Consider the following 72,089-nt stretch of genomic DNA (forward strand, 5'->3'; position numbering starts at 1 on the left):
TTCTGTGTGGGCTGAAAAACAGCCCAGAAAGAGCTTTTACTCTTACTTTGCAAAATGTATCTTCCCTTGCCACTATGTAGGACAATGAATAACTGGTGGAAGATCTATTTAATTCTTTTTTTGTTTAGTTCGTATATTTAGTTCCTGATATAAGTCAAAGAAATGGCTATCCTCTAATCCACAGGATGCCACCTCAAGTAAATAAATACCTTGGAAAATTTGCACTTTGTACCCTCTGCATTCCCTCCCACACTGCACATCTTATAGGTAGTGTTGGTTCAAATGCTCTCCACCAAATGGTCCACAAATGAGAAGAACTTTATACTCTGATTTGGTAACCACTGAGATCGGGCATGGCTTTGGGTTCTGTAGGTTTCTTGTCTCCAGATGGTCTGCACAATGGAGAGAAGAAGAAAAAAAAAAGGAAATGAGCAAATGAAAAGAGTCTGCACATTCTAACAAGAAAAAGTCTTAACTATTCTAGTATTTAAATTGTTACAGTTATGTGTAGAGCTTAGCTAGGTAATCAACCCACATATTCTTCAGGGATACATTCTGGACATAATTAAAGCAGAGTTTTTAAATCCCCGACATGGCAAAAGCACCTCTCCTGCTACGAGTCATACAATAAGTCAGGAAGAGGTTTGTCATCCTTTCCTTGCTTGAATGGTGGGGGGCATGAGAGGGAAGCTGGAAGCAGTGCCTGTTTCCTTTAATGAGGTTTCATTATGACAATGAGCTCACAATACAAGAATGCAATGGGTGAAGGCCATTTTTTGCAGATGGGATCCGCTATTTTTCTGTGATGAGTATTCACTGAAGGGAGGAGTTTGTGCAATGCTTTCCAAGGATATCCATATCTATTCTAACTCAGATTTCTAACAAACACCCTTGTTGGGAATAGCAGCTCTCAGCAAAGAACATAATTGCATGTAAGGTAAATGTAAAGGTTTACCTGTCCAATTATTTCCGACTCTAGGGTGTGATGCTCATCTCCATTTCTTAGCCAAGGAAGCCAGCGTTGTGTGACAACATTTTCCATGGTCATGTGGCCAGCATGACTATATGCCGAGGCACATGAAACGCTGTTACCTTCCCACCAAAGTGGTACCCGTTAATCTACTTGCATTTGCATGCTTTCTAACCGCTAAGTGGGCAGGATCTGAGGCAAGTGATGGTAGCTCACCCCATCATGCAGCACTCAGGTCTCGAACCCAGACAGTCAGCTTTCCAGCTGACAAGCTCAGCATCTTTAACCACTGAGCCATTGTGTCCCCTAGAATTGCATGTAAATATGCAAAATATTGCTCTGTTGGAAAGAAGTTATAATTCAGTTTATGGTCATTCTCTAAAATCCGTGAGATTGATCATTCAATCAATCATTTAATTTCAGACCGTCACTGGGAGCAATAACCAAACAGGTTGCTTAAAAGTGGAAAGAAAAAGTACGTGCGAAGTACGATACAAGAAGAATTATGTAAAATACGTCTCTACACACATAGGACAAAAAGTTATATCCACTTAAATTATAGCAAAAACCAGGAAACCAAAAGCTACGTGAAGGTAAAACAAAGTATAGCAGGCTTACCGCCTTTCTGTCCGGCTATTGCGACGGTGTGGACTGGATTGGGTACGTTGTGGGGATGGTACATCCTTTTTCCTATCCTTGGTGGGTGATGGTGGCCCAGTGGCTTTGCTGATCTAGGGAAAGAGAAACTTTATATCCTCAGGCTTTTCTCTTGATACAAAACTAGGGAGGAGCTTGCCGTATTTTTAGCACTGTTTAGGTCTTTTGAATGTTCAAGCTACTTCGCCAAAATTTTGTATATAAAAGCTCATCTAAATATATCTACAGAAAGAGCAAGTTACTGCTAATTATCATGCTGATAGAAAGAGGAAAATTGCCAAATCAACACATCCAAAGACTTAGCCTTAAGAAACATATAACAACAATTATTCCTTCTTTCCAATGGTAAAAAAATATCACATTTTCTATAATAGATTTCACCTTTAAGCATGCAATCAAGAGCAAATCAACTGAGTAATATTTAATTAAGGCAGTGGTGAGCAACCTGATCCACACATGAATCCCCCACCAAAATTGAGCGCCGTCAACTCTGATTGCCAAAAATGGATGAAACAGCTTATTATAGGTGGTGTTGGCCCAAATGCCATCCTCTCTACTCTATCCTCTGAAAAAGGTCCTCTCTATTTCAAGATGGGAACTAGACAAAAATGATAGCATACAATAAGTCCAAAACAGGATTGACTGTTATAAAACTAATAACACCCTCCAAGACTCATGTGTATATGACATTGTCCCACCTGTTCTAAATCATCAACCCAATCAATGTGGTCCTAAAATCATTTAAGTGCACTCCCAGCACTCAGTTAAGGCCACTCACCCATACTTTATAAAAGGTAAAGGCTCCCCCGCACATGCGTGCTAGTTGTTTCCAACTCTAGGGGCCGGTGCTCATCTCCGTTTCAAAGCCAAAGAACCAGCGCTTGTCCGAGGACGTCTCCATGGTCATGTGGCCGGCATGACTAGACGCCACAGGTGCATGGAACGCTGTTACCTTCCCACCGTAGTGGTCCCTATTTTTCTACTTGCATTTTTACGTGCTTTCGAACTGCTAGATTGGCAGAAGCTGGGACGAGTAACAGGCGCTCACTCTGTTACGCGGCACTTGGGATTCGACCCGCTAAACTGCCGACCTTCTGATCGACAAGCTCAGCATCCTAACCCACTCAGCCACCGTGTCCCTAATACTTTATAAGGGTAGATTAAACAATCAGCTCTCATTTTTCTCCCTTTCCCTCACCTTTAGCCTCATGTCACGGGAATGTCTCTCAAGCTCCTTGCGGAAGTCCTCACGACTCAGCTTGTCCACATCCAAGACGGAATGCTTCCATTCAATCTGCTCCACACTGTGTGGATCATGGGACACACACTGGCCAAGCTTCACCTTTTTGAGGGTATGCCAACAGCACCGATATGCCTCTTCATAGTCAAAAATAAGCTCGCTCAGTGTGCGGAAGGTGGGAGCTTTGTACATGAGATCCTCACGTCGACTTATGCCAAGCGCCCCATAGCGGCCCCCAATGTTCACTCCCAGCACAATATGGTGGAAGTAGTTCCCTGAGAAGTAAGTTTTGAAACTGATGGGGAAGCGGTCCAGTGTTGGCATGTTGTTGGTGAGGTAACTATTGATGATGGAATATTCAGGAAATAGGTGGTATAATAAAGAAAAGTAATGGATATCACTCTATTTTTTATTTTTTTTACAATTTTAGGTTTAATTTTTATCTCTTATCAGGTTAAACTAGCATGATCGTAGATCTGAGGAGGTCCATCTAAAACATCTGAAGGATTAGGTTTTTTTCCATATGACAAAATACCAAACCTATTTTCTCTATCTATAGATAAGTCTCAACTGAGTGGTGTCCAGAACTATCCATGCATTTGGATCTGGCTTTGGTGCCTCAGATTTCTTTTATTAGTCTTCAGGTTTATGGGTTTGGGCAGATCTAGCATCATAAGGACAATTCAAAGGTTTATAATACAGGTCCCATAGCACCCCCTAACACTAATTCAATCATGCAGTGCAATAAAAATCCTATTCCAATTGCACTCACAATGTTACAAGAAAAGCAAGGGAAACCTATACTGTAATTAAAAGACATACTGGGACACAAGACACAATTCTCTCAAAACAGAATGCAATTCCTAAATTATTAGTACAAAAAAATGGAATCTGCCAGTCAAGTAAAAATATTCCTAATTAGAAAATGAGGGCATCCCTTGTGTTCACAAATGCTTCTTGTCTAAAGCAAGAAGAAAATTAAACAGAGAGTATGCATATTATAAATCAGAGCATAAGGACAGTAGGAATGATGTGTTATTTCTGGAAACTGTATACATCCATTTAGTCTTCTAAAATAAAAGGATACATTCCTAGGATCACAGCTTCCAAACACTTGATTGGCAGGGCTTCCTTTGTCATTTCTTTGGCCAGATCCATCAGCCTATGAGACAAGACAAAGGAACAAGCAATAATAATAATATTTTAAATATTTTTTCAGATAATATATAGGTGGAGATCAGCCTGAAGAAAGAAAATATAGAATATAGAATAACAGAGTTGGAAGGGACATTGGAGATCTTCTATTCCAACCACCTGCTTAGGCAGGAAACCCTATACCATTTCAGACAAATGTTGTCCAATTTCATCTTAAAAACTTCCAGTGTTGGAGCATTTGCAACTTCTGGAGGCAAGTTGTTCCACTGATTAATTGTTCTGTCAGGAAATTTCTTCTTAGTTCTAGGTTGCTTCTCTCTTTGATTAATTTCCATCCATTGCTTCTTGTCCTGATCCCAGGTGCTTTGGAGAATAGCTTGACTCCCTCTTCTTTGTGATAACCCCTGAGATACTGGAACACTGCTATCATGTCACCCCTAGTCCATCTCTTCATTAAACTAGACATATCCCATTCCAGCAACCAGTCTTTATATGTTTTGGCCTCCATTCCCCTGTTGCTTTTCTCTACTCTTTTCTAGAGTCTCAACATCTTTTTTACATCATGGTGACCAAAACTGGATGCAGTATGTGGCCTGACCAAGGCATTATAAAATGGTATTAACACTTCACATGATCTTGATTCTATCCCTCTGTTAATGCAGCCTAGCACTGTGTTGGCTTTTTTGGCAGCTGCAGCACACTGCTGGCTCATATTTAAGTGATTGTCCACTAGGACTCCAAGATCCCTCTCACAATTACCGTGTTTCCCTGAAAGTAAGGCCTACCCCGAAAATAAGCCCTAGCTTGATTTTTGGGTGTGGGCCTAATATAAGTCTTAACCCAAAAATAAGCTCTAGTTTGGGGGCGAGGCACACACTTAAAAATCAAGCTAGGGCAGGGGTGTAGATCTGCCCCACGTGCCCTGCACCCACTTACGTTGCAGCCAGGCCTCTGCTTGCCGGCCCACTTCTTCTGCAGCATTTTCTGCAGCCTGGCCTGCATTTCTCAGTCACAGGCCTTTCCAGAAGGCCTCTGCAGCCGAGAACCAAGCTATGGATTCAATCCATAGCTCGGTTCTGCAAGACCCCTTGAATCCATAGCTGGGTACTTGGCTGCAGAGGCCTTCTTGAATCCACAGCTCTGTACTCGGCTGCGGAGGCCTTCCAGAAAGGCCTGACTGCAAAATGCAGGCTGGAATGCAGCTGCAGAATGAAACTGCTCCTTCGGCCCCTGCTGGATGGGGCTGTGGGTGCCGGAGGTGAGTAAGAGATCCCCCGAAAATAAGACCAGGTGCCTCTTTTGGAGGGGGGAAAAAAGATCTGGTCTTATTTTGGGGAAAACACACTACTACTATTGACTGAGGTACCACCTACACTGTACCTATCCATTCTTGCCTTACTTTCATGCCTTAATTTTATTTTGTTAGATAGTACCCAATGTTCAAGTTTGTCGAGATCCTTCTGTATCTTCAGCCTGTCTTCTGGAGTGTTGGCTATTCCTGCCAGCTTGGTGTCATCTGCAAATTTGATGAGTTCCCCATCTATCCCCTCATCCAAATCATTGATCATTGATCATGGGTCAGACCATATGATGGAAAATAACTGCTTAGTCATTCAAGAACAGAAAAGAAGTCATGATGGATAGTTCGCCTTCACTTCATACTTATCTTTTATTACCAATCCTGAACTCAACATTCAGTAAAAAATTGTCTTCCAAAGCAGATTAAAGCTTTGGTATATATTTAGAATAATTTGAGTATAATCATATATCACTGTATGTTTAATCTCTATCATTAAATGTCTCAGGTTAGGAGGCCCAAGTGTGGCATGCAGTGGAGGTAAACTACATGAATGCCATTGCAATCAGGAATAATAAGCACCTCCACCCAGTGGTGAGATTCAAATAATTTAACGAACGGTTCTCTGGAGAGGGGGGGCAGGTGGGGGAGTGGGGCAGCTGCCCCCCATGCTCCCTAATTACCCTGCCAAAGGGCCCCCACAGCCAGGCCTACCATGCCCCGACACCTGTCACGCCTCGCCTGTTCGGTAGTGACTTCTTCTACTTTCTCCTTCTTCCTCCTCCTTTGAACAACCCTTCACTATCAATTGCTGCTTTTTCAGTCCCAGATCTCAGTTTGTCCAGAGCAGTGGTGGGATTCAGCCAGTTCGCACCAGTTCGGCAGAACCGGTAGCTAATTTTCTGTTGCCCAGGCCCAGAATGGACTTCTGGAAGTGGCATCCACACAGAGAACTGTTGTTTTTTTACATATTTGAATCCCACCACTGGTCCAGAGCCTGTGCAGAGGGTCTTTGGAAATGAAGCTCCACAGCGACTGGGTGGGATGGGAACATTCCCTTCGCTTTTAGACCAGCTTTGAAATGGTCTGGAAGGAGTGACCCGAGGACACCAATTTGGCTTTGCAGCAAGCAAGAGGATTGGAGGCATGTGAATGAATGCCAGTTTGTCATCTCAAAACACCGGGTCTTTTTCCCCGCTGCCGGATTTTTGCTACCATACTATTTAAGTTTCTTTAAAGATTACTTAATGCAGAACGCAGATCCTTCCTGTTCTGCATCAAGTTAACTTTAAAGAAACTTAAAACAGCATGGCAGCGAATATATGGCAGCGGGAAAAACAAAACCCGGTGTCATGCACGGGGAATCTGCACCGCCCACCTCCCCCCATGCCTCTGCCTGCGCGCTCGGCCTGCTAAACCTCATTTCTAGCCGGATGATCGATTTAGCGAAGGCCCCCGGGCAGGGGGGAAGATGGGCGGTGCAGATTCCCCATGCATGAGAAGTTGGCAAAGGAGAAGGCAAGCGGCAGCCCCAGCAGCAAGAAGGGCCACTGAAAACAGCAAAGTCTGTATGTGCGCCTGCCTTGCCTGAATCAGCCATGCTCTCCACGGCTGATTCGAGGCATGGAGAGCATGGCTGACAGGTGAGCTTGCAGCAGACGCACACACAGACTCCTCATGCACGAGAAGTTGGTGAAGGAGGAAGCAAGCGGCAGCAAGAAGGGCTGCAGAAAACAGCGGAGTCTGTGTGTGCGCCTGCTACAAGCTCACCCATCAGCCATGCCCTCCACGCCTCGGATCAGCTGTAGCGTGCCACGGAGAGCAGAGTCCACTCTTTTCAACAGTCCTTTTTGTCGCTGAGGCTGCCGCTGGCTACCTCCTTCTGGGTCAAGGAATGCACTGGCAAGCTGCTACCGGGCTCCTACTGGGTTTCCATAGGTCCTGGATTCTGGCTGCCGCATGGCTGTGGCGTGGATAGAGACGCCTCCTGTTGGGTGCTGATTGTGCCAGTGCCGCCGTTTGCTGCAGGAGGCCTCAAAGCTCATTGCACCGGCACCACTGCTTGCTGCAGGAGGCCATGGTGCTCAGTGCGCAATTGGTATGAGCCTTGCGGCCTCCTGCTGTGAGGGGTGGAACTGGCGCAATCGACACAATGATCCTTGTGGTGTGATGGGTAAGTGCGGAGCAGGCACGCACACAGATTCCGCTCTTTTCGGCGGTCCTTCTTTGCCACTGGACCTTTGCCAACTTCTCATGCATGGGAATCTGTAGCACACCTCCCCCCCGCTTTCGCTAAATTGATCACCCAGTTAAAATTGAGGGGTAACAGGCTGAGCACACAGGCAGAGGCATGAGGGGAGGTGGGCAGTGCAGATTCCTGCTAGGCACCAGGCCGTCTTTGGCGGCGCCAATCTTGGCTAGGCTGCTGCTGTGGCGCTTGCAGCTCGGCTTCTTGCTGACTAGCAGAAGCGCCCTGGCTCCAAGCCCTCTAGGTCAAGGAATGCATCGCTGCTTGCTGCAGGAGGCCATGAGGCTCAGCATGCGATCAGTACAATGAGCCTCATGGCCTGCTGTGAGTGGTGGAACCAGCGCGATTGGTGCAACGATCTTCACAGCATGACAGGTGAGCATGTAGCAGGCGTACACAAAGACTCTGCTGTTTTTGGTGGCGCTTCTGTGCCTGGCCGGCCACCTCAGATCAGCTACAGTGCACTGTGGAGAGGATGGTGGACTCGGAGCAAGCATGAGGCAGATGTGTACACAGACTCTGCTTTTTTCAAGTACCACTTTAACAACCGGTTCACTGAACTGATGTTACATTAGGTATTGGTTCTGCCAAAGCCAAACCGGTGCAAACCGGCTGAATCCGACCACTGCCTCCACCCATATTTATAACATCAGCTAGACACCAATTATGGCTATGTTGCAAGAGTTTAGAAATACTGAAATGTACTGAAGGAGAGAGCAGGTCTGGGAATCAAGCATAAATTGCTTCTTTACCAGATTATATAACATTTTTGCTCTGGCTGATTCGTGGAACTAGAAAAAAATTGCGCTCTTGTAATAGGGTTAGGGTAAGAAAAAGAACCATTCTCAAGAAAGATGATACTTACCCAGTCAAAGGCCTGCTTTTCTTGATTTCAAAAAACTGTGTCCCAGTGTGATTGTATCTGGGAATAAGAAGTTAAGGGATGCTTGGTTTAGAAGAGCTGCAGGAGGACAGGGAAAAAAGAAAGCATAATAATTATTAAAAATATTGATAGGTGTGTGTGTGTGTGCGTGTGTGTGGTTTTCAGGGACTACAGTGCACGCAGCAGAAAAGTTTAGCTGTTCTTTCACCAATAATGACCCCCACAAAATACTGCTATCGGTGCCAGTGAGTCTAGTTGCAGCAGTGCACTCTCAAAGCACTCCCCATTTTTTCTACAGTCCCAGGTTTTCCTCCGTGCATTTGGAAAGGCATCAAGGGAAATGATTTTTGAATGCTGTATTTCTGATGCAGGAAACCAAACTCTGAAACAAGTTAACTCTGGCCTGCTTACAACAATGATGACCGAATGCCAAGGGAATAAGCTAAAGGAAATGAATAAGGCAGTAAAGCCACTGGCTCTAACAAACACCAGCCTCCTGAATGAGAAAGAGAGAGAGAGAGAGAGAGAGAGAGAGAGAGAGAGAGAGAGAGAAGAGAAGACAAAAGACAAAAAAGAAAAGAGAAGAGAAGAGAACAGAACAGAACAGAAGAGAAGAGAAAGGAGAAGAGAAGAGAAGAGAAGTGAAGAGAAGAGAAAAGACAAAAGACAAAAAAGAAAAGAGAAGAGAAGAGAAGAGAAGAGAAGAGAAGAGAAGAGAAGAGAAGAGAAGAGAAGAGAAGAGAAGAGGCGAGAGTTCTTTTCCCAGTAGAGCTGGAATATTAACAAATTATTTCCTTCTGGGGTTAAGTAAGGAAGTTGCTTTGCTTCTTTTCATTCCTTGGAGATTCAGATGCAGCAGAAAGGATACTGAAGTTCCCTGATATAGCGCTGTATAATTTCCAGGCGCTCAGGGATGAGAGTGGTTGACTGTAGAGTAGGCACACTTGGCATGGGGATCTAAAGATAAGAAGGGAGGGAGAAAATGAGATTCAAGATCACCAAGTCAAAGATGAAATTCCATTTATATTCTAGTAGTTGAAAGGAAGGAAACCTGTAGCACTCCGGAGGCAAATCAACTGCAACTCCCACCATCTTTCATCATAATTGGAGCTACTGGAGCTACTGGTAGATATCATTCATTAATATTAAGATTGCCACAAGAGTGCCTGCCTCAGCTTATTATAGGTAGTCCTCCCTATACCAATTGCCTCATGCAGCAACTGTCTGAAATTGTGTAAAAAAAATTAACTTTGTGACAAATCCACGCATTTATGATCATTGCAATGTCCCAGGGTCTTGGGATCACCATTCCTGTGCTTCACAACTGGCACACATTTATGGCCACTGCTGCATCCCTCAGTCTCGTGATCACTATTTGCAAGCTTCACAAACAGCTTGTGACAAGCAGAGGTAATAGAGAATGCAGAAGTAAAACATAAGCTGTGGTCATGTGATATTTTTCACTTAGTGACCACAGCATTTTGCTTAATGACTGAAGGGGAAGTAATGTCATAAGCCATTTGCTGCCACAAGGATTCCTTGTGGTAGGTTAATGATAATAACCTACTAATAATATCTAATAATAAGTTAGTAAAGAAAAAAGTCTAATGATGATAAAAACTTTTCTTCCATATACTCCATGCCCTAAGCCAGAACAATGCATTCTAGAAGTGCTACATTACAACTTCATTAATTCTAAGACGCTTTGGAATTGTGGGAGTTGTAAACTCATCAGGACTAATCAAGCTAAGAATAACTGTGATATTTTAACAATATACAAACAGAAGGGCAAGAGTTTGGCATGGTTCATCTTTTTTGACAAACATTTAATGTAATATGTATAGGGTCAAAAAACAAGGTGGAAAGTTTTGAAATATCTGAACATGAGATATGTGTTTATTCTTCAGAACAAAGTACATTAAGCAATTACTGATGAATGGGAAAACACTCTTTAGTTCTAATAAGAAATAATGAGGAGTCTTTCCCAGCAGGGCCAGTTCCAGATATTTGATTTCTTAAGTTGTCCTCTTCCAATATCCCATAACCAAGTTATTTCAGCATTTGAAGCAGAAAACCCCTTGAGCACCTCCATCTTCCAAGCAGGAAAAATGTATGACAGTCAATTGGTGGTAAGCTGCTGTCTCTTTTATATCACCCCAAACTGGCTGCCACTTAACTCTGCCAAAAGGTACAACTGGCCATAACTCCCAGTTAGCAAAGTTACAATCTTCTTTGCAGAAGGTATTTAGAGAAGCGCATCTCGGTTGCCCTTATTAACCATTATTTCTACGGCTGCTTTTTTAAATGGAAGAGAAATTGTCACTGCTTCTCTCCATCTTCTTTAGCATATAGGACATATGGAGTTCTACATAATACAATGGAAACCACTTAAAATGTGCAGGTCCTATGGCTATAATTAGCTTCTCATTTAAGCAACTAAGAATGATGAGGAATTAATTACACTGCATATAGACCACCTGGCCCTTGAACCCAGACTAAGTTAAGATTTGCATCGTATCAAGGATTCCAGTTCTGTCCCTTAAGAGACAGAGAGGGCAGAATGAAAGACAATTTAACTTCTTCCTCTTAACTCCAAGCTAATTGAGATGCTACAATAACACTTTCTTGTGACATTTCCCTGCTACAATTTCTTCTATCAAAATATTATTAAGCATGCAAACAGTAATTGTTAAATGGAAGCTTTTTAAAGGGGAGCTATTATTTTCTTTTTAAAAGAGTGTGAACTATTAGAATATATTGTTAAACAGCAACGTTAACAACACATTAAAGATGTTTTGCATTCCACCAACTGCTGAACTCCAGCTGCCCTTTCCACAATGTCTTGAAAGGAACGTTCAAAATTATGAGATGCTATCGACAGATTGCCTTACCATATCTTAGTCTATACATTTGTAGATTCCAAGCCTCACCAGTTGATATTTAAAGAAAGAAATGCAAACTTGCACAGGATAAAGTAGTTACACTAATCTTTTCAGGTATTATACTTGAATGACATTAAGTCTACATAAAGCCCATTTAGGAAGATGTAATTCTATTGTATTAGTCTTCCTCACAAGGCAAGGTGTGTGTCTGTGTGTCCTGCTCATGTTTAAATATATAAAGATGTTCTTGAGAAAAGCCTAACTCCTAGGGATTGCATCCATGCTATTCTCTTGCTGACATTAGAGAAAACATTTACAGATAGTCCTCAACTTACAACAGTTCAGTCATGACTTACGACCATTACAGCATCCCCTTAGTCATGGGATAAAATTCAGATGCTTGGCAACTGAGTCATATTTATGACAGTTGCAGTGTTCTGGCATCATGTGATCCCTTTTTGTGACCTTCTGACGAGCAAAGTCAATGGGAAACCAGTTTCACTTAACATTGTGTTACTAACTTCACAGCTGTAGCAATCTTGGCATACAATCTGGAAAGTGTGGGAGCAAGGAATGTGTGACTGGGATAATAGGGCAGAACCAGCATATTTGGAAAGCTGAGATCATGTAATGAATAGAAATGTGACCAAAATTATTAAACTGTTTTTCATAAAAAGCCAAGCTGGTGATGTTGCTTTCTGCCACCTGTTGTAGTTTTCCTGAAATGATTTCTATTTTTCCACTATTCTTTTTTCTTTTTTGATGGGGGGAATCAGCAAGGCATATTTTCCAGACAAAATACCAGTCACCATTTTTAAAATAATACCTGTTCTTAGCTATGTGACACTTGGAAGCATAGTTATAAAGCAAATACTATTTCCATTTTCTGCATGGCCATATCAGAAAGCAACTACCATAGACAACATCACAATTTATAACATTTAATGCTGGGAAATATCCAATGAAGACAAATCTTCACTGGGAATAATTACAATTTAGAATATTTTTGCAGCAAAGATGGAAGGAGTACACTGAAATTCTGTACAGTATCCAAGATACCACAGAAGATATTCTCTGTTTATAAGAACTTTTAATTCCAGAGAATGAACTTAGGTAATAATCAGTGCTCTAATCATTACCAAGTGGAAGGCTACTGGAATATCCTTGGCTGAGGAATTCTGGGAGTTGAAGTCCACAAGTCATAAAAGGGCCAAGTTTGAAGACCTCTGGTCTGGACAGAACATAGTGAAAAAGACTGGCTCTAGGTCAGCAAAAGAGTGAAATAAGGCTGTATACTCTCCCATTATTTATTTATCCTATGTGCAAAATATATATTGAGAGAAGCTGAATTGGAAGATGAAAGTGGTTTTTAAATCGGGTAAAGAAATGTCAATAACTTACACTATACCTACGTCAATACTCTTGACGGCTAAAGATGCAAATAACTTCTGAGTTCTAATCATGAAGGTCAGAGATGGATGGATTCAGTGACAGCAATTATAGAGATACTATTGAGACACCTAAAGAGACAGATTGGGGCAGATTATTCTGCAAAGATCTGTCCATGCAGTTGTCACAGATGACACCAACCTGATGTCACATAATTAATCAAGCTGCAAGCACTGCTGTAGTGCAAAGACTTTCCTAAAGGCAGTATAGTGAGTATACTGTGAATATTCAAACTCTCCCACTTATCTCTTGTAAAGCTGACAAAACCAGTAAGAAATCTATACGTGAATTCCTGTCATTGAGTCACTATGCCTGCCAGACACCCAGATCTGACTCAGAATTTTAGGCTGGAATTTATCCAGATGCAAATGTCTGCAGAACAAAGCCTCCTTCCTAGGCTTTGGAAATGTGAAGGTCTTGTGTTCTAAGCATCCAGACAGCACAGATAGTATTACATTTCAAGACGTCAAGGAAAGACAAAGCTTGGCAATAATGCACAGGAATAAAATAAACCAAATTCAGGAGCTGCAATATGGTCTTAAGCAGCAGAAGATACAGAATGTATTTCAGTACTGCAATGACTCTGAAATGCAGCCCTGTCCATCCCAACACACTCTCCTGTTAGTACAAATGACTCTTTTTGTATTCACTGCAATCTTTCTGAAGACTTCCCCATCTATCCAAGATGAACAAATGATAACACAGGACAGTACTGGGCAGGTGGGGGGAGCCTTGTGGAGCAGGTTCACCCTTCCCGCAGCAAGCAGCTCATTTGGGCGCTGCTGCCTGACAGGAAAATTGCTACCAATCAATTACTATAGGCAGAGACTGGCTCTGGCTCATGATACTCTAGAAACCATGACTTCAGTGGATACGGGAAACCTTCTAAAGTTAATTACACAGGTTTGCCACAAGTCTTTTGCATTTGCCCAATGGTAATTCACCTCATGGAGCCAAATGATGATGATAACAACGATGTAAAATTTATATGTTGTCCCAGCAACTTAGTGAAGCTTGTTGAGCTGGCCAACTTAGCAATGGCACCACAATCCTCATGTTCAGTCTTTTGAGGACACAAGAGTGCTGAGCCAGTAGAGCGGCCCCTAGGCTAAGCACATATTTAATAACAGTTATTTGAATGAATATATAACTTGTAGGGATGCACAATTATCTGGATTCAAAAGGGAATAGGTGGTCTGGTGTGCACATGGGCAAGTGTCCTATGTGTGCTTGCACACATTCTGAACCATCACCTTTTCCTCTTCAAATCCAAAGTAATTCATAGTCCAATGTCTTGTAAGTGAAGTCTCTATTAGCTGAACAGATTTCTTCCATTCTGTTTAAAAAAGCATAACAAAAATGTAGTTGCACGAAAGAAAACCAAAAGGCAGATAGATTTTCATTATTTGAACAGCCTGTTCTCAGTTTCTGCTATCATTGTCAAGACTAAGCAGGTTATCATATCAATGCATTTTCAAAAAGTTCTTTGCTAAAAGTCCCAAAACTGCTTTTTCCTTGCTGAAAGCCACCAATCAACAGGCCTTTGCTATAGTGCTCTTCGCAGCAAATAGACTACATTTTGTCCAGTGTAAGCCAATTAATAAGAGCTGACACACTCTAAATCAGGGGTCTTCAAACTTGGCCCTTTTATAACTTGTGGACTTCAACTCCCAGAATTCCTCAGCCAGGCACACTGGCTGAGGAATTCTGGGAGTTGAAGTCCACAAGTCATAAAAGGGCCAAGTTTGAAGATCCCTGGTCTATATCAAGTGAATTGCACTCTATTTCCAGTTTTAGCAATACCTCTTTTCATTTGCCTTTTCTAAGATACTACTTGCCTTTACCCGTTTAACCTAGTCATCTGGCTTTATTGCTCATCGTATACTTTCATGAAAATAAAGTTTGAATCACATACTACAACAGTCTTCTCCTCTTGATAACCTGATCTTAACATAGATAAGTAGAGTCTGGGACTCCCAGAACCATCAAGAAGCATAGTCAAAAGGCAAAGCTGAAAAGATTACACTATATTTGATGGAAATAACCCAAATGTTCTTAACCTTTCCTATGCACTTGTTCCTCTTAACTTTGGCAGTTGGAACAATCCCCACAACACAGTTATACAAGTTTTTATTTACATGAGCTAAATAAGAAACTAAGTCTTATTTAGAATTCAGATAAAGTCAGTCAGTTCAAATTATACAGTCAACGTCCGGAAATAAAGTCCTCCCTTTTGTGTGCTCTATATAGCAAGTGTGGCTCTGTATGGCAAATTTAGATCATGTTTTCCAGGCTGGAAAGACAAAAGTAACACTTTCCAAAAGAATAGGAAACTGTCTAAAGAATAGCAATGTTCACATATTATTGACTCAAAACATATCTGGCATGACCTCATAATATGTAAGTATCTCCCAAACACTGTAGGTTTAATGTGACAAAGAATAACATTAATATACCATACAACATAGATCTGTAGTCAAAAATATCACGTTCAATCCAATGTTAAAAGTACTTTTTTTCTAAGCTGCTTTCCTCAAAAGCTGTTTCTTTCTTATCCTCAGATTCTTAAAGCTAGTTATGCTGTTTCATAGAACTCTTGTGGATATGTCATAATACAGTATGTATTTAGATAGAAAACCAGCAGAAAATCACATGGCAATAGGCTACTCAAAATCATCATGGAAAAAGGTAATGGTGAACACTTCCATATTTATGCTTCGTGGCACCTTTATGAGTTAAACAGATAAATTAGATTATGTTTATGTGGAGATATAGATGGATCCCTCCCACTTGCAACCTTAATCTGTGATATCCATCAATTCATTGTCAGACTCAAATTAGAAAAGCCCTGGTATTGGTTTCCAATTATTATTATTTTTCCTATTTCCCTTTGTTGACTGATGTCAAGGAAGCAGTTTCCTCCAACATTCTTTTTCTGAGACCTCTCACCTTGGGTAGATCAGTGGCTCCCCGGATCCTCAGAGCTACTAAATCTCCCTCAGGATGGATCTTGGCCACATGTTTCCACATTCTTTCCCAGGTGGCCTCATTGATGGGAAGCCCTCCACGGTTCACAAAGAAAGGGACTCCTCCATCTCGGAGATCTTCATCTCCATCCTCTTCTTGCTCTTCTTCTCGCTGGGCCACCCCTTCCCTGGCCTGGGACCTCCGCAGAACAGCAACACCACCACCACCACCGCCGCCATCCACTTTGCAACCTGACATCCCAGCATCCATCAAGCTGTTCTTCAGACCACAAAACCTTTGGGCCTCTTCAGATTCGAGACAGGAGAGCTGCTGCTGAAGACATAGCAGTTAGACAGTGGAGGCCCTTTAAGACAGACAGATAAAAGGGTGGGGCTCATTCATAGAGGGGAAGAAAAAAAAAGTGCAAGAGGAATGATGAGGTTTTGTAACTCTCCAGCCAGGAAGGAAAGAGGCTGTTTGCTTTGGGAACTTCGGAATTTCTGCTCAGAAAAAGACCCCCTTGCTATCTCTCAGGGCCCTAGAGATAAAAGAACACCAGGTTCCATCATCCGGAGAAAGGAAAGGAGGGACATGAAGATCTGGGAACACAAACCTCACTCACCTAGCTGGACATCATCGGCTGGTGGCCACCAGATCCGGGAAAGCATCCCAAGAGCAAGAGGGAGATGCTAGAAGAGCCGGAGAAAGGCGACCTCCCACCCACCCACCCACCGGAGAAAAGAGAGGCAGACAAAAGATGAAGCAGCAGGCTCCACGCAGGCGGGCGGGGAGGGGGGCGCGGGCGTGAAGGAGGCGGCTTTCCTGGCGTTTCTGGGCGGGGAGCGGGGAGTCTTTTCATGCAGCCAAAGCCCGCCGGTTGCAAGGCAGGTGAACTCAGCACGGGTCACAATGCGCTGCCGCCGCCGGGGAAGGGAGGGCGACGGAAGCCAGGGATGATGCCGCCGCCGCTGCCGCCGTCGCTCTAGAAACACGGGGAACCCCGCGTGGCTCCCTTTTCCCAGGCAAGCCCAAGAGCTGCGCCGGCCAGCCGGAGGGACAAAGGTCGGCTTGGCCCGCGGGGAGTAGAAGCTGCCGCTCCCCTCGCCGCTTCTGCGAAGGGAAAGGGCTGCCGGGCAGCGGCGGATGCCAGCCACCGGGAAAGCCGCTGCAGGCGGCGCCAGGCTCGCTGCCTTGAAATTCTCCAGGCGGCGCCTCGGGCCTGAGCGCAAGAAAGCGGGCTTGGCGTTGCGGGGGCTTTAAGCGCAAAGGGTAGCCTGGCTGGGTCTCCCCTGCCCTCCCCCCTCCCTCCCTCCCTCCCCGCCAGCGACGGGAATCGAACGGTCCCTGCGCATGCGTGTCATCCTATCAGCAGGGGATAGTAGTTAAAGGGACAGAGACAGACGGAGCGGGCTGCTGGGCTGGTAGTTTGATTGGGACCAGGAACGACCTGGCCGGTTTGGGAAGAAGAGGCTGAGCCGCGCTGGTTTCCAATAGCCCCCTTTGCAGGTCACGTATCCTCCCACGCGTCCTTAATTGGTGGGTTTGGGGCGAATTGTGAGCTAGGGACTATAAGAAACACTTTTGGGATTTAGGCTCTAAAAAAATACCACTCTGAAAGCCAGTTAAAACTTGTGAATAAAAAGGGAAAACCACAACGTACTAAAAAAAACACTATAGAAAAGATACATATGGGGGGGAAACGAAGACTGAAGAATCACATTCAAACATGCACATTGAAATAAATTATTATAAAACAAAAACTTGGGTCTTACAGAACAAACTATAATTTGACTCCATCATGGAGCAATATTAGACTACCCGCTGTCAAAGGCCTAATTTCTTTGTAGAAAGTCAACTTATGTTGTCCAGCCTAGTTCTTCAGTTAAGTGTACTAGTGTCATTTTGATGGAATAAACAACTGTATGTAGCCCATAGGTCCATTTTTCTTTGATCCCAAATTATTGGAATGTAATACAACACCACATTTATATCCTATTTTAACCATAGCATATCAAAGGCTTTCTCCATATCTAACAAAACAGCCATTTCCAAATGCAATTAATCTGACTTTATCCTAAATATATCTACTATAACAGAATTGGAAAGGACCTTGGGGCCAATTCTGCATAGTTTGTTTAATAATATTAATAATAATAATAATAATAATAATAATAATAATAATAATAATAATAATAATAATAATAAAGTTGGAAGGGACCTTGGAGGTCATCTAGTCCAACCCCCTGCTCAGGCAGGAAACCCTATACCATTTCAGACAAATGGCTATCCAGTCTTTTCTTAAAAACTTCCAGTGTTGGAGCATTCGCCACTTCTAGAGGCAGGTTGTTCCACTGGTTAATTGTTCTAACTGTCAGGAAGTTTCTCCTTAGTTCTAGGTTGCTTCTCTCCTTGACTAGTTTCCATCCATTGCTTCTTGTCCTGCTTTCAGGTGCTTTGGAGAATAGTTTATTGGATTTGGTCAGTCTTATTAGGAAAGACTCATTGAAACCAAAGCAGTTATCTTAGTATTGATTAAAACTAAGCCTTGTAGCTTTAAATAAGTTTACTCATAAGTCTGGGTATGTTTACAATAAGTGCAAAGGGAATCATTTCCAGTTTTAAGTTCCTGGCTTTTAATTGCAAAATGAAATCCTTTATTTTTGTTTGTGTGTATGACCTAACTACTTTTTCTGTCTTTTCCCTTGGTTTTTTTTTGTTTTTAAACAAACTTTCATCTCTTATGTTTAGAAAGTCAAAAAGATGCAATCTAGGTTTGGTGGTCTCCTATTACCTGACGTTCAATAATTCTTTCTGTTGATTGCCTCCTTATAGATGCCTCCTCACATGTCATTTAACCACTGTTTTTCCTTATTCCTACTTTTGAACTCACTAGGCTATCACAAGCCATTAATCAGCATATTTTAGTGTACTCTGCCATACTTCTCCACAAGTACATTCACTGCCAGACACTGCCAGGCAGCATTAAATAGATCAGATCAGAGTATCGTCTCTTATATGTTTATCACCTTTTCAAAAGCATTATTAGATTTCAAAATTGCTTACTACTGGGTTTAATTTAATCAGTTGCCAAAAGATGCACTCCAATCTTTATAATAAATCACCCCGTTACCCTATTAGAAATGTGTATGAGCAACATGAGCTTCAGTAATCATGCTGGACTCTCCTGCCATTTCTTGCTATTGCACTGGGCAGTTGCAAGCCTACCATTTGGATTTGGGCTTATTCAAGCCATGAGAATGGTCATCTTTCTAGTCGTCACACATATTCTGTTTAACAACAATAATAAGGGGTCACAAGTCCTCCGAAATAACTTTCCAAAACACTTTTAACATTTTCCTTTTATGAAGGGAGAAGCTATGGGAAATAAAGCACTCAGAAACAAGGGCTCAATCAGGTCACTCCTTGGCCTTTTTAAGAATTTATTTCTAGAGCCTTCATTTTGCACTGATAAATTCTCTTGCTTGCTCTATTGGTTTTCATTTTTCATTTTATCTTTTTATAAATTTTAATATTTTGTGTTGTTTCCATACATTGATGTTTGTTTATGTTCAAAATTATTGACATTCTTTTTAAATAGATTATATTAGAACATTCTGTTATTTAAATAGAATAATAGATAATAGTAAAGAGAAAGAAAAAATATTCTATCAATGGTCTGATCATTTTCTTAACTATTATTATCTAAAAGGATAGGCAGGAGGTTGATGCTTATATCAGTCAACAGACTCATTTTGCAGTAAGTTTTAAGTTACAAATGCTTTTCATTTATATTAGAGTTCTGAAAGTGAAACATTCTTGAAAGCTACACTCTGAGCTGAAGATCAGGAATGTTAATCTCATTTCTAGAAATCATGATGGCTTTGATTACTTCATTTCCTAATGACACATACAAAATTCTGCACAATTAATAATTGTAAATTATAATCTTTAATAGAGATAATAGAGATCACAAAAGTCTTATCAAGCCAGGCTTGGCAAGACATCATCCCCAATCAAGGAGGATTGGATGATATAATTAGTGTGTCACTATTAAAATAATAGTGTAGTGTATTTATTTATCATATTTTATATGGCCACCCATTTCACAAAAAGCAACTCTGGGCAGTGCACAACATTGCAATAAAGCACCACACATATAAAACAATCAGTATTAAAAAAAATAAAAATCAATGTTATAAGATGACTTATTATACAAATAAATATACAAACCCTAGGCAAACAGAGAATAAGAATAGCCATCTCAGCAATGGATCCATATAAGCATGTCGCCAATGCCCTGGAAGTTTTAGGCCTGGTGATATAACCAGATCTTGAGGGACTTCAGAATGTCAAAAAGAATGAAGCTAATCTACCATAATTTCTCATTAAAAAATGTTCCATAAGGGGGTGCCACAACACAGATGGCATATTGCCTGGGTCTCACTAAATGTTCAACCGTAGCTGATGGTACCTGCAGAATGCCTTCTCTGGCGGGCTGATTTTTTAATGAAAGTTTTTATTAAATTTTATAGGGTTGTGGAAAGGGTAGAACCAGGGTAGGGATTAAAGTTCAGGGTGGAGTTAGGATCGGGATTGGGGTAGGGACGGGGTTGGGAACAACACTGGTGTTGCCCCCCCATAACATTTTCAAGCTTTAGCAAACAGACTGTTGTCCGGGTACATATGTTCAGTTAATGCTAATTAATATAATAGTAAATAGCTGTAATGTATATGCTAAACGGTAATCATAAACGGTATTCAAAATAGGATATCACATTCATTTCTTGCTAGTTCGTTTTCCTAACCATTGGTAAAATTTATCCCATGTTTTAAAATAAATTGAATCCTCTTTCTCTTTAATCTCTAAGGTTAATCTATCCATTTCTGCACACTCTAAAATTTTCTTAATTAAAATCTCTTCAGTTGGTAGGTTTTCATTTTTCCAGTATTGGGCAAATACTATTCTCGCTACTGTCAATACATGCAATATTAGATACTCATTCTCCTTCTCATACTTAGCTCCTAATATTCCTAACAAAAACAGTTCTGGTTTAGGTTCTATCTGTATTTTAGTCATCTTTTCCAGCCATGCATGTATCTTAAGCATGTTTCTTTTTCACTTTAGGCATATCTGGCGGGCTGATTAATTGGGGAGAGGCAATCCTTTAGATAACCCAGTCTTGTGCCATGAATGGCATTAAGGGTTCAAACCAGCACATTGAATTGAACTTGGGAGCAAACTGGCAACCAACGCAGTTCACAGAGCAGAAGTGTAACATGCACTGTTCTAGGTGCACACATAACTGCCTGTACTGCCACATTCTGTACCATCAGCATCAACAATATTATTAATATCAAGGCAGTTGAGAAAATTAATGGTGAGATGTTCCAAAAAGGCTGAGTGATGATCATAACAAAATAACATTCCAGGCCTTTCTTTTTCCATTCAGCGGAAGAATGAGACAAGTTTTCTTCATAAAGACTTTTTGTGGAAGTCTTCTGTAACTTTTCAGTGTTACATTTTGTTCTTGCTCTTGTAGTTTTAAGAACAAACGTCTCAGTTTCTTTTGCTCCATATATGGCCATCTTGAGTTTTAGAAAAGGACCTTACCACCTGTATATTTTATTCTTTCTTGTTCTTCTACACTTGAATTTCCCTCCTTGCTTTTCTACTATTATTTTAAAGCAGCCCCAGCTTTACTGGATCTTTTCCACTACTGAAGAATTGCAATCTCCCAGATGGAGCTCAACCAAGATTGGCCTTTACTTGAACGCTCACAGCTATCACAATCACCCACCAATCCCACCTCTCAAAACACCCAAGTCTCTCACAGCAATATCTGAGACTCTCCACCCCACCCCTGAGTACATATTCTCTCAAGCATTCAGCAGCCTGTGAGAGGTCTGAATCTCTGGCAGCTCCCCTGAGCACCTGAGTCATGCCACAACTCTCCCTGCTTAACCACAATCAAACAAAGATTTTTTTAAAAAATCATGTAGTAAATGTTCCGATTCTTGAGTCTGGAGGAGAAAACAAACAGGGGTAAGTGTCCATCCCCAGCACAGAGGGCAGCTTTCAGATGTTAAAAGGATCTCACAGTGGACAAAACAGATTCATAGGTGTCTCCTTCCAGTCTGGTACTGTTCCCACAACGTCAGCACACCAGTTTGTTGTGGCTTATACATTTTTGTTCAAATCGCTCCACTTCCTCATTATTATTATTATTATTATTATTATTATTATTATTATTATTATTATTATTATTATTATTGAAATTGTAAGCGGGTCAAAATCTTTGGGACATGAGCAGCGTCTCTACATTGTATAAATAAGAAAAATGCTATTGTTTCTACAATTTTCTCCTGTGTTTCTATGGTTCCATTGTCTCTATCGCCTGCCTAAACAAGATATACATAAAACGTATATCAAAATACTGTGATGGATAAAACGTGGCAAGGTAAAGAGAGAGAGGTTTGTGTTACACTTCCTTCAATTCAATTTAAAATAAAGCGTATCATTGCCATTCTTCCTGTCTGCAAATGCTGATTTTTCCCAACATACTTAAAAGAACTTTGTAAGTAAATTACAGGATCTGAGATAGTTCCCTCTTCTTTCCTTGTTTTCATTTTATGTCATCTCGTCTGACAGCACCCAGGTAGGGGGTTTGTCTGATTACTGACCTTCATAAACTACTTGCAACTTCTTTTTCAGATGAACAAAAGGGCAAATCTTTCCATAAATAAGCAATAGTAGGCTGCAGTCTGAAGAAGACTAGTAAAAATGTCGTCTGTTCATGTATTGGGCTATTTTTCTTTCTTTAATTGTGGTTTGAACAAGCCATGGCAACTTAAGTACATATATTATACTAAATCAAACAATCAAGCCACAGTGGCTGAGTGCAAGATGGGAATACAGTCAATGAGATCTGGTCTTTTCTATAAATCTATTCTCTTACTTACTTAAAGTTATTTGGCATTGTTTTCTTCTGGGAAGCTTTTTCACATTCCCAATGTAAAGTAGTTTTAGACTTTCCAATGGTTCTCTATTTGAGTACTAAACAAGGATGACAAGGCTTAATTTTATAGATCAGAGGTCCCCAACCTTTTGGGCACCAGGGACCAGTTCTGGTTTTATTGTGGACTGGGTGTGGTTTTGCGTGCTGCCTGCATCCTGCTGATGGGGCTTTGTTTGTTTGCACGGACCAATTTCTGGCATCCTGCGGACCGGTGCCGGTCCACGGACTGGGGGTTGGGGACCCCTGTTCTGGATCAACCAAGATTGGTAGAGTGCTATTGCTGATATCTGGCAGAGTCTTTAAAGATCTGATGTGGGAAAATGGATTTGTTGGCTAGTAATTGAAATGTTCACATTATAGTGCCTAAAGGTGCATAAATAAAAATAATTACAAAATAAAAGTAAATAAAAGTAATTACAAAACATCAATAATATGTCAGTGGATTCCTTCCAAAGGAAACAAAATCTTGATAAAGACTGTACCCTGAAACTTCTCACTGCATATAGAACTTAAAGATCAGGCTCTGCCAGTTGGCTTGGGGTCCCAACAGAGTGATTTCACATTGGGGGTGGTTGATAGATTAACAACAGATTTCACCCCTCCCCTTCTCATCATACTCCCTCCCTCTCCATCTTTTTAGCTAGGTTGATTTTTATAGTATTGTATTTATATTATTGGGTTTTATATAGTTCTACCTTTTAATATTGTTAAGCTGACCAGAGTTACCATGTGATAAGATGGGTCACTAATAAATTTTAAAAGCAAATAAATAAAAATGAGATGATGTAACAGATTTATACCTTGGATTCCATGTTGCAAGTTAGGTTTTAAAATTAAAGTGTTTAGGATTTTTCTGGAAGAGCAAAAAGGATCTCCTTGCAGTGGTGCCAATTATCTACTATTTGATCCCTGGATATGTTACAGTAATGAGAACCATTCATAGCATGAAACTGAGAAAAATATTTCTGACCTAATATCCAAAAGATCCGTCATGGTTTTGCCTAAGCAGTCAGCTGCTACTCACATACTTTTCTTCTTGTTATTGCTTATGCACAAGCCACAAGAATCTCAGAAAAGAAATAGTTCTCTGTTAATTTAATCAATGGATTTTTTTTGTCAAGCCTCAGAAAACTTGAGGAAGAGACTAAAGTGGCAATTCTTGTACTCAGAGTCAACAAATCATCATTTGATGACTTTTCAGAAATGGAATAAGGGATAACAAATCTGATGCCCGAACGTCTCCCCTTTGCTTCTAAGCCTGTTACAAACATGGCCTGCTCACTGCCCTGTCTCCACGACATTGCCTTCATGTAGTTTGCAAGAAGTAGCAACTAAAACCATCCCAAAGAAAAAGAAATGCAAGAAAGCAAAATGGCTGTCTGAGGAAGCTTTGCAAATAGCTGAGGAAAGGAGGAAAGCGAAAGGCAAGGGAGAAAAAGAAAGATACGCCCAATTGAATGCAGAATTCCAGAGAATAGCTAGAAGAGATAAGAATGCCTTCTTCAATGAACAGTGCAAAGAAAAGTAAGAAAACAATAGGATAGGGAGGACTAGAGATCTCTTCAAGAAAATTGGAGAGATGAAGCAAACGTTTCATGCAAAAATGCATGATCAAGGACCAAAATGGCAGGGACCTAACAAAGGCAGAAGAGATTAAGAAGAGGTGGCAAAATTATACAGAAGAACTATACAAGAACAAGCTTAACGTCTCTGATAACCACGATGAGGTGGTCACTGACCTCGAGCCAAACATCCTAGAATGAGAAGTGAAGTGGGCCTTAGGAAAGCTGAGCAACAACAAAGCTAGTAGAGGTGACAGTATTCCAGCTGAGCTATTCAAAATCTTAAAAGATGATGCAGTAAAAGTGTTACACTCAATTTGTCAGCAAATTTGGAAAACTCAACACTGGCCATAGGATTGGAAAAGATCAGTTTACATTCCAATTCCAAAGAAAGGCAGTGCCACAGAATGTTCAAACTATGGCACCATTGCACTCATTTCACATGCTATTAAAGTTATGCTTAAAATCCTACAAGCTAGACTCCAGCAGTATGTGCATCGAGAACTACCAGAAGTACAGGCAGGATTTGGAAGAGGCAGAGGAACTAGAGATCAAATTGCTAACATACGTTGGATCATGGAGAAAGCTAGATAGTTCCAGAAAAACATCTACTTCTGCTTCATTGACTATGCTAAAGCCTTTGATTGTGTGGATCATAACAAACTCTGGCAAGTCCTTAAAGAGATGGGCATACCAGACCATCTTATTTGTCTCTTGAGAAATCTATATGCGGGCCAAGAAGCAACAGTGAGAACTGGACACGGAATCACTGATTGGTTCAAAATTGGGAAAGGAGTCCGGCAAGGCTGTATACTGTCGCCTTGCCTATTTAACTTATATGCAGAGCACATCATGAGAAAGGCAGGGCTAGATGAATCAAAAGTTGGAATTAAGATTGCTGGAAGAAACATCAACAACCTAAGATATGCAGATGATACCACTCTAATGGCAGAAAGTGAAGAAGAACTAAAGAGCCTCTTGTTGCAGGTGAAGAAGGAGAGTGCAAAAGTTGGGTTGAAACTAAACATTAAGAAAACCAAGATCATGGCATCCAGGCCTCTCAATTCCTGGCAAATAGATGGGGAAGAAATGGAGGTAGTGACAGATTTTATTTTCCTGGGCTCCAAGATCACTGCAGATGGGGACTGCAGCCAAGAAATTAAAAGACGCTTGCTCCTGGGGAGGAAAGCCATGGCAAATCTAGACAGCACACTAAAAAGCAGAGACATCACCCTGCCAACAAAAGTGCGTATAGTCAAGGCTATGGTCTTCCCAGTTGCAATGTATGGCTGTGAAAGTTGGACCATAAGAAAGGCTGAGCGCCAAAGAATTGAGGCCTTTGAACTCTGGTGCTGGAGAAGACTCCTGCGAGTCCCTTGGACTACAAGGCGATCAAACCGGTCAGTCCTAGAGGAAATCAACTCTGACTGCTCTTTAGAAGGCCAGATCCTGAAATTGAAACTCAAATACTTTGGCCACCTAATGAGAAGGAAGGACTCACTGGAGAAGAGCCTAATTCTGGGAAAGATCGAGGGCAATAGAAGAAGGGGAGGACAGAGAATGAGGTGGCTGGATGGAGTCACTGAAGCAGTAGGCATGAGCCTAGATGGACTCCAGAAGATGGTAGAGGACAGGAAGGCCTGGAGGAACATTGTCCATGGGGTCGCGATGGGTCGGACACGGCTTCGCAACTAACAACAACGAGGACAGCCAAAACCATTCCTGGGTTTCTGCTAGTTCACAGATAGGAAGAGAGCACTTTACCTGAGCCCTTGATTCCACTTAGAAACCACTTCTGGACTTTGTGCTTGAGGTGGAAAAAAATGAAATGTTGACTGGGTTTTTCTGATTAATTAGGTTTTGATGGCAGGTATATATTATTATTATGCAAAAATAAAAGGCTATGTTATTGTCTTATTCTACTGTGCTAAAAAGAGTCGGAAGTCAATGTTTTTCTTTCTTTTTCCCCTTTTCCCCTACATTTTTTTTCTCTTCCATTTTTCCTCCCCTATTTTCCCACTATGTTCATTTTTCTTTGTATTTTATAGTTTGATTAATAAAAAATATTGGAAGTTAACAGAGCTATTGGGAAGAGCCCTAAGTCTCTTTGTTCGGTGCGGTAATACAAGTCCTACTATTCTTGGCAAAATAGGTAGATCATGAAGGCTCAGGATGAATGGGAATTTTAGTCCATTATATTTGGAGTAGGGAAGAGAATTATATACTGTTGAGCCTAGTTGTTTGCTTCCAGATGTTTCATTATCTGACTCCTAGTGAATTTGGGGATTGCTCCCTATACAGCTTTCATGCCTGTTTTGGTGTGTGTGTGGTTTTCATGTTGGTATTTCCTTGATTAGGGTTTTTTTTCTGCTAAATTATTTGGTGTTAATCTCTTGTTTTTTGGATGTTGGTTGCTGCAGAGGATGTGTTCTGGTATTTTTGTTTACTTCCTAGCTTTTTAAAAATTGTCCTTCTTGAATGATGTAGAAATGTGATTTGTCTCTGTGTGACTACTGACAGCTGATTTGTCTGAATGCCAAGCTTCCAGGAACTCTCTAGCATTTTTGGATTCAAGTTAGTGTAGGGTTTCAAGGCAGAAACTATGGTTAAATTTGTACATGGGTTGTAAAATTAAGGAGTTTTCATCATGCCTTCTGTTGTGTCAGTTTGTTCAGCAGAGTTAGCACAGCAGCTGTAGCCATCAGGTTGGCTTTCTCAGTCAGGGGACCCATGTTGCATGTCCGGTATCCCCTCTTCTATGGCCAACTACTCATTGCTTGGGCTGTGTGAACCTTCAGGGTCTATGCATGGGCTGGATTGGCTGCCGGCTTGTGGACCTTGGTAAGGACTTGTGACAAAGTCCTCGCTTTGTGGCCATTCTAGGAAACGCTTCCCTAGCTGATTGATGTGGCACCGGACAACTCGCCTGCCCTTCAGCCCCACTTCATAAGAGAGGGGGCCTGACATTGAAGCAACCTATTGCCGCCTAGGGGCAACCAAGAGCAGTGCTGGAGACAGGCTGTCTGAGATGCTGGGAGCAGCTAGCTCCCTGCTCCAGCAGCCTGCCAGCTGTTACCACGTGGTGTTAACAAGCAAGCCCAATACATTACACCTTCTGACTGGTTGTTGGTGCTCATGGATGAGCTTTGATAGTCTTTTACTTGGCTGTCCTACATGGTGGCTGTTGTGGTCAGAATCAGAATAACAGAATAACATTGTATTGTCCTCATACTGTATGTTGTAGGTGATTCCTGTTTTTTTTCCTTCTTGGGCTATGGGGTCATTTGGCTTATTTAAGATGTGTTGGAAGATTTGTTTCATGTTCTACAATGATGCTGTGTGGTTGTAAAAGTCTTGGTTGTTTCTCAGATGTTTTTTGATGTATGACGGTGTTATCCTTTTCATAGTTTGTGTGAGTTGTGCTGTATTGGGTTGAGTTGTCAAACACTTTTAGATAAATTTTTCCATTTAGTTGGATGATGTTGAACAATTCATTAATTATGTGGACTAGAACAAAGGTTAAATTCATTACTCCTGAAGCACGAGCGGTTTAGAAAAGTAATGTTGAAAATACTTCCTGATTCTCTGATACTCATTTACGGTTGTTTTTAGCTCCCCCTAGTGACGACTAGATAATATTGAAAAGGAGAAATGAGAAAGGGTTGGTTTGGATCAGTGTTTCTCTGTCTCACAGTTTTTAAAATAAGTGAACTTCAACTCCCAGAGTTCCACAGGCAACATAAAGGTTCCGAGATTAAAAAAAAATGGTTTGGATGTTCCTCTTTAAGAAAAGGAACAATTGTTTGGGAGTGAGGAGAATCATAATTCAAAACACCAGGTTACAAAATATGTAGTCCTTTCTTCCACCAATGTTATTTTCACAGAAACCTGTTAGCTGGATTATGGAAAGGAAAAAAAAAGCCAAGGCAACATTCAGACATAACATGAATCATGTTGTGGTTTACTTGGCTTTGGTTTAACATGTTGCATGAACACAGTCCCTTTGGTTTGGAAACCTTGCTTTATGCCTTAAGGTTATATCTGAACCTAACAGGCTGTGGCCATTGAACAAACCGCATTTGGCTTAGCCAAGAGTGCAAGGCACTTGATTCCAGATGCATCAGGACTGGTATATTGCACTTTGATATAAGTGAAATCACACCTGTTATCATCTACCGATGGGATGCAGCACCATAAACTAATCGAAGTAATAAACATTAGCAACTCTAAAGACCACCCCATATGTAGGTACATATCCATAATCTAAAATTACCCTGTTGTGACTCTGAGTGGTCTAAACAAGATCAATTGTTGTTGTTGTTAGTTGTGAAGTCGTGTCTGACCCATGGACAATGTTCATGCGACCCCATGGACAATGTTCCTCCAGGCCTTCCTGTCCTTTACCATCTTCTAGCTCACACCTACTACTTCAGTGACTCCATCCAGCCACTTCATTCTGTCGTCCCCTTCTTCTCTAGGACTGACCAGTTTGATCGCCTTGCAGTCCAAGGGACTCGCAGGAGTCTTCTCCAGCACCATAGTTCAAAGGCCTCAATTCTTTGGCGCTCAGCTTTTCTTATGGTCCAACTTTCACAGCCATACATTGCAACTGGGAAGACCATAGCCTTGACTACATGCACTTTTGTTGGCAGGGTGATGTCTCTGCTTTTTAGTGTGCTGTCTAGATTTGCCATGGCTTTCCTCCCCAGGAGCAAGCGTCTTTTAATTTCTTGGCTGCAGTTCCCATCTGTGGTGATCTTGGAGCCCAGGAAAATAAAATCTGTCACTACCTCCATTTCTTCCCCATCTATTTGCCAGGAATTGAGAGGGCCAGATGCCATGATCTTGGTTTTCTTAATGTTAAGTTTCAAGAAAACCCCATGGACAGTACCAAAAGGTCACTTACTAAGCATCATAGCAAAGCAAAATTTAACACAGAGCTAGGCACAAATAGACTTTAAACGTTCCCGGTGTCAGTTTATGAACAGAGAAATTGGGCAGAATTTCCCAGATATTTCCAGATTTGCTGAAGAAATAGAAATTCTTCAAAAGTTTGTTATGAACAGAACTCCCCACTAGAAGTAACATTACTATTGAACCATTACTATAAAAAAATAAACAGAAACAAACCCCAATAGGAGAAGCTTCTATTTATGATTTAATGAATTATGGAAGATATCTGGGAAGATGCTTGTACAATCTTCCATATCAGGCCTCATAGTAGGTGCAGTCATGCAATGACTCGAATCCATAACTTTACCCATCATCCAACCAAAATTCTGAACACGTTATGTTGATGCCACCTTTGTCATCACCAAATGCTTCCAAATTGAAGAAACACACTACCTACTTAACAACATATTCCCTGGGATCAAATTTATACTTGAAGAGGAAACAAACAACAGACTCCCATTCCTTGACATCGATATAAGGAGACTTGACAATGGAGAACTGGAAACCTGCATCTACCGCAAACCTACACACACAGACCAGATCCTCAGTTTTGCAAGCAACCACCTGATCACACACAAAAGAAGCCGTATCCAGACCCTCTTCAGAAGGGCCAGGACACACTGCAGCACCACAGCACTAAGAGAAGCAGAAGAAAAATGGCTGCTTGACATCTTTCTCTGTAATGGCTATCCCAAAAACTTTGTATTCCGACACGCAGCACCCAAACCACCACACACCACACAGCCAACCACCATGCAAAAACAAACCCTACCATACACAAAAGGGGTGTCGGAAATGACAGCCAGAATTCTCCAACCCCTAGGAATAACAATAGCCCACAAACCTACAGCCACACTCCTCCAGGAATTATCCACAACCAAAGTCAATATACAGAAGGATGAAAGAATCAATGTAATCTACAAAATCAACTCTAATCATTGCAACCAATTCTACATGGGACAAACATCATGTCAATTAAAAACCAGGATCCATGAATGCCAGCTGGCAGTCAAATGCTACAATCCCAAATCCTTAATCTCTACCCACACTGACACCAAACAACACCAGTTTGTTTGGAATAACACTAAAATCATCGGCCACGCTACCACCTGCCACACGCGGGAGTTCATTGAAGCCTGGCACTCCACAAGCAATTCCATCAACAGACATATTTGATCTACAACCAGCATACGAACCCCTCAGAATCCAAATCAATCGAACAGCCATCCGGAGACAGCACCAACCCTCAAGCCCATCTCTCCCCCGCCTGCAGCAGTTCCCCTTCCAATGACCCTGACCTGACACAATCTCACCATCACAAGACCCATTACCAGCTTCCCACTGATGACTCACTCCTGACCCACTCATTCACACCCTCCAAGGACCCTGACCTGAAGTAACTCCCCATCACAAGCCTCTCTCGGATGACTCCCACCTGGCCCATCACAAGACCCTCACTTGACACTGCCACACCTGAAGCCTTTATATACAGTAAGTAGAGCACTGACGCAGACATCCCCTAAACACCGCTGAAGATGTTAGCTAGCCTGGTAACGAAACGTTTGGAAACCAACCCTCAAGCTCGGAGAACGAACCTTCACCCTATGATTACTGCATTCAAAGCAATGGTTTCCAGGATTTATGGGGCAGGTGGTAATAATTTCTCTGACAGAAGCACAATGACATAGTTTATTTATCTCACTGATATCCCATTGTTCTTCCACAGAAATTCAGGTACCAGTAACATGGGAATCTCAGGGGGTCTCTCCTCCAAGCACCAAACATGGGGAAGATGCTTCTCTGCAGCTCTATCTTGGATCTGAAGTAATTATTTAACCATTTTAATAAGAGATCCTGATATCGAAAGTGGGCTTTCTCCAGTGATAGCAATCAACAGTAGATTCTGGGTTTAAAATGAAGAAGTTTGTTGTCGTCGTTGTCGTTTTGTTTTGTTTTCCCTTTTAGATGTAATATTTGAGTATTGCTTAAAGTTAATAAAATATCTAAACCAGGGAAAGTGTTTTCTCCTTTTAGGGTTAAAAAAAAAATCGAAATTATAGAGAGGATTCCCTTAATATGAATTATGATAAAGATTAATGAGTGAGTAGAGGTATATATTATTCCCCACAGCAAAGAGAAGCAGAGATGGTGGAACAGATTCTTTTATCCAAAGAAGAAAATACATTTAACTTTGTTTCTATTTTGAAATTGCTTCCAGATTTTGTGCTTGCAATAAAAAAATGAAATCTTGATTTTGTTTTTGTTAATTAGATAGGTTTATCGTTATAGAAATGGTTTGGACATACTGTTGTGTAAAAGCAAAAACTTGTGATTGTAATGTTATCTTCTACTGTGCTAAAGAGAGAAGTCGATGCCTTTTTCTTTTCTTTTCCCTCTTTTACACTATCTTTTTTTCTTTCCCCTCCCCTTCCTTCTAATTTTCTATTACTTTTTTGAGTTTCTCTTTGTGTTTTATATTTTGACAAATCAATAAAACTATTATATATAGTTTTGCCCCATGTTTGGGGCCTAGCAAAGTAATCTAAGAGTTAACATATGACACACACACACACACACACACACACACACACACACACACACACACACACATATATATATATATATATATATATATATATATATATATATATATATATATATATATATATAAACCCAGTGGCTATTATAGGCACTTATGAAAGCCTGCCTCCCAGCAGAAGAAGCCTGTAACTTCCTGGCAGCACTTTTTCTCTGAATTGCATGAATAAAAAGGTAATGCAGCAAAACTTTCCTGTACGTGTCATGTGCCATTCTTCTGAAAGAAGGGGTAGATCTGGTCCAGCAGAAGAGCATATTTAAATGGTAGCAGCAGCAGCAGCAACAACAACAGAAATGGAGAGGTGGGGCATTCAGGCTATTTTACCCAGAGACTTTTTTCAAAAGTGGAGTTTTTGCTAATCACAATGGAGTCATTAGTTCCAATGACTGCCTCTGCCTGACAGAATCTGTGTGCTTTTCATCCATTCTTAGGTAAAGGTAAAGGTTCCCCCGCACATGTGTGCTAGTCGTTTCCAACTCTAGGGGCCGGTGCTCATCTCCGTTTCAAAGCCGAAGAGCCAGCGCTTGTCCGAGGACGTCTCCGTGGTCATGTGGCCGGCATGACTAGACGCCAAAGGCTCACGGAATGCTGTTACCTTCCCACCGTAGTGGTCCCTATTTTTCTACTTGCATTTTTACGTGCTTTCGAACTGCTAGGTTGGCAGAAGCTGGGACGAGTAACAGGCGCTCACTCTGTTACGCGGCACTCGGGATTCGACCTGCCAAACTGCTGACCTTCTGATCGACAACCTCAGTGTCCTAACCCACTGAGCCACAGCGTCCCTTTTCATCCATTCTTAGAGGGGTCCTTTTTTCTGAGCCTTTTTCCTGAAAGATTATAGTTGAATTTGGTTAGATTCTGCAGAAGCCCCACATATTGTTCTGTTCCAAATCTGAATCATAAAATCAAATTTGTCTGTATTGATTTGATTTATTGTTATGCTGCTTATCTGGAGAGAGAGAGAGAGAGAAGGACAGAGATAGAGAGAGACAGAGGGACAGAGAGAGAGGGGGGGAGAGAGAGAGACAGAGAGACAGAGGGAGAGAGAGAGAGAGAGAGAGAGAGAGAGAGAGAGAGAGAGAGAGAGAGAGAGAAGGTAGATCTTGGTGGAATATCAGCACAAAACATTCAGCATCTCTACTCCATCCTATCTTTCATTGTATTATGCAACTTATTAAAACAATGTTTTTCTGGAGATCAGGAGAGATGTCTGGTCTCCTTTGGAGTGATCAGCCACCTAGAAGTCCAATTTAACAGGAAATGTAATTTTTGCCTTCCCCCCCCCGCAAATCTATACTATAAATAACACCATGCATAGACTGTAGTAAAGTGTTTCAATTTAATTAAATGGTGTTCCAATTTATAAAACAGCTCTCTGTTTCTTGCTTTGATGGGTCTATGAAGCTATTGGTGGCGCCAGAGTTCAACGTCTTCTGCAGTGGATTTGGTCATTGATGAGAAAAGATTGAATAATATTAACTTGACCCATCATTTTAATGAATATGAGTGGATTTTATTCCCATCAATTATTTAATAAGTCTTATTTCATGTTGGACAGTTCTAGGAGCTGGCTGGAATTATATTAATCTTGGCCTTCATAACAGATATTTAAACAGGCAATGTCAGCCATGGTGATACTTTGTACGTGTTATAGACACTGAACAAAATAAAGAAGCTTGGTATGACAAAATCCTCCTTCAAAGACAAAAATCTGTCTACATAAAGCAGGATTTCTACAATAAATCTTAAGATAGATGAAGATAGTACAGTAAAGTCCTTGTTGCTGAAATATAACTTACTTGAACAGGGATTGCTTTCAGAAATATAGCTTTTAAGTTTGCAGTATTTCTAAACTCAGTATTGCCTTGATGGCCAGCTCCTAAGTCATTATTTATCATCATAATCTGTTTTACAAGTTGCTATGAGGATTAAATATAGATCTAGTCTCTACTTTGGGTTTCAGGAGAGCAGAAATGTAACTGTAATAAACAGCATGCCAACTGCATCTTTTTGGGAATAAGACTCAAATAGAATAGAATAGAATAGAATAGAATAGAATAGAATAGAATAGAATAGAATAGAATAGAATAGAATAGAATACTTTATTTGGCCATTTATTTGGCCATTATTAGACACACAAGGAATTTGTCTCTGGTACGTAAGCAGTGTACATGCACTGTATAAAGTAATAATATTCATAATAATGATACCAATGATACCAATAAGAGAAAGCAGTAGAACAAATGAGATGGATAAGAGTAATAATATCATTATTATAATAGTATTATTATTATTTGCTATTATAATAGTAAGAAGATCTGACGGTACTTTTATGTATATTCATCACATCTAGAGGAGATTCCTGCAATGGTTCAAGATCAATGAATCTTGCAAATGTTAGAAAGATTCAGTTGGTACAAAATGCTGCAGCCAAAATCCTTGCTGATGTTCTTCTTTAATGACCATATAATATTGCTCTTGTAAAAATGAAACTGGCTTCTAATTATGCCTGATTCTGATTGTGTCAGCTGTGGATCCCTAAATTAATCAGAGCTGGAACATTTAAACTTTGTTTTTTGCTGCATAAATCTGACGTTTTGATAATCAGTGGGTTTCTACTTTGCATTCCACAACCTGTGCAAGGGTAACTGATAGAAATGCAAACTAGGGACTTTTCATTATGAGCATGACAATTGATTATCTTGGGATTAAACTGCCCTTTCTTTTTGCCCTTAAGTTTTTATATATTTCCATTTTTCCCAGATTTTTTCTCCAGTTTTTCTTTTAGTTTTATATGGCCTGTTTCAATTTCTTTTTTCTTTCTTTCTTCTCCCAAACTGTAGTTGTTTTCTCACATATAGATGCAGAATCTTTAACATTTCTCACTATCTCAGACCAGATGAGTTTTACACTCTGGGTAGAGCAAGATTGAGAGCCTCCAAATAATAATAAAACAATAGTCCAATATTAACACATTGGACTATTTCACATACATTGTGTGAAAAGGGGATCATTTCATAGGTGTAGACATGAAGATTTGGGATCTATAGATCCCCTGTCTTCTTTTGGCTTGTTTCATGATTTGGTATATATAGCAAGACAAGAGGGAGGTAGAAGATTTGGTTGGCATCAGGATTTGTTTGAGCTAGAAAGCCCAGGCATTTTTGACAGAAGTCTCACTGACCATGGTCTGGAAGAAAACTCCTGCTTGCACTAGACTAGACATAAGATACCTCTGTTGCTCAGAGATTATGCCTGAATTTTTTGGAAATCTGAACCTAGCATTATTGTGGAAGCTGCTTTAGTAAAAGGTAGACGCCACCTTGAAGAAAATGTTCTGAGACCATGACTGTATGTTTAGCTGTCTATTTCTGTTCCTTTGGCATGAACCATTTAACTTATAAGCCTCCTGGAATGGAACTTGCTCCTCTGGTATTTTATAAGAGCCTTGGTGGAGCAGTGGGCTAATGCCTCCTTAAGTAACACCAGCTGCCTGCAATTAGTGCAGGTTCGCATCCCACCAGGCTCAAGGTTGACTCAGCCTTCCATCCTTCCGAGGTAGGTAAAATGAGGACCCAGATTGTTGGGGGCAATTAAGCTGACTTTGTAATAATGCCGCTTGGGGTGTGTGTGAAAGCCCTAATAAGCAGGCATATACATAGAATGAAGGCTACTGCTAAGCTTGTAAGCCGCCCTGAGTCTTCGGAGAAGGGCGGGATATAAATGGAATTAAAATAAAAAATAAATAAATAAAACCCTATCAATGGCGATAGCATTATCTGCACTAATCATCATTTGAATGGCACTAAAGATTAGAATGAGTATCTGAAGACAATCCTTCTCTTGTTCATTCTACTGGTAAATGAATGGCAATCCCCACTGAGCTCTCTTTTCAGAGAAGGCAGAGCTCTTATTCTCCTTGCTCCCTCTGCTTCCTCTTGTAAGAAACCTGCAAAGTAATCTCCCCTCAAGGCCTTAAAATGACATATGGTTATTTTCTTCTGAGGAAAAACGGCAGGTAGATTTGCAGAAAAAGCTAAGTACAAAGTGATTGGGTGTAAATGTATTTAAAGAAAAAGGCCGGAAGGTGAGGACTCTTAAGAGAATCAAAGATGAAGGCCTTTCATTGCAGTTGGAATGTTCTCCAGTGACTTTATGGCCTAAGCAAGCAGGGGGAGAGGGAACAGCTGTCTGACACTATGAACTGCTAGTGACAGGAGAAATTCAGCAGAGAGGAGTGTCCTTCCACATCTCTCCCCCCACCCCATACCTGCCTCAGAGTTAATGACACCTAACCTTGGTTAGTCCTGGAAGGACACTTTTGTTCAAGAGAGAGAGAGAAAAGGTACACAGTGATAAGACCATTTCCTTTCTCACAGCGTCTCCTTTAATGTCAGGCCTGAAATATGAAGTCATTAGGGGATATTAAAACAGTGCTGACAAACTAATTAACAAAAGACATTACGCCGGATGGGCTCAATTTATCCTTTTTAATGGTTCTTATAAATGGGTGCCGCCAATTAAAATTAATAAAGATTTACCAGCGATTGCCTGGCATGCACTGCAAAGGAGTCCACTGAAGGTCGCCTTAAAGTCAGCTTCCTCAGAGCTGCCACTTCAGCTACGTCTCTCAGGCCAGCTGGATCTCTCTCTTGGTCATTTCTCTCCCTCCCGCCCTTTTCCAATGCTGTCTATTTCTGGGTTTTCTCTGGTTCTTGTCTGGGATGCTTTGGAAATCTATTCATCCCTGAGCTGACTTTTGAACCCTGCTTGTTCCTGTTGCCATTCTGTCCTTTTAGGATGAACATAACTTTCCAAGTAAAATACCAGCCCAAGAAGTTTTGCTGACAACTTGCGATTCTCTACTCCACTTTACACTAGTCCCCCCCAAAGTACCACAGCAACATTTATTGTAGCAGCCAGGTATTTAAACATCATTTTAAAGTTTTAAATTATAAATAATTTTTGGGAAACTTTCTGAGCTGAAAAGTAGTCCAAAATACTTAATGGAAATTGAGTAAAATATTATTTAAAGTACTTATGTGAGTATTGATAGGTAAAGATTCTCTGAAGATAGTTTGGGCATTTTATTGCCATAATGCAAAATGTAAATCCTTGACTGAACTGAGCATCATGATTGAAGAAACATGTTGGTGCAAGTTTTAAGAGCATAACATTCGAATGAGGTGCACAAAGGATTAAATTAAGCTTTACTGTTACATTTTGAAGTTTAAAAACCTCTACAAAATCCCCAAACTATTTCCGCGTAAATTTCCTCTAGAAATGAAATCAACAAAATCTTGTGGCATCCAGCAGGTTAATTCTCATATAAACATTTATTGTGGGCCCAACTGGCAAAAAGAAAGCTCAGGATCGTATAGGTTGGAAATATGCGGAAGAGGCCTTCATCCTGCAGTGGATAGACAATGGCTAAAATGATGATGGTGATGATGATGATGAAGAAGAAACATTTATGGATAATGTCCATCTAAACAAAGATGGGTGAAAGAGATTTTCTATCATAGAATTCAAGGGTCTGAAAGGACTTTGAAGATCATCTAGTCCAGTTCCAAGCAAATGCGTACCATGTACCCACTACTACAATATCCCCAACAGATGCCATCCAATCTTAACTTAAATACTTCCAACAAAGTACAGTCTACCATCTCACAAATTTGAGCTGTTGAACAGCTTGTACAGTTCAAATTTTTTTTCTGGTATTCAATGGAAATATACTTGCTTATAAAATAAATGCCAATGAGGTATATTTGTTGGGTATGACTGTAATATTATAGTTGTTTAACTATATCCATCTGGTGATAACATAATCTAGTCCCAATTTTGCCAAGTTTTAAACTTAAATTTAACCAAAGGTTTTGTCAAATGGCTTCTGAAATCAAGATATATTATGCCCATCACATTCCTCCAGTCAACAAAGCTGGTCACTCTATTAAAAAAAATATCACTTTGGTTTGGTATGACTTGATCCTGATAAACTAATGCTGGCTCCAGCCAAGCAATACATTTTTTTGTAAATACTGTCAAGCCAACTGTTTAATAATATGTTCCAGAGTTTTACTTGAATATCTATACTATAATGCTACATTATATATTTAATGTGCATAGAACTAATAGAAAGAAGGGAAAGTCAAGAGGAATTGATAGGATTGCTGTAAGTTCAGAAGGCTAATAGAATTGCTACTCATTAATGGGCTGCAGAAAAAGAGCTTAATACCATTTCTTGAGAATTAAATAGAGACCAGAGCTCCTTATCAGTCTATTTTGTACATCCAGTGTAAAAATGTATATGTTAAAATTAAAAATCTTTTACTCTACATCTCACTTTTCAGTCATTATGTCATTCACTCTCTTTTCATTTGGATAAAGCAGCTATTCATTTTTAGAGCAGAAAACTTACTGTTCTTTTTGACAAGATAGGACTATGAGTTACAATATGTGATGCTTTTACTGTATGCTTAAGAAGGTAAAAAGGTATGACAGTTTCAGGAAATAACATTGTAGCCACTCTGCATAATAATGGCCTGTCTATTCTGAGCAAATTACTTTGGGCAGATTGTTCATACCTTGCTTTTATCAATCTGATGCCAGCAATATTATAAATATTATGGCATATACTAGGTCTATATCAGGGGTCCCCAACTCCCAGTCTGTGTACTGGCAATGGGCCGCAGCATGCCAGACCAGTCTATGCAAACAAGCAAAGCCCGATCCGCAGGATGCAGGCAACATGCCAAACCACGCCTCTTCCGGTCCATGGAAAAACCTCTCTCCACAGAACCAATCCCTGATGCCCAAAAGGTTGGGGGCCGCTGTTCTACATCACCTCTCTACCCAACCCATTTTGTTTTCCTGTTATTTTAACACTGTTCTCCTTTTGGTTTTTTTCCTTTTATCTATTTATCCCTCCTTTTGAAACTCCATTGTTAGAGTGTTGCATCTTCCATATTTTTTTAAAAAATACAGATATTTATAAAATAAAACAATCCTGTACTTTTTCTTTTATATTAACAAATCAAATTCAAGTGTCCTTTAAGTGTGAGCTATCATTCATAATGGCTATATGAATTTTTAGCATTCTTCTAACAGCCTCTTAGATCATTGAAGTACTGAAATATTTATGATAAAAAGTCCATAAATGTATGAGACCCTTAAATGTTTCAATTATATAAAACTAAGAACCATTCATTCTGTGCCCATTCCTAGATAATAAATAAGATTAAGGGGCTCAAAATTTTGTTTTACATAATTTGAAAGGATATTTGAGGATTTAATTGGAGACAATTTAGTTATATTTTACTTTACCTGGAATGCATTTCCAGTGCCAGCACAAGGCTTTATATGAGAAGTAATCAGAATCTATAAAGAAGATGACATACTGAATGTTTTCTTAACAACACTGAATAACCTTAACATTCATATCTGGCTGCATTCACACGTCACATTAATTTTCATCATGATCTGTTGAATCATCAGTCTGAAGATGAATAATGACTTGTTTTTCAGTTTCAAGGTTTATTCTCTCTTCTTTTTAAGCAGTCCTAGCTTGGTATATATATGACCTGTATAGTATTAGGAACGGGTGATTCTGTGTAAACCAGTATACCACAATCTGACTATTCATTCCTGTTTGCTATTGTGGTTGTTCACAGTTTCAATTGGTAAGCTATGTTAATTCACATCGTAATAAGCCCTGAAACACTCAACCATGTTTTTGCTTATATTATTGCAAAAACCAACTATCAACTGATGTGGGTTCCTTGACAGAATGGAGAATGGGGCCTCTCATCTTTAGATGCTGTTACAAATAACTCCAAAACAAAATTTAAAAATAAAACAAATATTATCAGTATATTGCAGATCATTAACATTCTTTCCAAGAGACTGCCAGTGATGTTTTAATAACTCTAGAGGACTTAGAGGAAAGAACGGTCCACTTGAAATATGAACATATATCTGAATTGTTTAAATATTTATAATCTGTCTTGATCGAACTCTGGCTTTGTTATCTTTGTCACCTAGTTTGGCCTTTTTTTTTCTTCTCTCTCTGGAATCCTTTCCACATACTAGTTGTGATAGATGACGATGAGGTATTTGACTCTTATAAAATGGAGTCACAGTCCAGGTGAACCAAATTCTAGGGCAGGGTATCCATAAGATGGGTCCAAAAAAGATGATAGCCAGAACTGCAAAATAGCAGTCCCACCCCTTTTTACAAGCAATGCACATGTAACAAATAGGAAATGGAATTCTAATGACATAGTCATGGCTATTATCTTAACTTTTTTGACACCTCCCCTCCTCCTCCCAACCCTCCTGCAGTAAGGATATGTTTGCTTATGAGAATATTACCCCTTCCACTCGGAATAAAGAAATGTTTAGGACCTCCAGATATTCCTGAACCAGAACTATCAGCGTCCCAATGCATAAGCTATGTAGACTGAGGCTGCAGTGAATTGTAGTTCAACAACATCTGGAGAATCAAAATTAATTTAAAATTTGGCAAAATTTGGTAAAAAGTCGTAGTACCTTTTTTTTTAATCCCATTTATATCCCGCCCTTCTCTGAAGACTCTGGGCGGCTTACAATTTAAAGCACAAATCAATGTGCTTAGCAATAGCCTTCATTCTATGAAGGCTTTCGCCCCCCCCCCAGCAGCATTATTACAAAATCAGCTTATTGCCCCCAACAATCTGGGTCCTCTTTCTGTAGCCTTGCATGCATTTAGTTAAAAAATGCAGTAAATGGAATGCCCTGGGCAGATTAATTTTTTGCTTTTAATATTAAAAATAGTAAAGTGATAAAAGTGATGGAATGGGAAAGGAAAGTCGTGAAAATACATTAATAAGTAGCCCAGAAAACAAAATGAAAATATTTAAAAACTATTGTTCCAGTGTAATGAAGATATTAAAATGGGTTGTTAGGATATTGGAGGGGGCTTTCAGTTGAGCAGGAAAAGAGTTAATTCATCCCACAAGGTTGAAATCAATTCCCCATCTCCCCATATATATATTTTGCACGTAGCCGAAGTGTATAGAAGCATCACTCTGCTAATTTTTTCCTTTCTTTCTCTTGCAGTTTTGCAATGCACATTCATGTACAGCACATTAATTGGCTTTCCCCTAATCCCTGCATCGTGATAAATCTCCTACTGCCCTATTATTTGGCTAATTGCTGTGGATTATATGGCAGTCAGGCCTCTTTGGCAAGCTGAGATAAATGGAGGACATTTCCCATGTTTTGATTTCATTTGCTAATTGCTGTGTGGAAAAGTGGTTAGGTTAATTCATTCCCTCTCCCACTTCAGTAGCAACCTCTTGATTTTCACAAGATGGAAAAGAAGTAGAAAAACAGGATCCTCACAAGGGGTTCATTTATTTCCTGCCGGAAAGCTTGGAGCAGGGCAAGAAGAGGTCTTGGGGTGCCTCTGCCAAGATACTGTGGCAATATTCTGATTATTAAGTTCATGGGAGAAATCCTGTTTAGGCCATTTAATTTTACATTTAATGGAATTTTAAACTGCACTTGAATCAGATTTATTCCTTATCCTGGCACTGATTACTTTTTGGAATGTAGCTCCTGATGAGATACACATGATGTGGCCCTTGGGCTACCCTGCCCCTCCAAAAAAAGATTAGTCTAATCAATATATTATAGAAATGCCACATATATTATTTATGCAAATCCCAAAGTTGTTGTTTATGGTTGTTAGCAATCCACGATTGGCTCTGACTTGCTAGTAATAGTAATCACAAATGGGTCCAATAAAAATAGAAATTAAATGGGGTTATTAACACATTTGACAGTTCTTATATGATGTTATTTGTGAAAAAAAACATCTGCTAGGGTGATTTATATACACATAATGTTTCCTGATAAAAAATAGTATTGTTATAAAGCAAAGTTAGATAGATACAGAGAATTAGGTTTCTGGTATCATATGACTGTAGGCTTCTCCAGGATCTGAATATTTCTGGTTTAAATATTTGGAATAATTTCAATAAAAAGGTAAAGGTAAAGGTTCCCCCGCACATGCGTGCTAGTCGTTTCCAACTCTAGGGGCCGGTTCAATAAAAGTAAGTTATTGTGGTGAGATGGGCAGCAAACAAATGTAGTAAATTATTATTATTAGATCATCCAGATCTGCTATCCATCTTCCGTGAGCCACGATTTACCTAAAATTGCCATTTGTGCACTTCATACAGTGGTTGTGTCATGGTTCCGACAAATGCAGCACTTCAAAGAACTTCAAGGCATTGTTTACCTTAAATAATCTTCTAATAGAATAGCGTAGCTTTGACAGGTACATGTTGGAAGCCAAGATCTGAATTCTCCTCCCATATACACTTCTGTATCAAAGCACAATTCCCTCCCTTAATTAAATGTCATAAATCACATTCTCCAATTAGTTTAAAATACAAACTTTCCCTCCATTCTTCAACCAGCCAATTCTTATCTTCTCTTATTACAAACAGTCTTGAGATACATTCTCCCTACTCCCCCCCCAGCGTCCACTAATTCTAACTTTAAAAGTAACATACAGGTTAAAGAAAAAGGCTACAACTCCCTATGTTGTCAAGCAAGAACATCCGATGTTAGCAGAATTGACAGGTTGGTTTCTGACAAGTAGAGTCAATGGAGAAGCCAGCAGTAAAATCGTGAATCGCAGTCACATGATGTCACACTTAATAACCATATCAGTTAGTGACAGTTGCCAGGTCCAGTTGTGATTGTTAATCAAGGACTACCTTTACTATTACCGTATATTACATATGGAATACTCCTAATGTACTACAGTTGTACTATGTATAAACCCTATTGCACATGCTACATTACGGTACTCTACTTCTGTTCTACTTTTCTTTTAACATACTCTCATATAACTATTGCTTTCACTGTATCTCTCCCTTGTTTTAACTTTAACCTCCGCTTTGTCCCTTTCCTAACTTTACTATTCTCCTGAGGCAGGCTGATGCTTTCCTCCTTTTCTCTGGAATTTGATTCATTATTTGCTTTGTAAAATAAGCTGTCTTATCATTTTGTAGTTTATTAAAATAACTGGCCAGTAGATGGAGCTACTGAATCTTTTTGGCACTCTCAGCCTTCTTTATGTTCCACTTCCTGCTTGGAAGAACTTTTATCTCTGTTTGAGAGGGAGAGACAGTGGGGGGAAATAAAAGCACAACAGAATGCAAAGCAACCCACTTCCCCAGGCTTCCAACAGCTTCTCCCAGGGATTGCCACTGAGCAGAGATTTCAGCTCTGTGGCAGTTTTCTTTGGGCTCTCACTCTTCAATCACTCAATGTTTCCCTCACTAGAAATGAACTTTCCTTTGGTAGGTTTCCTGTGCCTTTTCTCCTTTGGATTCTGCAGTAGAACTTCTTTCTATCTGCTCTGTTGACAAACCTAAAACACCAATGCGCACATATCCACCATCCTTTTCCAACTTTCTCCACTGCTGGAGTTCGAAAATGCTGCTCTTTTGTAGGCACCTGATACATCCTTACATCTGGAAAAGAGTTCAAGGAAATAGAGAGAAATAGCTCAGGTGTTTGTTAACTGTCAAGCATTCTTTCCCTTCCACGAACACTGGAGTATATTTAAACAAGGTCACTCAACATGGAACTCTCTTGTTGGAATCCTTGTGGTCACTGCTCATAACAAGTATACGAGAGATCAGGCTATCAACAATCTGTGCTGCGTTTCAAGTAATCTAAATTTTAAAAGTTGAAATAATTTCTGTAGTGCCAGCTTTTGGCATTATATTGCATAGGCATTTGAATAGATGGTACAATCCATTTTTACTTCTTTGGGAAATAGACCAATCTCACAAGAGTTAAACAAAATGATTATTTATTTAAAGGACGTTATTTAAAATAAAAAAGTAAAGACCCATTTTTTAATATCAAGTAGTAAATTGCAAGCACTCAGACTTGAAAGAGACAACTTACAGAGCTGTTCAGATGACGGTACGCAGCAGCTACAAATATATTAAACAAAAAAATTCTACAAAAAATATAGTGTTTGGGGCAGATCAGAAAACGCCACGGGTCTGTTACAAATGTCAACTCTGAATCTCTGTAGGGCTATTATAGTATCTAGCTTTTAGGATGACTCTATGAAAATAACACTTGATTAAACAGGTTAGAGACGGATTAGACTGAGTGCAAAGCACATAGTTTGCATATTTGCATTTTAAAACTTAAATTTGATATAAACATCTGTTGATTTCAAAACCAATCATAATATTATGAACAAATATCACACATTTGTATTTCGGATGAAGGTGCTGTTCATGCATCTAAGAAAAAAAAATCTAACCTGTTTTTTTTCCTAAGCACTGTACTTATTGGTAACAACCTATCCCACAGGGTGACCTTTCAGATCTCTGATCTTTTAATTAGCAGAAACTGATAAGAGGAAGGTGACTACAAGAGGTAGTGTAAAGGCAATGACACTGAACCTTACAGGGAGATGGGAAACATAGGGGCCTTGTCAGCTGGGATACTGGAAGTTGCAGTTCCAAAACATCAAAAGGGTGCTAGTTTGAGGAAAGACTGTTTTTTTCCACTGGTTCTGTATAATTATTGGTGAAAGTCCCCAATACTTAATAATGATGTTGTTGTTTTCTTCTTGTATTTTTGCTAAACTGAATTGCAGGACAATAAGCCATTCTGATTAGGTTGGCCTTATTCAGTTATCATCCCATACAATAGGCTGCTGCACATTTCAAGAAATTAGCAGACATTAGTTTGGCTAGTTTTGGGGGGGGGCAATAGTTTGACAGAAGTTGGTTTATGCCTTGTTCATGCTAGTTTCAGGTTTAACTTGTGCAATCCAGGATTATGTTTTATAAACCAAAGTTTACTGTTCATTTTCAGTGAAGCTATTTTTATTCAATAAACCATGATGAAAAATTGTAGCCTTGTGAAATATACAAATCCAAACAGTAAGATAAACTGCCGTGGGAAATTGTGGGTTCTCCTTTGCTGAATGCACTTCAACAAAGGCTTGATGGCGATCATTAAGAATTTTATAGCCACAGGATTCTTTACTGAAGTCATAGTTAATCCTGGAGTTCTCTCTGTCTCTGTTTCCAATATAATCATTAGTTTACTCTCTTATTATATTTCACCATAACTATATTGTTTCACTTTAAAAAAGATTTACAAGCGGTATCATTTCTACCTACAGTTTAATCAGAGCAATCATTTTAGCTTCATTTGCCATTTATTTTCTGTTTGGATACATACAGTCACCTAACTGCTAGAGCAAGTAAGGTTTTTCAAATTTTAGATGCTACAGTTTAGTCTTTGACCTAAATGTTATGTTTTCAGTCTAATCAGAAATTGCTTATATTTAAAAAGCATTTCCACCCCAGGATTGACACAAAATATAATTACTATAGATATAAAATAAAATAAATACAATAGGGAATTCAGGGTCCAACTACTCATTGTTCTGGGTGATAAATATTGGATCTGAATGTGATAAATGATGAGGAATGTGGAAGCTCAATGCAAACATTCCCCAGGGAGGCTAATTAATCCTTCAGTCCAGAATGCATTCAGAAGATCATTAAAAAAATTCTGCCTAATGAAATTTAAAAATGTAACATGCAAATAAGCATTTCATTCTGCTAAAGGCAATGAAGGTTACAGCCATTGATTATTTTTGTTCCTCTCCATGGAACACCATCTTCTTGGAATACTAGACAGCATGTCCCAAGCCACATCCAAGGAGCAGAAGATTGCAAATATATTTAATCAATTTGAAGGTACTAATTTTGCTTATCGGGGTTGAATAAAACAAGGCCAATGATATAGTTGGTCTATACTGTATATTTCCCTTGCCTTCCCAAAGCAGAATGAAGGGAATAACTCCCTCACTTTAAATAACAGCTCAGAGTCAGTTCTAAATACAATAAAGTATTTGGAATAAAAAAAATGCATCCTACCCTTCTCTGGACAGAGAGGCGCAAATAAGCAAAACTTTTATATGTTTGCCTGGTCTAAGTCAATTCAGGTGCACCAAGAAGAATGGATTTATATTACGTGGTAAACTGGAATTGTCAGGATTTCCAGGATATTAATACTGAATGGAAACAAAAATCCATAAAATGGACCTGTATTATTTTTTCATTAACACTGCCTGGAATAATTTTAATCCCACTAGCTATGGGTTCCCTTCATTCCAACTCTGTGTATATACCACACTGAAGCCTCTGAAAGTTGGCAAAAAGTGCTTTCTTACTGCAGTAATGTGGAATACTGGAAAATTATTCTTATATGTATGAAGCAGGTTTATTATTAGTTGCAGAATCCTTAGTTTTCCACTCCCTCCTGAAAGGAAACGGATAACTTGTTCTTTTTCCAATTCTATCATTATCATCATCATCATCATCATCATCACCACAACTATCATGTTTTTATCTGATAATAAACCCCATTGAACCTAAGGGATTACTTGTTTAAGAATCATTTTACTAATTCTTTTCTTTAAAAGAGAAAATAAACAAATGCACATCAAGAAAAAAGATTACTTTTGATTATAGATTTGGGTAGGATTGAGTTCTTTAAGTCAGTGTTTCTTCAAAATGTGTGGATTTCAAGTCCCAGAATTTCCCCAGCCATTAAGCTGGCTAGGGAATTCTGGGAATTGAAGTCCACACATCTTAAAGATGTCAAGGTTGGGAAATACTGGTTTATGTTAAGAATGATGGCAGCTAGAAGGCTTTGTCTGCCTGTCTCCTACAACAAGATTCCACAGCTTGGTATTCTGATCTATCAGGACTTGCATTATCAAAGTTAGTGCTGACTTAGGGATGAAAATGTACTACAGAATTGCTGGTGAATGCAAATCTCGGACATAGAAATTCAGAGCTCTGGATAGTTGCAAAAGGAAAAGGAGAGAAAGTGGTACCTAAAGATTTCAGTACCAAGGACAGCGCCCTGTAAAGCAAGGAGAGGTGCATACATTTCCAAAGGCTTACACTGGAACAATTGGCAGAGTTAGTCTCAGGAGATTCCATTTAATAGTTCAACTAACCTACATATCAAGATCTGGAAAAATCAATTTCAACCCATTGGAACTATTACAGTAGGTGGGAAATGGTCTGAATATAGATTACTTGTTGTTAGTTAGAAATAGCTCCCTTTATCTAATAACCTATATAAATACTGGAGGTTTTAAAGAAGAGATTGGACAACAATTTTCTGAAATGGTGTAGGGTTTCCTGCTTCAGCAGGTGGTTAGACTAGAAGACCCCCAAGGTCCCTTTCAATTCTTTTAGTCTGTTGTTCTGTTAAATATTTTCTTAACCTTATTGAATAATACTGATTTCCAGTATTACCAGAAAGAGAGAAAAACAATTGCCTCAGTTATGCACACTAAGAATGATTTTATAGACCTTTTCATGATTCTCTTATATTCTTCCCCATGCTAACAAGTGAAGCCCATTAGACTACATTTTTATTTCCCTTTTCAGGATTTAGAATATCATATTTAGGTGTGCTGATCAGATCTGTATATAATATTCAAAAAATGATTGTATCTTAGCATTAGTTAGAGAAAAAAATATTTTAAACTAATCAATGATTGCATAACAGAAAACGGATTGTTAGGTTGATGTGAATTGGATAAAAGCAAAAACATGCAGCACATATTCTGTATGATTCCTATTTAAGATTAATCAAAATGCCTCAAAGTTTTCCAGAGATAATTTTGTATAATTAATTAAAACTCGCTTAAAATTTGTTAATAAATTAAGTATCGATTATTACCTTGAACTTCACTTTGGACAGACAGTTTGCAAAATATCAAAAATGCCTGTCTGGGGGAAAAATTAACCATTACTATCATATTTTTCTTGTGTAGTCTTTGGTATGATGCTAAATAATCAGTAATTAAAGTGGAACAAGTAATATTCATATCACTTTAAAGACCAGCATCTCAGCTTTTCAAACAGCATGAAGGATTATTTGCTTCTACATTGGACTGACAAGCTATGCAAAAATATCATTTTAAATGGATTTGCATTGTATTCAATGTAAGCAGTTATATATTCAGCTGTGCAGAACGTCAAAGCTACAATCATGCTGATTCCTATTCACCCTCTAATTTTGGAAGTCTTAAGAAATAAAATGGATTTCCAAGAGAAGCCTGAGCTTTCAGAGAAATTGACTCATTTGTTAAAATTCATTGTACAAAGCCATGTAGTTGGTCTAGAAAAGAAGATTGTTATCTTCTTGTAAACCTCTGGCTGAGGCTGAGAATATGTAGGACTATTATGTTAAGCATATAGAGCAGACATGTCAAACACAAGGCCCGGGGGCCGGATCCGGCCCGCGAAGTGATTTCATGTGGCCCGCGAAGCCATCCTGGAAACAGTGAGGGAACGGCCCCCACTGCCTTGGCCCTGGCCCAGAGACCCTCCTCCTGCCAGAGACCCCCAGATCTGTCCCACTCCTGCCCAGGTCCCCATAGGCACCCTTGATGCGAAAGATGTAGAGCTGACCACGCCCACCCAGCAGGCCATACGCACTCTAGCCACGCCCACCCAGTAGGCCACGCCCACCCATGCCACACCCACTCAGCCCCCTGAGGGCAACTGCAATGCTGATGCGACCCTCAATGAAATTGAGTTTGACACCCCTGATATAGAGCAACAAGAACTATTGTAATTTGTTTAGCAATATTTGGGAAAGACTACTGAAATTCAAATCAGGTCTGAAAAAAGTTATAACATTTATCAGATATCAATTCTTAGTCTAAAAAGAGGTTGTTGGAACTGGCCCAAAGTTTACTAATAACGGAATCAAGTCCAGAGCAAGCTACACATTATAAAAAGTTGCATTAGGAAATCCTTTTTTATTTTTTAAATCAAGCAACAGCTTTGCTTTATATATCAATTTTAATTGACACTCCAATCAACACTGAAGTACAGCTAATTGATTTCCACTTTTCTGTGATATCCAAACTTTAAATAACTTCCGTTCTGGATGTCTATGGAGATCCTCAGTCATCCAGGTTCATGGTTGTCCCAAAGGTGCTTTTTCAAGAAACAACTGGACTTTCTTGTTTTTCTTTTTTGAAGACGTTTCGCTTCTCTTCCAAGAAGCTTCTTCAGCACTGGAGAAGAAGCTGAAGAAGCCTCTTGCGGGAGAAGTGAAACATCTTCAAAGAAAAATAAGAAAGTCCAGTTACCTCTTGAAAAAGCACCTTTGGGACATTCTGTTCTGGATTCTCACAAAAGGGCGTTTTATTCCCCCCCTGCTTTTAATCATTATTGCATCTTAATGGTTTTTCACATTTTAAGTGTTGTACAGCTATGAGATGGCTATAACGAACAGAATATCCCCTTAACAAGCCTATTATCTGTGGAAGAAGATCACATAGGACAATGCTGCATAGTTTCCTCTATAAGATAGATATCAGCTTTGATGGAATCTCAGTCTATTAATGTAATTCTTAATCCACCGATGTTGTTGATTTTTCTAGCATGGAATCCTGAAAAAATGTTGGTCTATTTACATGGACCGGAAAGAGATGCTGTGCTTGCTTGAGATCCACACTGTTTCTTCTGAACCAGTTTTGGTGTGCACAACTATTAGCCAGGTTGCAATCTGGTTTGTCATCTGGAACAGCTGTTCTGATGGAAAAGGAGGAAAGTGCAGCCAAGTAGTTCTTTTACTCCCAAGGAGGCTTTTATTGTAACCGAGCATTCCTGCAGTCTTTGAATGTTCTGCAGGTATATTCTCAAGAGCTTAGCAAGATATCAGCATCTAGAGTGGACTCTGAACTGCCTATCCTGAGAATCCTATGTCAGCAAATTCCAGGTTGGTTTTTTGTTTTTTTTTGCCCTTGGAAGATTCTTGCAATGAATAAAGCAATCGGATGTTCTTGCTTTGACAAATGGCTTTTTAACTAACCTTTCTCTCATATTGGGCTACCAGATCATGGCCAGTGGAATCCATATGATTATTAGTTGTTAGCAAAGAAATTTGCTAGATTTTACAGACGAAAAACTTCAGGTTTGTGCTACTCAAATCTGGTAGTCATGGTATAAACAAGTTTAACCTGCTTTCAAATCTCTGGAATAACAATTTATCTTATGGCTTATGAAGGGCACTATAGTTTTTCAGACGTTTCAACTGGACATACTGACTGGAGCCCTTGAAAGTCATACTCCAATATCAGGGGAGCAATAGTACTTCACCCTTGAGTTATAGTTTCAAGCAAAGCTTGAACAATATGTTGTTTCAGGAATAATCCCGTTGTACCAGTAACCTTCTGGCCACACGAGGGCACCAAATACCTACTTTTTCAGCTTTGATCCAGGTGTCCATTAAACTTCACAATAGCTTCTCAGTAATGGCATTTAATGTTGAATTACTGCCATTCCTTTGTTCTACATTCACACTCATTATTAATATGCTCACTATGTCACCCATAACATCATCTACAATGGGAGAACATCTGATTTTCACTCTTCTCAATTTTGTATGCCATGGGATAGTAAACAGCAGCGTCTCTCTCTCTCTCTCTCTCTCTCTCTCTCTCTCTCTCTCTCTCTCTCTCTCTCTCTCTCTCTCTCTCCCTCTCCCTCTCCTCTCTCTCTCTCTCTCTCTCTCTCTCTCTCTCTCTCTCTCTCTCTCTCTCTCTCTCTCTCTCTCTCTCTCTCTCATTTGTGGCATGCAATAAGCCCAGGATCTTCATAAAAACTTTCCTGCTGCCCTCTATCCCATACCTATAGAGTACTAGACAACATGAACAATAGCAAGAAGGCAGATATTCTCTGTAATATATTTGCTTATTGAAAAACATTTCAAGTTAAAGAATGTCCAGTCAGCCATATACTTGGTTACTAATGCCTGGAGGCATATATAGCAGTTGGTTACTAAGGCCTGAAGACTAAAACATATGAAGAACAGTTGCAGGATTTGGGTTTGGCTAGTCTAAAGAAAAGAAGAAATAGGGGAGACATGATAGTAGTATTCCAGTATTTTAAGGGCTGCCACAAAGAAGAGGGGGTCATGTTATCCTCCAAAGCACCAGAGGTCAGGACCAGAAACGATAGTTGGAAACTGATCAAACAGAGAAGCAACCTGGAACTAAGGAGAAACTTCCTGACAGTGAGGACAATTAACCATTAGAACAGCCTGCCTCCAGAAGTGGTGAATGCTCCAACACTGGAAGTTTTTAAGAAGAGACTGGACAGCCACTTGTCACAAATGGTATAGAGTCTCCTGCTTGAGCAGGGGGCTGGACTAGAAGACCTCCAAAATCCCTTCCAGCTCTATTCTGTTCCATTCTAATGCAAATTGTATTATTTTTAATTTTGCAATACCTGCTCCTAATGATTGTATTTGATTTCAGGTCTACAGACCAAACTCCATTTTATTTCTCTACTCATGTTGCTGTTATGTAACTGAGTTTAAGAGCTCTTCCTAATGGCCCCATTAATGTGCATTTTCCTGTCCTTGAATTAGTGCTCAAGCATTTAGCTATCAGTTGTACTTTCCCCACTCCTGAGCCCTATTTTGCTTCACTTAGGAAGTTAACAAGTCCTTTGGTTCTGTCTAGAACAAGACAAGGAAAGTAATTAGTGGAGTCTCCCATGACTTTATTTCCCCTCCCAAAAAAGGCTTCCTGAATTTTGGGGGGGCATCCATCAATTACTCTCTTTAATGTGGACTGGGACAGAGTTTGAGGAGAGATTTTTTATATATACAAAAGACAAGAGTGATGGTTTAACTATCTCATATAAGTGCATTCAAGGGGGGACTGGCCTATCTGTTTATATACAGGCTTCTTTTGAATATTGTGGGTAGGGGTGAAATAAAGGCAACATCATAAGGACATTTAAAATAACTATGAGCAGCAAAGGAATACGCAAAGTCAGGAAATAGGCTACAGAATTACACTTAATAGAGCAGCCACAAAGGTCTTGGGAAAAATATTTAAATGTTGTGATGTATAATAATAACAATAACAATGATAGAGTATCTTTACCTATAAAGATCAGAATCATGCAAGCAGCGGTATTTCCTGTGACACCCTATGGAAGTAAAAGTTGGACTTTGAAGAAGCGAGATAGAAAGAGTATTCAACTTTGATATTGGAGAAGATTCCTGAGAATACTGTGGACAACTAGAAAAAAAATGCACCATTGAACAAATGAATGCAGAGTTCTCACTTGAAGGACAAATGCCCAGGAACAAATTTTCCTACTTTGCGAAGAAGATGGCTCTCTGAAGAAAACTCTAATGCTAGGAAAGGTGAAAGGATGGAGAAGATGACCAGCAGGAAGGTGGATACACTTAGTTACTAAAGTGGTGGAGGTACTATTGGAATTGCTGAAGGACCAGGTTAGGGATAGATTATCATAGGGGGGGAAATTATGTGACTGCTAAGAGTCAGCAAAGACTTGATAGCACATAATGAATCAATCAATTAATCAACTAGACCTGTCCAAGTGTTATCTTCACATACAGATTTCAACATAATTAGAAATAGTGAGCGATTCCTCCCCTCTCTAAGCTGTACTAAGATGTCATAAATACCATCGGTGATATTGTATTATATCCATCAGTGGATACAAATGACTGCCTGTGATGAAAACTTCCCTGTATACCACTAAGGATGAAAGAAGACAGATTATTGGACATTCAGAATACAAAATCCCCATTGCTGTACTATCTGTACACTTGACTGGTTTTTCTTGCCTTGGGTATCACTGAACAAAATAATTTTCCTTCAAGGCAAGCTTAATTCTCAGTGACTTGATGGAAATGTCCATGCAGTTTCTTGGTAATAATACAGAAATGTTTGCTATTGTGTTCTGGATTGTTTTCCTTTAATTTCTCAGTCCAGCCTTTAGCTCTAGGATTTTTTTTTACAAGACCTCTAATTAATGAAAGTGAAGTCCTTGATATGGAAGCAAAGAATAATAGAAGCAGCTATAAGTTGCACATCTTTTCATAAACTACTAGACTACCCTTAAAACATGTGAATTAGGCCCTAGCTAAGAATTACTCAGGGACGCGGTGGCTCAGTGGGTTAGGACGCTGAGCCTGTCGATCAGAAGGTCGGCAGTTTGGCGGGTCGAATCCCGAGTGCCGCGTAACAGAGTGAGCGCCTGTTACTCGTCCCAGCTTCTGCCAACCTAGCAGTTCGAAAGCACGTAAAAATGCAAGTATAAAAATAGGGACCACTACGGTGGGAAGGTAACAGCGTTCCGTGCGCCTTTGGCATCTAGTCATGCCGGCCACATGACCACGGAGACGTCCTCGGACAAGCGCTGGCTCTTCGGCTTTGAAACGGAGATGAGCACCGCCCCCTAGAGTCGGAAATGACTAGCACGCATGTGCGGGGGAACCTTTACCTTTACCTTTTTAAGAATTACTCGGTAGGATGATTAATTAACACCTGCAGTTCACTTTGTATGCATTGTTTTTAGTTTTGTGCTTTCTAGAATTTTAAATCTAAACTAATATTAATACTTGTATATATCGATTTTAATTTTGTTATATGCTGCACACAATCACTTGTTTGTGACATGGATGGTCCTCTAAATATGACAAATAAATAAATCTTGCCTAGTACAGCATATTTGGGGTGGTGTTGGTAGGATTTTTAGGAAAATATATGGCTTCTTATATTCCACTGACTGGAGATACTTTTCTTCTTTTGGGTGATGCAGAACTGATCATGCTAAAATGCAATTGTGTTGTTAGCTTCTTTCGGGATTGCATTTAATTCCGCTAAGGACCATTGATGTGAAAATTCCATACCGATGCTCTCTATATCAATGCTACTAAATATACTTCCTCAACATTTACATTGTTTGATTGCATTTTGATTGGATATTTTAAAGCTTTGTTAGGTGCCTTTTTACAGGAAGCAGGAAAGAGGCAGGAGTGATACTGATTTCTTCTTGGCTGTCAGAACCTAATTTCTTGCCTTAGCTTCAACCAGTAACCTAACTTTGAAATTTTACTAGGTGGATTGACTGGGATGCCTCTCCTCTTGTTTCTCTCACTTTTTATCTTCTCTCCCTGAAGCAAGATTGGTTATGGACAGGTATGCTCAGAAAGCAACAATAAGTGAAATGGTGATGCAACATAAAGGGTGACATTTATCCCATCTGCTTAAATAAAAGTGGCCAGACCACCACTCCTCCCGTTTAGATTTTCAGCTTTGCTGTTTCAGCTGCAACCGTCCCTGCATATAACAAATCGGTGGAGGTCATTGACCCAATGACTTGCATCGTGCCCTTTGCCCTTCACTTTTTAAAAATATTAGTCCTGATTTAATGACATGTCTTTATTAGCAAAACATATTTTAACCTATCCCAATCTCTTTCGGGGATAGAGAGAAGCAGGTAGAAAAGCACCATACTTATGTATTCACTGGGATTATTTATAATTTAACAATACAGCTGTATAATTTAACAACGCAATCCTGTAATGTTTTATTCTCCTTAACTCTCAGAAGGCATATCTTGGGCCATATTGCATTTTGCATAAGCTTAATAATTCTCTGGATCTCATTTTCTCATACTCCATGAGTCCTCATGAGCGACAATGGATTCATCATTTTTAATTGGCGAATTCAATGCTAGAGTTGCCACCTGGTAATCAGCATAGTAGGCATTGTCAGTTCTTTAGGCTCCTTCTCCTTGACTCCTGCATGGAATTCATTTCTGCCCTTCCCCGGACAAGAGAAGCCATTCATCAGATAAGGAAACCACAAAAACAATGGTTCACCTCCTTCTGTGGCTGCCTCATTTCCCTACTTAATAGATGGTCTGAAGGGCAGCATCCAATATCTTGTTTTCTAGATCAGAGTTCTCCAACCTTTCCAGCTTTGTGGACCAGCAGGGGTGGGTGGGAGGAGAGGATGGCTCTGTGTGAGTGGCTGGCAAGTGCGAATGCAGCTCCATTTCCATGAACGGTGGGCACGCATGTCCACTGCTCACGCAAGTGGGGATATGCATGCTCATGTGTGCGCTCACCTGCTGTTTCTGTGGCCCAGTTTTGAATGGTTCATGGCCCAGTAGTGGACTACAGCCCAGGGGTTGAGGACCCCTTTTTCTAGATGGCACATATAGGCTTAATTACTTTGGAGGATTAAATATTGCAACTGTTTTCCATAATCTTGGGCTCTCTGGATTCCTTGGTAGATAATCTCCATCTTGTGCCAGTCTAGTCATGCTAGGTGGGGCTGAATGAAATTCAGCACAACTGGAGAGTACCAGAGTGTGGGGTTTCCTTCCTTCATTTCTATGTGATCCAAAGACAAGATGGATAATATTAATCTAAACATTTCAGTCAAACCTTGTTGCTTTGTGGAGTTTGTGGGGTGGGTGGGGAAAATAACTGCCTTTCAGATGTGCATACAAAGCCCACTAGTGATTCACTACAGACTAAATGGCTAAGTTTAGTTACCGTAACCTCAACCTTTTGCCTTGTAGATGTAATTCAGTGGAGAATTTTAGCAATGAATCTTTAGTAGGACACAGTACATATTTTGAATGTTACCAGAGACCAACAACAACAACAAACCCTACTATGCTTTGATGATGATGATGATGATGATGATGATGATGATGATGATGATGATAAGAATGAAGCAAGGATGGGACTTTCTGCCTCAAGCGCCAAAGTAACTTGTCTGACCTTAGGGAGAGATTTGAAAGCCCAGAAAAAAGGCAAAGTATTTAATATAGAACTCTTCCCTCACTCCCACCACCTTCATATTTCCAAAAGAAAGAGATGAACACTTTTTGTAATCTTTCCCATCTCTGACTTGGGATATTATGCACCTCAACTTGAAGTTCCAAGTCTGTGGGATCAGCACTAGAAGTCAAAGCTCAGTTCTGTTTTCAGTTACATATTCAGTTCTATTTTGCCCACTTGAATTCTTGCGTAATCATCCAGTTCTAGATCCCAGGCCTGAATTCAGACAAATTGGAACATGTTCAGCGGAGGGCTAAAAAAAATGGCCAGGGAACCAGAAACTCCTATGGCATTGAATTTGAAGTGAGTAGTAATATTTGGTCTTGAAAAGAGAAGACTGTTATTATTATCAGTTGTTATTATCAAAGAATGAGGTTTCCATTCTCCTTGACAGGATGTGTTCAAGTAGGACAGTTGGGGGGCGGGGGGGGCTTTGTTCTAGATTTCTGCACAGAAAAGAGGCTGAACTCAGTGGCCAGAATGTTTTCTTCCGACCCTATGATTTCATATTTCATATTTCATATTCTACATGGGGCTTCCCTTGAAGACCACTCGGAGGCTCCAGCTGGTACAGAATGCAGCTGCGAGAGTTGTCTTGGGAGTTTCCCGGTACTCCCATGTTACACCTTTGCTCCGCGAGCTGCATTGGCTACCAGTTGTCTTCCGGGTGAGGTTCAAGGTTTTGGTAATGGTTTTCAAGGCCCTACATGGCATGGGTCCGGAGTACCTCGGGGATCACCTGCTGCCGGCGTCAACTTCCCTCCGCCCTGTGCGTTCCCACAGAGAGGGCCTCCTCAGGGTGCCACCGGTCAGAGAATGTCGGCTGGTGGCCCCCAGGGAGAGGGCCTTCTCTGTGGGCGCCCCGGCTTTATGGAATCAGCTGCCGGTTGAGCTCCGGATGGCACCTGACCTTCGCTCCTTCCGACGTGGTCTGAAGACCTACCTATTTGAACAAGCCGGCCTGGCCTGATGGGGGATGTGCTGGGGTTTTTATTGTGGATTTTTATATTATTCTACTGTTTTTAGCTCAGGCTCTTATTTAATTCTTTTTTAATTTTTGTATTCTGTATTTTTATATGTGCCCTGTTCACCGCCCTGAGTCCCTCGTGAGAAGGGCGGTATACAAATATAAAAAAATAAATAAAATAAATAAATAAATATTGCAGGCAGTACTTAAAATTTGTGAATGCCACAGACTCCACTCACATGATTAGGGAGGCCATAAATTGCTGTGTGAGTAGAAGTGGTGCCTGATGATGAGTCTAGTCATGCTGGTGGGTATTTTAGACCGCTATTTTTTCTTGTTAAATTCAATGTGATTTCACTGTATATTGAAAGAGAATGAATAACTCCATGTGATTTTTTCCTCTCTCTTTAAACAATACATTTTTCTTCCATCATGACACTCTCCTGAAACAAATTAATGTAGCTTTTGTTAAATATTAAACTGATGGCCTTCTGGTGACCTATGCCAGAACTGTCAAATTTGCTTTCCACTTTTCCTTTTAATCAGTGGCCCATAACAAATGAAAAAAAAACTTCATGTTGGTTGCTCAAAATGACATTTGAATGATTGAAATTCAATAGAAATCTTTAAGCTTTGGTTGACCTCTGATGAAAAAGGGCAAGGGTCAGCTTTGGAATATTACCCCCTGCCCTCTTATAATGAATGAGGGCATGATATTTTGAGATTGCTGGTCAGTGAGAATATAACCCTTTTGGGCTATTTGGGGTAAATTATGAAAGTGGGGCAGAAAGGCAGGAATAATCTGCCTGGGTCCATGGGAACTGTAAGTGTCAAAGTTAAACTTGGGAGAGGTTTCCTGAGAGTTCATCACTGGTTTTGAATTTACATACCATCTTCTGTGTCCAATCCTTTTCCTATTGCAATGGTTTCCATTCTTAAGTCTTAAGATTTTTTAAAGTTGAAGGGAAAAGAAATTCAGACCCGAGTCGATAGAGTTGTCCTGAACCAGCAGGGCAGCCTCGTCTCCAAAAGAACTCTGGAGAGCACTGCCCGCTGAACATTTATTCACCTCCAATATTACAAAAAACTACATCAGTCTCATACAAAATAGGATACATAGAAATAATTGGATTACTCAGGTGCCTCTGAGATCACACAAAAACAAGGTACCAAAAGATGTATGTGAAGGCTTTATCATAGAGTTTCCCAAACCTCCCACATGCCAGCCCCCCCTGCCAGCCAGTAGAGTGTGCTCTCACTGAAGCTAACAGAGGGGCCTGCTAGGGGGGAACGGAAAGGCTGAAGGGTGAGAAACCAAATTCTTGAGAGACCAAATTCTGGCCGTTCCCACAAAAGTTATTTCCATTACTTCTAGACACCGTGAATATCATAACTGATAGGAGTTTTATTCTAATAGCACTTGGAAACTCAGGATTGGAAAGCAATGCCTTACAAAAAAGAAAATATCATCACCTCATCCTACCTCAGAACAAAACAGAATAACAGAGTTGGAAGGGATTTTGGAGGTCTTCTCGTCCAACCCCCTGCACAAGCAGGAGAGCCTATACCAGGGGTAGGGCAACCTCGGCTCTCTTATGACTCATGGACTTCAACTCCCAGAATTCCCAGAATTCTGGGAGTTGAAGTCCATGAGTCATAAAAGAGCCGAGGTTGCCTACCCCTGCCCTATACCATTCTGGACAAATGGCTGTCCAATCTCTTCTTAAAATGGCTGTCCAATCTCTTCTTAAAAACCTCCAGTGATGGAGTACCCACAACTTCTGAATGCAACCCATTCAACTGGTTAATTTTTCTTCCTTGTTCTAGGTTGCTTCTCTCCTTGATTAGTTTCCATCCATTGCTTCCTTGCGTTCTTACTCTGTCCACTATGGAATTTTGCTTATTGAACATACCAACATCCATCTTATGTACAATTTCCAGCTGCCAAAATGTCACCCATCCCTACATTATAACATTCTAGTATACTGGGTTAAAAATTAACCTTGGCAGTTCCTGAGAGCCATTCACTTTCTTATACTGGCTAATGGTAACACTGTGTTCAACTATTTGTCACTTTTTTCCCCCTAAAAGAACAGATAGAATTACAAGTATTGGAATATGAACTGCCAAATATAATTTTGAAAATGGACTACCTCATCTAGGACATTGGGAGAGCCACTAACTTCAACTTTGATTTATTCCTTCACTGATGTTTTGTGGTGCATTTTTTGATATATGCAAAACTAGAATATGTTTCAGATAAGAAACTAAAAATACTGTTCAAAATAAAATGCGGTAAGGGCAACTGGAAATGAGTGCTCATAATGGTTTAAATCAGTGTTTTTCAAACCTGGCAACTTTAAGATGTGGGGACTTCAACTCCCAGAATTTCTCAGTCAGCATCTTATACATCTTATTTATTTTTATTTTTTTTATTTTAATTCCATTTATATCCCGCCCTTCTCCGAAGACTCAGGGCGGCTTACAAGCTTAGCAGTAGCCTTCATTCTATGTATATGCCTGCTTATTAGGGCTTTCACACCCCCCCCAAGTGGCATTATTACAAAGTCAGCTTAATTGCCCCCAACAATCTGGGTCCTCATTTTACCTACCTCGGAAGGATGGAAGGCTGAGTCAACCTTGAGCCTGGTGGGACTCGAACCTGCACTAATTGCAGGCAGCTGGTCTTACTTAAGGAGGCATTAGCCCACTGCTTCACCAAGGCTCTTAAAGTTACCAAGTTTGAAAAATACTGGTTTAAATGTTTTGAATGTCATCAACCATGTCCTGTGATTATTTCAAAAAATTTCAAGGCACTGAAGTAAATAATCCTTGTGATTAAAGTCTTCTATGAGACAATTGGCCTTTCCTTAAAAATTGGTAATAATACCCCAATCCCTGCAGAAAGAGCAGGACTGAGGATTATTTATGGCTTTGCTATTTTTTTCCCTCTGTTACCTTTGTTTTAGGCAAGAACTTTTTAAAAAACTTCATGCTTCCCCACCCACCCACCTAAACGTAGATACAAAATATTCCTATCAAATCACCTGTTCATGTTTCAGATTTTTGGAAAGTGTATTTATATGACATTGAAGAGTTTGCTGTACATTTAGTGGATAGCGTATCACAGGGCTTTTTTTCTCATAGAACGCTCAGAACGGAGTTCCGGCACCTTTTTTGGATGGAACCTTGTAGGGTAGGCAAGGCGGGTTGTATGACATGTGTGAGTTCCGGCACCTTTTTCTTTTACAAAAAAAGCACTGGTGTATCAGTTTGGGTTGACATAGCTGCAAGGCTCAATTCAATTCATTGAAAAGCCCAACTACACCCTGCTTTGTGATTCTGTCCTTTATTTCTATGATGTCCTCTGGAATTTGTACTTCTCTATGTTTTGGTTTAACAAAGCATTAATCATTTTCCCTTAGTTTTAGCATGACGCCATTTTAAGAGCCTTTTCTCACATTCATTAGTATTACCAGATAGCTTAATTATCTTCTTGGAAATTTTCAGATTACAAACCTGCTGGAGATAAATTTGCTTCCAAAAAAGGACATTTGCAATTTTGGATGCTGCTTATTCAACAGTCAGTTTTCAAATATTTGGCTAATAATCACTGAATATTGATATCACTGATCATTGGCTCTCTGTCCAGTGGTTGACTTTATATTGGTCAGCTATTCCTTTTTTGACAGTATTGGAAAACTAATCTATAATAATAATTCAAATTTAATAGAACTGTTAATTGACATACAGTAATAAATTGTATCTGACAGAATGTGATAGATGGTATATAAGGTTACAAAATATCTGACTATTTGATGATGTATAAGCTTTGACGATTGCCATAATCAAACTCACAAAAGTGTGCCATGAAGCTTCCACAGCTGAAATGAGAAAGGGAATGACATCTGTGAAAAACTTGAATTCAAATGTGAGATCTGAATTTTTGAACTCCAGATACGAATATAGAAACTTATAAAAATATGTATAGAAACTGGGAATACACTAAATTCAGAAGTGCTACATAGTGTTCTGCGTGATTATGTGAATGTGAGAAATTTCTATAAAATGAACAAAATGGATTACAAGAGAATGGGGAGGGTTCTGATGCCATTTTCCTTTCCTGCTTTCTTTTTCTGGGTTCAGTCCCTTGCGGTCACTTCAAAGTTAATCTGCCCAGTGGAGGAGGATCCTTTGGGATCCTGAAAGGTATAGAACCAGAGGAACAATATTTGGGTAGAGCTCCTAAAACAGAAAGCTTCTGTTCACCAGGTAAGAATGAAATTAAAACATCTTATGTGGATCCAAGCCAGGGACAAAATGAATGTTCTTGAAGAACAACCTTCAAGAAATGTGAATGAAAATAGTTAAGTAAAAGTTTTTTCAAAGATAAAAGGAAAAGCACAATTCCTCAAGTAGTCATTTTCCATCATAGGATGCCATGATATGCTGGTCAGACATTTGCAACATCTGGGTTAAGTATGAGGACAGAAATGGCCAATATATAAACTTAGAAATGAATGTGCTCGTGTCATGTGGATTTCAATATACATTTTAACCCCCATCCTTGAGTTATCCGTTCACTTTCGTTCACATGTCTGAAATGGTATAGAGCTGGAGTAGAGGACCTCCAAGGTCCCTTCTAGCTTCTACTCTACTCTACTCTACTCTACTCTACTCTACTCTACTCTACTCTACAGTAGGCCACTTTTTTTCCTCCCTGGGGACCATAATTGATCTGTAGAAGATATGACCAATGATGCCAGGACATCATCAGTATATTGCTCAGTTAGAAATATGCTCCTGAAAAGTTGGATTTTGGCTGGAATATGTCATGGTATGCTTGTTTACCAGGGATTAATGAGTTCATAATTCATAGCATAGCATTGTACTCTAAGTCCTCCAAGCTTATCTCCTCATTCCACTGTGTAAGAACTATTAATGGGATAGCAATAATAAGAGGTATGGTAATAAATAAATCCCTTGGGCTGGGATATTACTGCCTTAGGTACTTAGTGAAGAATAGTGTAATAAAAATTAAATAAATAAGTAACACATTATACTTATCCTAGTCTTTATGAACTCATGGGTTCTTTTATTTGTTTCTATTGATTGTGACTTGGTAATGGTCTGATGACCTGCACAATATACAGTAGGCTAACTAAATAAACAGGTAGTCATGGAATCTTAATAATTGTTACATTATTATCTTGACTTGGACTCTTATCTAACCATTATGGGTCACAAAATTCTCCTCTAGGCATTAGATCCTGCCTTCCTAGTGGATTTGTTTAGCTTCCACTGGAATGAATTTTATGAATCACTTAAGAAACCACCACCATCTCCTTCTGCAGCTATTTGTTATCAGCTCTTTTGCCTTAACTACTTCCATTTGTAATTTAAACACCCTAATTTAATAGGTTTGTCTCATTATTTTGATTAATCATATTAACTCATACTAATTAAGAGATGGATTTAGGTAATGACAGAGGTTAATGGGATCAATTTTCACTTTCCCCAGTTTTTTGGGGCATGGGGTAGAGGAACATGAAGGGAAAAGTAAAAGAATGGAAAAATGAAAAGAGTAGGTAAAAATCAAAGTAAGCAATCAGGAATTCTCTGTTAATTGAATGTCTGATTTTATTAATGATGAAATTTATAAAGGTCTTTGAGAAAAGAAAAGAATTTAGCCAGTTCAGCAGTTAAGTGTGAAAAGTAACTAACTCAGAGATAAAAGTTAAAGTATCCATTTTTTCTTTTTCTCTTAAAAGAAAACTTACTGTGCTGCCCATTGTATGTCTGTTCAGAAAGAATGTCTATTTAAGGTCATGAAACCTTAAGAATGCGGAAGGAAATAAATGAATGAATTTATTTACAATAGTAAGCAGTTTTGGTTCATTTTTTTTCTTTCTGATTTCTAGCTCAATAGAAGTCTTACTGAATCTTTGATAGAAGAGTATATATTATACAATAATTATACAAATTAGTTTGGGCCAACCATTTTATTTCCCTTTGCTAGGATATGTAGTAAAAGTCTACCAAATGGCAAGTTATTGGGAAAACCATTCTTGAAGAACAAACCAATATAACTTGTTTATATATCTGTTTATTTTTCATATTAGATGGCCCAACAGTAATCCAAGATAGGGAGAAGGTTGCTGTACTAATATTCTGCCTAGAAGAAAATGCTCTTCTCAAGTGTCTTGCTCTATTACTTTGAGTAGAATCACATGGAAGACAGAGGTTCACTGCCTGCTTTGTGATACAAGCTGATATCCAATCAATGGAAATCAAACATCCTTTCATAATACTATCATCCTAGAGAAAAATGTAGCAAATGAGTACCAATGTGGGCCAAAAAAGTAGAGTATTTTATTTATTTTTATTTTTATTTTTATTCCATTTATATCCCGCCCTTCTCCGAAGACTCAGGGCGGCTTACAAGCTTAGCAGTAGCCTTCATTCTATGTATATGCCTGCTTATTAGGGCTTTCACACACACCCCAAGCGGCATTATTACAAAGTCAGCTTAATTGCCCCCAACAATCTGGGTCCTCATTTTACCTACCTCGGGAGGATGGAAGGCTGAGTCAACCTTGAGCCTGGTGGGATGCGAACCTGCACTAATTGCAGGCAGCTGGTGTTACTTAAGGAGGCATCAGCCCTCTGCTCCACCAAGGCTCTGAGTAGTATAGAAACTAAGATTTTGCAAACGTGCAGACTCAAGTTCCCATTTAACATAAGATGCACTTGATTATTTGGGCAGTTACAAGTTTGTTGTTGTTATGTGATTAAAATAAGTGGAAGCCTCATATATTCAGAGCTTGTACTTCTCTTCATATAATACATTGGGAACATACAATCAAGAGAACTGTATGGCTGTTGCTTCATAACCTAGTCACACTTCCTAAGGGCACCAGTTTGATCACCCTTACAAAGAAGGTATTGTGTCCTTTTCCATTCTAATATGGTCAAAATGTGATGAGACCGCTACTCCCAGACTTCCTAATCAGGGTCACACTAAAGATTAGACTAAGCATCAGATGGAAACCCCACTGAGTGTATATTTATGGAGGGCACCAGGTTGGGAAAAGCCACGGCTTTGAATACTACTTCACATAGACCTCCCCTTCATGGATTACTGCCTTGTCGTGGCGAAGGGGCTTGCGTAATTCAATGAAGCTATGAGCTATGCCGTGCAGGGCCACCCAAGACGGACAGGTCATAGCCAAGAGTTCTGACAAAACGTGATCCACTGGAGAAGGAAATGGCAACCCACTCCAGTATCTTTGCCATGAAAACCCTATGGACAGTACCAAAAGGCAAAACGATATGACGCTGGAAGATGAGCCCCTCAGGTCGGAAGGTGTCCAATATGCTACTGGGGAAGAGCAGAGGGCTAGTACTAGTAGCGCCAGAAAGAATGAAGCGACTGGGCCAAAGCCGAAAGGACGCTCAGCTGTGGATGTGTCTGGTGGTGAAAGGAAAGTCCGATGCTGTAAAGATTTTTTCTCCATAGGAACCTGGAATGTAAGATCCATGAATCAAGGAAAGCTGGACGTGGTGAAACAAGAGATGACAAGACTGAACATCGACATCTTAGGTATCAGCGAACTAAAATGGACAGGAATGGGTGAATTTAATTCAGATGACCATCAGGTATACTACTGCGGACAAGAATCCCTCAGAAGAAATGGAGTAGCCTTCATAGTCAATAAAAGAGTAGGAAAAACAATACTAGGATACAATCCTCAAAATGACAGAATGATCTCAGTTCGAATCCAAGGCAAACCATTCAATATCACAGTAGTCCAAGTCTATGCCCCAACCACCAGTGCTGAAGAGGATGAAATTGACCGGTTCTATGAAGCCCTACAGCACCTTATAGAACTAACACCCAAAAATGATGTCCTTATCATCATGGGGGATTGGAATGCTAAAGTAGGAAGCCAAAAGATAAGCGGAATAACAGGCAAGTTTGGCCTTGGAGTACAAAATGAAGCAGGGCACAGGCTGATAGAATTTTGTCAAGAGAATACGATGGTCATAGCAAACACTCTTTTCCAACAACCCAAGAGACGGCTCTACACATGGACATCACCAGACGGTCAACACAGAAATCAGATTGACTATATGCTCTGCAGCCAAAGATGGAGAAGCTCCATACAGTCAGTAAAAACAAGACCAGGAGCTGACTGTGGCTCAGACCATGAGCTTCTCCTTGCAAAGTTTAGGCTTAAACTGAAGAAAGTAGGGAAAAGCACTAGGCCACTCAGGTATGAATTAAATCATATCCCTGTTGAATATACAGTAGAGGTGACAAATAGATTTAAGGAATTAGATCTGATAGACAGAGTGCCTGAAGAACTATGGACAGAGGTTCGCGACATTGTACAACAGGTAGCAACCAAAACCATCCCAAAGAAAAAGAAATGCAAGAAAGCAAAATGGCTGTCTGAGGAAGCTTTGCAAATAGCTGAGGAAAGGAGGGAAGCGAAAGGCAAGGGAGAAAAACATAGATATGCCCAATTGAATGCAGAATTCCAGAGAATAGCTAGAAGAGATAAGAATGCCTTCTTAAATGAACAGTGCAAAGAAATAGAAGAAAACAATAGAATAGGGAGGACCAGAGATCTTTTCAAGAAAATTGGAGAGATGAAGGGAACGTTTAATGCAAAAATGGGCATGATAAAGGACCAAAATGGCAGGGACCTAACAGAGGCAGAAGAGATTAAGAAGAGGTGGCAAAATTACACAGAAGAACTATACAAGAATGAGCTTAACGTCCCAGATAATCACAATGAGGTGGTCACTGACCTCGAGCCAGACATCCTAGAATGTGAAGTGAAGTGGGCCTTAGAAAAGCTGAGCAACAACAAAGCTAGTGGAGGCGACAGTATTCCAGCTGAGCTGTTCAAAATCTTAAAAGACAGTGCAGTAAAAGTGCTACACTCAATCTGCCAGCAAATTTGGAAAACTCAACAGTGGCCACAGGATTGGAAAAGATCAGTTTACATCCCAATTCCAAAGAAGGGCAGTGCCAAAGAATGTTCAAACTATCGCACCATTGCACTCATTTCTCATGCTAGTAAAGTCATGCTTAAAATCCTACAAGCTAGACTTCAGCAGTATGTGGATCGAGAACTACCAGAAGTACAGGCAGGATTTCGAAGAGGCAGAGGAACTAGAGATCAAATTGCCAACATACGCTGGATCATGGAGAAAGCTAGGGAGTTCCAGAAAAACATCTACTTCTGCTTCATTGACTATGCTAAAGCCTTTGATTGTGTGGATCATAACAAACTGTGGCAAGTTCTTAAAGAGATGGGAGTACCAGACCATCTTATTTGTCTCTTGAAAAACTTATATGCGGGTCAAGAAGCAACAGTGAGAACTGGACATGGAACCACTGATTGGTTCAAAATTGGGAAAGGTGTCCGGCAAGGCTGTATACTTTCGCCCTGCCTATTTAACTTATATGCAGAGCACATCATGAGAAAGGCAGGGCTAGATGATTCAAAAGTTGGAATTAAGATTGCCGGAAGAAATATCAACAACCTAAGATACGCAGATGATACCACTCTAATGGCAGAAAGTGAAGAAGAACTAAAGAGCCTCTTGTTGCGGGTGAAGCAGGAGAGTGCAAAACTTGGGTTGAAACTTAACATTAAGAAAACCAAGATCATGGCATCTGGCCCTCTCAGTTCCTGGCAAATAGATGGGGAAGAAATGGAGGTAGTGACAGATTTTATTTTCCTGGGCTCCAAGATCACTGCAGATGGGGACTGTAGCCAAGAAATTAAAAGACGCTTGCTCCTCGGAAGGAAAGCCATGGCAAATCTAGACAGCACACTAAAAAGCAGAGACATCACCCTGTCAACAAAAGTGCGTATAGTCAAGGCTATGGTCTTCCCAGTTGCAATGTATGGCAGTGAAAGTTGGACCATAAGAAAGGCTGAGCGCCAAAGAATTGAGGCCTTTGAACTATGGTGCTGGAGAAGACTCCTGCGAGTCCCTTGGACTGCAAGGCGATCAAACCGGTCAGTCCTAGAGGAGATCAATCCTGACTGCTCTTTAGAAGGCCAGATCCTGAAGCTAAAACTCAAATACTTTGGCCACCTAATGAGAAGGAAGGACTCACTGGAGAAGAGCCTAATGCTGGGAAAGATTGAGGGCAATAGAAGAAGGGGACGACAGAGAATGAGGTGGCTGGATGGAGTCACTGAAGCAGTAGGCGTGAGCTTAAATGGACTCCAGAAGATGGTAGAGGACAGGAAGGCCTGGAGGAATGTTGTCCATAGGGTCGCGATGGGTCGGACACGACTTCGCAGCTAACAAACAAACAAGTCACATAGACCTTCCATTTGTTCCAGCAACGAACCTATACAACAAATGCATATACACACAATCACACACACACACATACATATTCATAGCAGTAGCCCGCATCATTCATTTCCTCAAAACCAGTATGCATTCATTTTCATAACTTTCTCTTTCATTACAATATTAATGGGACTATCAGTGACAAAGGACAAGGGAAGCATTTTTAATGTTTATCTGACAGTTGCAAATTTCAGTTGAGGTTGTTTACTGGGATCTGATTGTTGGCAAAGAGAAGTAGGAGAGGCAGCAAGATGAATGGGATCACAGGTATACGAGATGTATTTATGGACTTTCTGAATACCATCTAAGAGTAATAAAAGGGAGGGGGGAATCCACCCTTTCTCTTCCCCCTTCCCTAGATAGTGTTCAGAAGTTTTAACCTCTGTGAGAAATGAGGGATTGTTTTAATTAATTTCTGTCTATTCCAGGTGCCCTGTTCAAAGTGAATCATGTTGCATTTGTATGTCAGTCCGTTAAAAATTACACACTGGCCTTTCTATGGGCTGCACATACGTCATCCTTCCCCTTCTTACTTGCATGCATATTTTGCCCAAGAAAGGACTTAAGGGGAGGAGGGAAAAAAGTGTAGAATCCACCTTGTGTCCATTGATTTCTCCGTATGACAACTTTGGCTGGGGCTGCTGTAACATCCAAATGGGAGTACCTGAATTGCTGGAAGAAAATGCAGCCCCTTTCTCTTACCCGCACTGGTTCATAAATTTCCCATCACAGAGGAAGCAGACCCCAATCTTCCATATTACAAATATTATTTTCAGAGCTTGCTTTGATGGGTGTTTTGCAAGAGTTTGTCTTGGGATTATAGAATTAACTGTTCTAAAAGAAACTTCTAAATGCACATCAAAATATTTTAGCTGCACAATTTAGATGAATTTTTTAACAGGTTTGAGGGGTATTTTTTGTACCATTATTCAATAAGGGGAAGTCAAACCCCTTGTTAATCTATTGCATATAGCCCTATATAAACATGCTTAAACAGAGAATTATTTAATCAATAACCTGCTTTCTTGGACTCCCATGAAATGGATCAATCATAGATCAGCTTGCCAGGTTCATTCCAACAGTCCAGCCAGTCCTGGTTGAGTTGCCTGTGAGCTGCTGTGAAGTATAAAGGTAAAGGTAAAGGTTCCCCCCGCACATGCGCACTAGTCGTTTCCAACTCTAGGGGCTGGTGCTCATCTCTGTTTCAAAGCCAAAGAGCCAGCGCTTGTCCGAGGACGTCTCCGCGGTCATGTGGCCAGCATGACTAGACGCCAAAGGCGCACAGAACGGTGTTACCTTCCCACCGTAGTGGTCCCTATTTTTCTACTTGCATTTTTACGTGCTTTCGCACTGCTAGGTTGGCAGAAGCTGGGATGAGTAACAGGCGCTCTCTCTGTTACGCGGCACTCGGGATTCAACCCGCCAAACTGCCAACCTGTGAAGTATACTATGGTACAAAGCAGCTCACTCTGCCTCTGAAGATGCCTGCCAAAGGAAATCAGGACACCAGAAAACTAGACCATGGCTGTTCAGCTGGAAACTTATCACTGCTTAATTATGGAAAAGATTGTAAAGGAAACCCTGATCTGAATGATCTGCCGGAGCAGTATTGGAGATGCTGCTGTACTAAAAAACCAAAATGTGGCAAAAATGTAAAGCAAGAACAATAAGGAAAGAAAAGCCACATCATCAAGTTATGCAAGATAAAGATAAAGTGCCTTATTTTTTTTATTTTTAAAGGATCAAGTTCCATCTTCACAAAAGAATAGATAACATCAAGAAAAAATTACTTCATCCTAATTGCCTCATAAATTTGGACAATTTATCTACACTGTAATGTTTTAAAGGGACACGGTGGCTCAGTGGGTTAGGACGCTGAGCCTGTCGATCAGAAGGTCGGCAGTTTGGCGGGTCGAATCCCAAGTGCCGCATAACAGAGTGAGTGCCTGTTACTCGTCCCAGCTTCTGCCAACCTAGCAGTTCGAAAGCATGTAAAAATGCAAATAGAAGAATAGGGACCACTACGGTGGGAAGGTAACAGCGTTCTGTGCACCTTTGGCGTCTAGTCATGCCGGTCACATGACCACGGAGACGTCCTCAGACAAGCACTGGCTCTTCGGCTTTGAAATGGAGATGAGCACTGGCCCCTAGAGTCGGAAACGACTAGCACGCATGTGCGGGGGAACCTTTACCTTTACCTTTTAATGTTTTAGAAGGATGTCTGAACAAAAAGCCCTTAGCATTCAGATTTAAGGAACCAACTGATTCACACAGATCCCTTCTCCCTTTCCTTCCCTCCTTCTCTCCATTTTATTCCCTCAACAACCCCCACACACCCAGGTCAGAAGGAAAAACATAGATATGGGTGATTTTAACGTTCAGTAATTAATAATGAACATTATTTCTACTCAGAAATTATTATATACCAGCTGCAAAAGTGGGATAGAGCAACAACAACAACAAAAGATGTACGTTTATTTCATTTTATGTGGTTATACGGGGGCCATGGCTGACTGGGGAATTCTGGAAGAGCTGTGGTGGCGCGGCGGTTAGAATGCAGTATTGCAGGCTAATTCTGGCTGCCAGCAGTTTGGCACTTTGGTCCTGACTGGCTAAAGGTTGACTCAGAACCTTCCATCTTTCTCAGGTCATAAAATGGGGATTGTTGGGGGCAATATGCTGACTCTGTAAATCTCCTAGAGAGGGCTGTAAAGCACTATGAAGTGGTATATAAGTGAGTGCTATTGCTATTACTATCTTAAACTTGCCAAGGTTGAGAAACTTTGGTTTATTTACTTACTTATTTAATTACAGTATTTGCATTTATCCAAAAATACTCCATAACCAATATCTTAAAGTTAATAATGAGGCATTTCCTGTCTTGAAGCTTTCAGTTGTTGTTAGCTGCGAAGTCGTGTCCGACCCATCGTGACCCTATGGACAACGTTCCTCCAGGTCTTCCTGGAACTTTCAGTACAAACACTATAAAAAAGAGGGGGATTCAAAAATGGTTTTTATGATATTGTTTGTAAAAATGTCTCCAGCATCCCCCAGCACCTCCGCCCCAAAGCAGACAGTGTGGAACAATTTTCTTGTCCTGCCCTGCACCTTCTCAGACCAATAAACATGTTCAAAACTGATATCCCACTTGGAATTATATTTCATTGGCATAGCCTCTCAATGGAATTTGTTGCCATGATTTGATGAGCTTTAAGTAGCAAATATAATTATTGCTATCAAGGATGATGAGTTCATCAGTGGCTTTTAATTAGGCAACCTCTACTTAAAGAGGCAATATATCTCTGAATGCCAGATGTTAGCAATAAATGGGAAGTAAAGTCCATCTCTTTAATTTAGGTCCCCATACCAACTTCCAGAAGCCTCTGGTACCAGTTATTGGAGACAGTAGGTTGGACTCATTGCATACGTATCTGATTCAGCACAAAAGCCCTTACATTTCTTTAAACCAATCTTTTTTTTTCTAACAAAATGCTCAAAAGCGGCAATCCCAACCATCATTTAAGCTTTACAACAACAATCCTTTGAAAAAGTTAAACTGAGAGAGAGATTTTGATCCAAGGTCACCTAGGTCAGGGGTCTGCAATCTTGACAACTTTAAGACTTGTGGACTTCAGCTCCCAGAATTCCTCAGCCAGCTATGGCAGTATATCTCTATGCTGGCTGAGGAATTCTGGGAGCTGAAGTCCACAAGTCTTAAAGTTGTCAAGATTGCAGACCCCTGACCTAGAGGACTTCATGCCTAAATGGAGTTTTGAATATGGGCTTCTACATCAGAGCCACAACACTTTAGTAGCCTTTTAATTATATCTTCCATATTCCAAAGCAGCTAATTTCCCAGACTTTGGGACAAATAGAAAAGAAATAAATAGTATACCCCCACACAACCCCCCCCAACCCTAACCTAAATTTTAAAGACTGACAAGTTTTTGATCCTCACTGGCTTTTAACACACTCAAGGTGCTGCAAAATGATGTATTTCCCCCATTCTACCTTTCTGCAGCAGAATGAATGAGCTAATGGATTGTTTAGAAAAGTGGAGCAGGAAGAAATTTTGGAGCATGCTAAGTTTTGGCATAAATCATAGACTTCATTTTGCTGTCACTTTGGTTGGAAAGTAAGTGCATGGCTGCTTCTTGGTGATCATCCAAATGATACCCTCTTTGGAATTCTGCAGAAGAGTCTTCTGTCCGTGTGTAACAAATGATGGCTATAAAAGAAAGCGATCACAAAGTTGATACAGCAGGAGGCATTTGTTTATATTCTTATAGTATGTATCTGATTGAATAGAAATTATCACTTAAGTTTGACAAATGGAGAGGCTTTCGGTGCAGATGCCAGACTTCAGCTGAGGCTATGCTGGCTGTGAACTTTTTTGCCCTAGATGTCCATTAGGAATCCAGGTGTCAAGACAGCTGAAGTTTACAGTTTTAGCAGACCCTGGGCTTTGGAGACCACTAATCCACAGGTCTACTACAAATGGCAAGCTGAAAGGTAGATTGTTTTGTAACTTTTAACCTCAAATACACACAAATAAAAGTTTATCCTGAGAACTGGAACCTTCATATATATGAGATGATGGGAGAGTGTTTAACCTGTGTGCAAGACTTAAATGTCCATTGGAAAAAGCCCCTCTTTTATGTTCTCTACATAAATCTGACTAGCATATTCCTAAGGCCATTGAACTGAATTTTCTCTTGATTGGGAATCTAAATATAGCTTGTGGTTAAACCTGGCTTTTTTTTAACAGTAGCTAGTCTAAGTTCAAGAAGCTGATCCTCCGGGGGATTCCCCCAAAGCAGTCCCCTTTAGCTTTCATTGAATTCCATCCAATTCAAAGTCTACTGCCAACTTTCCAACCAAAAGAGGAACTTTAATAGTTTAATCATGTCTCCTGCTTCCTTGGTGAGCCACAGCTGCTTTGCATAAGCCTTGAAGCACTTTCTCATTCCCCTCTTGAACATCCCTTTGTCAGCATACCCAAGTCCCATCCTGCGCTCTTCCTCTTTAATTCCATCATCCATGCTCCTCCCCAGATCACACATAAAGAGTGAGCATTTGTTATCTTCCACATTGGCCA

At 40.1% G+C, this 72,089-nt stretch overlaps 1 protein-coding gene across 1 annotated transcript; it reads right to left on the reverse strand.

Annotated features, from left to right (window-relative positions):
• Nucleotides 1-319: 319 nt before the first annotated feature.
• Nucleotides 320-16,018, reverse strand: VASH1 (vasohibin 1; the record flags this gene model as incomplete). Its single annotated transcript, XM_083349326.1, has 7 exons — nucleotides 320-392; nucleotides 1,589-1,701; nucleotides 2,826-3,207; nucleotides 3,955-4,029; nucleotides 8,433-8,489; nucleotides 9,319-9,407; nucleotides 15,731-16,018. 7 exons carry the CDS (start codon nucleotides 16,016-16,018, stop codon nucleotides 320-322), a joined length of 1,077 nt encoding a protein of 358 aa, XP_083205452.1.
• Between the last annotated feature and the right edge of the window lie 56,071 nt (nucleotides 16,019-72,089).

The sequence above is a fragment of the Vipera ursinii genome, assembly GCF_947247035.1.
Source record: "Vipera ursinii genome assembly, chromosome: 1".
NCBI lineage: Eukaryota > Metazoa > Chordata > Lepidosauria > Squamata > Viperidae > Vipera > Vipera ursinii.